Genomic DNA, 72,089 nt, shown 5'->3' with positions numbered 1-72,089 from the left:
CCTAATCACCAAGTGGTGAGGGATCCCCACCCCTGCTTTTCTCTGGTACCCAGTCCACACAATTCACATGATTAATGTCTCGTTAAGGAACTCAGAGTGCTTGACAGAATAAATTGAAGCTATTACAGTCCACCGAGTAAAGCCTAGCTTGAAAATATTTGGCTTACAGATCAATAACTCATAAGAACAAAATGACTTTATAAAAGTTACAGTCTGTGATCTGGGAGGGTACTAGGAGCCTGTAATAGTTACATGGGGGTTATTCTGACTGGGCAGATCCAGAAGAATCCCTTAAGGAGTGTGGTGGCCTCTGGGCTCCTAATATTTATCATGGTCAAATGGGCTCGTATACCCATGATTCTTAATGTACATAACTAATGGTTTAAATGACAAATGAGATGGGCTCTTGGTTATTGATAAAACGTTTATTTTTGAACAGATAAATGTGACTTGGTCTAAAGTGCTAAGTTTTTTTCTTTCTAGAATATAAGAGGATCCTTCTATTGACTCAGTAAATAGTAATCACCTACTATTTGTGAGGTACTATATACTATTAGTACAAAGTATGTATATATACATAGATATTGAACAAAATATACATAAAGTATATACACACACACACACACACACACACACACATATATATATATATATATATATATATATATATATATAGAGAGAGAGAGAGAGAGAGAGAGAGAGAGAGAGAGAGAGGCACATGTGACTTTGTAGACATACAAACACTTGGTAGTAGCTAGCCAGAATAGTGATATACTAAATGTTAGCATTCTGTTTAAGCTCCACCCCACAGTTACCTGGAAACAGCCAGGTATGCCTGACTCATTATAAAAGGGGCTGCTAGCCCCCTCTGCTTGCTCTCTTGTTCTTCCTACTCCTGCTCTCTCCCTTCCCTCACCCCCCCCACGTGCTCATGGCTGTCATGGCTGGTCCTCTCTCTCTCTCTCTCTCTCTCTCTCTCTCTCTCTCTCTCTCTCTCTCTCTCTCTCTCTCTCTCTCTGCCTTTCTCTCTGTCTCTACTACTCTTTTGACTCCCCTCCCCATGCCCTGAATAAAGTCTGTTCTATACTGAACCGACTGTGGCTGGTCCCTCAGGGGAAAGGGATGCCCGGCATGGGCCCGCCCAGGCACCTCTCCCCCATACCTGACTACACCTTTATAAAACATATCCTCTCCTCTCTTTATCTTTTTATAAACACACCACTAAATGTGTAACGCATGCTGTTTAAGCTGCTTTTCTGATCTTCCTTTTGGCCTTGGGTAACTTTTGTCCTATTACGTCATGTTTATTTTTCTTGTTTGGGTTTTGGCTCCACGTCTAGCCTCTGAGTGCCTACGAACTGGACTGGGTGTAGCAAGCTTCTTTGTTTCTCTCTCCATTGTCTGTTACCAGAGAGCTACTTCTAAGCATCACATAGATGCAGACATTTAACAAGGTTGAAGTATTTCTCAAAGCAACCTCCCTTTGTACAATGTTATTTTTTTTTATGGGGGGTCTTTCAAAGGCCAGACTGGTTTCAAACCCACTTTGTCGACAAAGACCTTGAATTTAGGCTCCTCCAGCCTCCAAGTCTGGTGTTCTGGGATTAGGGGAGTGGCTAGGCTACCACCCCTGGTCTAGGATGTGATGGGAATCTTCAGATTCAGTACTTCTTGCCTGCTAGGCACACTACCTCCAGATGCCTTGAGGCAACTGTTGAACCAAGTAAGCCGACAGGAGAGGTCGTTGATCAAAGAGTCTTGTTAAGAGTTTGAAGGCAGAAGAGTTCTATAGCAAGCCTGGAGAGATTCTATCCAAAACTAGTTCTCAAGAAGCTGCTGGGCAGTGGACCGTACTTGGCAGATGCTACGTTAAATATAACCAAAGCATCACAACTTACACGCAGATCAAAGAATCATAACATTCCTTGAACCCTAGCCACCGCAACGCTTGCTGGGCACGCCTGCAGACCTGAGTACTGTTTGCACACACTCCCCCCACCCCCACCCCCGGGAGCCCGCCCCTGTCCCTTCTTCAGTCGCCCCAAAGCTTGATCCCAGGGACGCAGCTGCTGCCAGGTGCGTTGGGATGCCCCACCCTCTCTGGTTGGAGAGCGGGCGGACCGGTTCTACTTGTCTTGGTCTGATGAAGACAACAGACCAACTACCGACAACTGCAGGCGGGCGAGGTCCCGCTGTCTCCTCCCTCGCATCCTTCTAGCCTCTCTCTGAACTTTTCTACCTGACATTCGCGATGCTAGCTGAAAGCGAGTCCCCAGCCCAGCAGCCTGCCGAGCACCGTCTCCAGCGACGGCTGCGAAACTGTTCGACTCCAAACACAAACACCAGCCACTGACATGTTTTAAGAAACGCTCCAGTTGGATGAGTGCGGAACCAAAACAGACCAAATGGGGAGGCAAGGAGGGAAGGCAAGCAATTGGCCCAATTCGGTTGGAGCAGCGGGGCTCGTGTTACACTCCCTTTGCCAGTTAGCGTCGTGGGCGTTTGTTGCTGTGTTAATTACAGTTCTTCCCGGAGTCGGAGGCGAGAACAGCCCTCGTGGAACCGTTTCAAGTGGAACGCTCCACCAGGAAGCAAACAACTGCTTTCCTGCCCAGCTGGGAGGGATTCCACTCGGCAGCGAAGGGCGGGGCTGCGGGCGCGTCCTGCGGAACTTTGCGCACGCGCACTGCCGGGCTGAGCGCACCTGCCTGCGGTTAGCATCCTGCTGGCCACCGACTCTGGTGGCGCCCGGGTGCAGCGGAGTCAAGAAGGTGCAGCGGAGCAACGGCTTCTTCCCCCCTATGGACAAGCCCAGTGCTCCAGGGAGCCCGTACTCCCCCCCCCCAACCCACTGCTTTCTTGTTTTCTCTGGAGTTCCTGGGGAGTCAGTCCTGTTTTTATCTTCTCGTGGGTGGCATGAAGATGGGAACAGGTGGCTCTGAAGGAATCGGGGACAAACCCGAGATAGCGCGGCAGGGTGGAAAGTACACGGCCTTCCAGATACAGTGAGCTGTCTCCAAACGGGCTGCCCTTCGTCAAATATGTGACCTTGGGCAAAGTTGTTTCCCTGTTCCTGAAAGGCTCCCAGAAGTCTCGCACGTAACTTCACAAGAGGAGGTGCTTGTATGTGCTATTGACTCTTATTGCCGGAACACAAACGTCACTGTGTAAACGTCACCTATAGAGAAGTGCGCAGGGGCTGGGCATGTAGTTCGCTCAGTAGACAGCTTTCCTAGCAAGCACTATGCTCTGGTTATGGGCCTCAGCACCACAGAAAACCCCCAGTCCTCTCAACGGGGGATGAGGAGTTCAAGGCCATGCTTAGCTGCACAGAGGCCAGCAAAAACAAGACACAAGCAAAGAAAATCTTCTAATGTCATTCTATACATGAGAAAGCTACTTCCTAGAGACGTTAATGAGTACATACACACACACACACGCGCGCGTGTGTATATATACATATATACACACGCAAGCACACATATAGTTGCTATTTTTGTTTTCATGACTATAGGACAACAAACTGACACTAGCTGAGAGCAAGGTGTTCTCTATTCATTGGAGAATGAAGGGGCAGAGAGGAAAGGGTCTTGGTGATTACATCCAGCAAAGGCAGCTGGGTGAGCAATAGGAAGGAGGAAGTGAATGCCAGCATCAATCTCGCCAATCTATTACAGCCCACACATACTTAAATACCATTGGGCCAGTGCTGGCTCAGCAAGTAGGGGCGTGGAGCTGAGCGTAGCCACAGCCCTGCTCCGTATCACTTACTACAATACTGACCTGGCAGTTTTCTCCCATTTCAGAAGGATGCTTTCTGTCCCTTACAAGTGCTATTTGCGAATCTTACAAATAAAATTCTTGGAATCAATTAAAAAAAAAACCTGCAAACCGAAAACCATGGCGTGCACTTGAAACTGCCACTTAGGCACACTTAAGGCCGGGCGTAGACACCTGACATAATACATGGGAAGTGCTTTGGAGTAAAAGCACCAGTAATGATATTTTAAAGGGACACCATACATGTTTTGATTGTAATAACAATCTTCCTGAGGAAATTTTGTCATTAACATGTGACACTCAGTTTCAGGTCGTTCTTGGTAGACTCGTTTTCGGACCTGTTGTGGGGACCAAATAGAAGAAGCACAGCCCAGAAAACAGATTATACTGGGTGTGGCATAATCTCAGCCTACAAAGAACGGTTGTGGAGGTAGCGGCAGGTGTTTGGGTTCTAAAGAGAACAGCTTACTCAGTTTTCACCGGGACAGTCAATGCCATTTCTTGGGATAGGTTCAATCTGGCTGGGGATCTGTAGTCAGCCTGCCCCAAGTCAGCTGCCTTCATAAAAGATCAGTACAAGTTAGATGGATTATTATAACCAAGTTTATCACCTGCATTTCTGTAGGTTAGAACTCTGACACTGTATTATTGTGTGAGGTTGCAGGCCAAATTCATTTCTTAGTCTTCCAGGGGCTTTCTTCCAGGGCACCTTCCTCTCTCAGGAGAATCAGCAATGACAGCTCAAATCCATACATTGAATCATCTTGAGAGCCATGTTCGATTCCCTCATCCTCTTTTAGGGACCCACACGATCACATTGGGCCCATCCAGGTAGCGACTCGAAGGATAATTTCCCTATTTTAAGGTGCCCTGATTAGCAAACCTAGAGTCCATTGCATCCCTAATTCCTCTTCAAGATTTAATCTACTGTATCTACAGGTTCCTAGGACTAGGATGTGGATATCTATGGGGGCCACACATTCTGCTCATTTTGGTAGCAAGCACTGTATTAATCCATAAACATATGTTAAATGGTCCCTCTGTAAAGGCACAATTAGCAGGGACTTACAGGTCCCCCAACTCTGTCACTTACTAGGTTAATTAATCACCTAGTTAGGTTAATTCGGGAAATTATTTAACCCCGTTAGCCTGCAGTGTCCACGTCTGTAAAGTGAGCATAATGACAGTACCTACCTTATTGGATTGGTGTTTTACTTAAATAAGATAATACTAGAAAATAGCACGGTGGCTGGCATGTGACGAGCACTTAAACTGCTAATGATGAAGGCAGACACTGTGTGTCACGAGGGTTATACAGTGTCTGCCTTCGTGGAGTTTGTGGAGTAGGGCACACGCACACATATGCTTGTGGAATGAGACAGCACATAGGAATAAACAGTAAAGACTGTAAGAAGATGTAGTACTTGCCAGTGAGAGAAGCAGACGTAAGATATTCCCCCAAACCAGGAAATGCCAGGAATGGATGGAGCAGGTTGATTACAGAAGTAGGAGACAGGCTGCATTTCGAGAGGCGAAGGAGGAAACACTGGGCCCGGGAGCCCACTTGCTACATTGACAAGGTGGCAGGAAATGGGCTGACTTAAGCGTCATCTTGTAGAATGGAGAGTTGCGCCAGGGTGTCCATTCATCTGTTTCCACATTTCCTCAGGATGTTTAGGGGAAGAACGGATGATCAGACCCAGGGCCTGACTATGGAGACTTAGAATGCCAGGCTGCAGAGTTGAGACCTTTTCCTGCGGTAGTGGGAAGCTCGGGAACGGCTCAGAGCAGAGATACACTCAGGAAGATTAAACAGAGATGAGCAGCAGGAGATCTCGCGTGGGATATCGTCCGTGCTCCCTGGAGTAAGGGCTGAAGGAGATGTGATGGCATTTGGCACAAGGGGGTGGGGGTGGGGGAATAGATGCCAGAAACACAAGAAATTAAGAGCAAAGGGCCTTCGTAATAGTTTAGATAGTGGGGCAGAGAGATTGCAAATTTCTGGAAGGTTGGTGATAGCAATAACAGAAATGAGATGAGTTCAGCTTCTATTTTGCTGTTTGGGTAAGGTGTTGGTAGGTTTTCCAAGTAGCCCATGTCCTGTAGACGGCTGGAAATGTGAGTGTGGAAAGTGAGAGAGGGGTCATCATGGCCGGATAGGAGGCTTGAAAACCATCCACGGGGAGGAGGTAGCCACAGCCTTCCACCACCACCATTCCAACCCTTTATGACCAAACCCAATTTATTGCCTACACTGATGGATTCCTGATAGAACCCCTCCTCTCCTCATTTCCCAGTTCCTCCCTATTCCTTCTTCTGAGCTGAACTTGGTCCGTCTCAAGTGCACATGTTGAAATCTTATCTCCTATTACCTTAGAATGAGGCTGTACTTAGAAGGAGGGTCTCTATGGATCCAACCAAAGGTCAAATGAGGTGAGCTCTATGCCCTGACTTGTGTTCTTATTAGAAGGGGTTATGACAAAGACACACACATACCAAGTAACAACCATATGAAACTGAGACTGCGGGATGGTGAGAAAATACAGTTCTGTTGTTGAAGCCACTCAGTTTATGGTACTTTGTCTTGGTGGCCCTAGCAAACCAATATGCTTCTCCAGGGGTCAATGCCTTTTGGGCTCCCACTCATGGGAGCTGAAGCCACTCCAGAGTACTCACTTGTTCCAAGACTTAGATTTCACCAGGCCTGTTGCCTTCAGTGTCCAGAATGTCCTGGGTTGTATTTGATGGTTTTGAGAAATAGTGTTTTCGGTGACTGGAAGCAGTGGTGGTCTTTATCTTGGGAGACTGCTGTGTCCTAAGCTGGCCAGTGGGGATAGGGTATGGGTCACAGAAGCCTTCCAAGTGTGAGGCTTCCAGCTGTTAGTTGACTGTTCTACCACCTGTTCAGAAGGCTGGCTCTGCCAATGGATTGCTTCATATGCTCTCCTCTGAAGCCATGCTTGGCTCATTCAGATTGTAAAGTAGCACTTTGTTGCACTTAATTAACTCGCGCTTCTTCGATTAGCACTTAATAACCAGTCTGAATCTTATTATCTTATTTTGGTCTTGTTTTTAAAGATACAAAACAAAGTATCACGAGAGGTGAAGACCAGGTCAGCACTTAAAGTAACCTGTGGAGAAAAACAAATACAGCCACACATTCACACAGCCACCCGTACTGGTGGAATAGAATGACCAAGTGCTTAGAAATCCTGAGTCCTGTCAGCGCGGCTGGATAGGTTCCAAGCTCTGCCTTGTGGACTTTGGTGACAGTGAGATATTCAGATGAGGACTATGTCCTCAGTAACTTCTTTGTTCAGTAGAGTTGGCCTTCATGATGTACTGAAGCAGTGTTTATGGGAAAGACGCTGATGATCCTATCTTCCCCTAGGACCGAGAATGAGATCCGCGAGTCTTGGAAAGAGCTCGATAGCCAATGCCATTTCTGACTAGGTTGTTCTCTAACTCCCTCTCCTGGGAGGCTGTGGTACTACCCCAAGTTTTTCTCTGTTCCACTAGTGGAATGATTGTTCTTGTGCCCAGTCCTATCAATAGATGGGGACTTCCCCAGGACACGTCTCATCTGTCTTTGTCTCTGATTCAACTTCTAGCTGGCATCGGGTATCCCTCTGTTGGCTGAATAGAGTAGCTGGCTAACCCTTTGTCCTTTAAAAATGTTTTGATGTTTCTCAGAGACGGTGTGTGTGTGTGTGTGTGTGTGTGTGTGTGTGTGTGTGGAGAGAGAGAGAGAGAGAGAGAGAGAGAGAGAGAGAGAGAGAGAGAGAGGAAGAACTATGAATGGACTATTATTGAAAATTACTATGATGGTTGTATACAAGATTCTATCTATCTATCTATCTATCTATCTATCTATCTATCTATCTATCTTTGAAACAGGTGAAGCCCTAGCTAGCTCAGAACTCCCTGCAAAGACCAGGGTGGCCTCATACTTGGAATGATCTTCCTACCTCTGCCTGCCAAACACAGACGTGACACTCACCTAGATTTCATTATTTTGAATCCTAAGAGGTGTATGAATAGTGTATTTGAGCATCTAGCCTATGGTTAACAATTAAGACACAGTTATTGACTGACTAACAAAGACCTGGAAACATATGTTTGCCTGAAGTAAAGTGCTGCAAGTAGGGTAGGGAGGCAGTAGCATGTCTACAAGGATGTGTAGACAACCTAAGGAATACAAGTCTTCCACTGAGTTTACAGGCTGGTCAGAAACACAGCTGGAACTCCGAGCACACTTCTGTTCACTGATTTCTATCTCATCAGGTGCTCTGTCATGCTATCATTATATTTTATATATTTATATACTATATATATAACTAATATGAATATTGTTTCCTCGGTTGTGTACAAGGGGAACCTTGGGTGCATAGTCACTTATGCATTTAGTCAACCACATTTATAAAGTTTATTGTATGTACCAGACAATGACAAGCCCTGCCCTCACGGGGCTTACCTGCTAGCCGGAAGGAAGGTGAAACACAGGAGTTAGGAAAGATGTAACACAGAGCCGTCAATGTGGAAAGCACGTCTGTGCCCAGGAGAGGTTTGCAGCACACACAGTGGTTGATGTACTGAGAAATAAACACCCAGGGCAGTGTTGGTTCTCAGTGCAGCCTCAAGGTGTGAGGTTATAATTGTCCCCCGAGAGAAGCACATGGTTCTTGGGGGCATGTTGGAAAGAATCAGGGAGGCCCCCTCAGAGCAAATGCAATTACTTGAAACCCAAAGGTTGGGTAGGTGCTCGGTAGGTTAAATCAAAAGGGAGGAGGAAGGAAAGGCAGAAGGGACAAAAAGCGCAAAGGTCCAGAGGTGAGAACGTGTTTCTTAGGAGTTATTTCTCTCCAGGGTTTTGAGGGAGACATGAGAAGAGGAGGGCAACTTGGGGTAGCTCCTGTGGGTCGTCATCCAGTCAGACTCAGTGTTGAGGCAACCAGGAGAGGACTAACAGACCGACAGAAACCTGGTGTAAACAAAGCATAAGCAGGTGCAGAGTCTGATCCACCATCTCACAGAAAGAGGCGACTTGGAATTTGAAGCCATGTCCGGTTCTATTCAGGAGCTCGCTTGTGACCACCACCCACCACACCAGAAAACATCCCCTGGGTGATTCTGTCTCTTACTTCACCAGAACTTGTTCTTTTAGAATCTCCCCGGAGCTGCAGTAGGTCCCAGAGAAAGAAGACAAATCCCTGTTCCTCCTCTTCCCCTTGCCTGGGCAGTGTGGCGTTTGCGCTCCGGAGAAGTTCTGCAATAGCTCTCCAGTTCCTGGGTCACTGCTCCCGTTTTCCAGTTTTTTATTTTATTTTACTTTATTTTGTTTGTTTGTTTGTTTTTCTCCTCCCGTTCCTGGGGTTAACATTGTTTCTTGCAAGTCCGTGCCAGACCTGCTGGTGCGCAGAGGCTGCCTGTTTCCATACAAGTGGGGGGCTTTCTGTTGTCCTCCAGAGAGCAGGTAGGCAAAAGCACCAGCTTCCTGCGTGGGAAAGGAGCAGGTGTTGGGTGGCGAAGAGAAGCGGCTCGTCTCAGCGTCTTCCCTGTGTGCTCTTGCTGGGTGGGTGTGACGCACATCTGCGTGGACTTGTTTCCCACAGTGTTTCTGTATACCACCTTGCTGAATGGTTGCCGTCAACACTGATACTTAACTAAATATACACACGCTTTTATATGCCGTAACCTTTAAAATGTTAAAATTGCCTTTGTAGTAAACAAATGTCTTCAACAATTGCCCAAGACAAGTCACGACGGACCTTACACGTTTTTTAGATTTTCAGTGGAATGGCTGGATTTACTCATGTTTTTCTTTGCTTACTGTATAGCAGCTAAGGGCATGGTCTCTCCCACACCTCTTCAGTTCAAATGATAATTCTAACAGTGTTCAGCTGGGTGACTTGGGCAGGCTGCTTAACATGTCTGTATCTCCATTGTTCTTATCAGAAAGAAAGAGATGCCTGAAATAGTACTGGCCTTACAGCGAAGGATTCAGTGAGTTCATTTGGCGATGTACTTACAATGATGGCTGGCACACAGTAGGTGCTTTATAAGTGTCCAGCCACTGTCATTGTTCATTTAGCATAAGTAATCTGCCTGCCTGCCTCCTTCCTCTTTCTTGTCTGTGGGTTTGTACAGTTGTGCACCATATGTGCATGTATGTGGAGGTCAGAGGTCAAAGTCAGCTGCTGTCCTTAGCTGCTCTTCACCTTAGTTTCTGAGACACGGTCTCCCATTGAGAGTGGAACTCATTGAGTCACCTAGATTGGTTGACCAATGAGCTTTGGGGCACTGTCTGTCTCCCTGTCCTAGTGCTAGAATTATAGATGTATGAGTGCTGGAGAGCCAAACTCAGGTTGTCATGCTTGCTGGGCCAGTCCTCACTGACTCAAATATATATATATATATATATATATATATATATATATATATATATATATTTTTTTTTTTTTTTCTAGCTGTAAGTTCCAGATAGATCAGTAGGAAAAGCTCTGGAGGGGATAAATCATGCTACCCTTTATCCTGGGCATTGTTAAACCTGTCACCACCGAAACAGATGACAATGACACAAGGCCTTATGCAGGATCAAAGCAGGAAGGCATAGCTCTGCTGGGTTAAGTTTAGGGGTTGCCCAGAGCATTTGCAAAAGACAGAATAAAATCCCGCGTGTTAGCACACGCCACATCAATCATCCCCAACGCCCTTCAGAGCAGTGCAATAGCACACAGCCCAGCGCAAAATGCAGAAGCACTAACACGTTCTTAAATGTAGAACAGGTACACAGTATGGGTAACACCACAGCTCTCCCCAAGTCACAGAGGAAGTGGGCGGGTGAGTATTGCTGTGTGCATTTCTTCTTAAAAGCAGTCAGACTGTTACTATTTTAAAGTAGTCTTTTCATGGTCAGTTCACCAAACCAAAGACTTACTTCGTCCCTCAGACGAAGAGCTTCCAATACATAGGTGACAACTCTTTGCTTCAGAAACAGCTCCAAGCACAGGGTTCCTGCACGGGTAAAGGAGAAGCCTGCTTTCTTCTTTTTCTAGCAGAGGCTACGGTAAGCAGGGCCTCTGTTGTCTGCGCAGCCTGGGGATGTGCAGGTGACTGTGAAGACAGCCGTGGAGGGACAAGAATGGGCATATGGTCCTCATTGGCAAAGCATAACAAAGTAATTAAAAGTGTCTTAAAATGCAGAAAGCCCCCAAACTGTAAAGTATATCATAGTAGATGTCAAATTAGCATTTTTCTGCTTCTTTTTAACAATGCCATAATCTCATTAATCTACAGAAGGAAGGAAACACACGGACTCCAGCCAGTTGGCTGGACATATGTTGTACATTGGACTGGCCATTTGGCTGGATCCGATTAAAGTGGAGAAACTGCATTTTTTTTTTTTTTTTTTTTTTTTTTTGGGCACTGAACACAAATCTGGACCTGCTTATTACTTTTGTCCTCCCTTTTTAAAGTGATGGGTTTCTAAGTGCCAAAAATTCAGTACCAACTTGAGTTTAAAAGGAAAAAAAAAAAAAAAAAAAAGAAGAAGAAGAAGAAGGCCTATAAAGAAAAACCACAGAGAGAAAGGACAAAGGAATGAGGATGGGCATTCCAAAGCTAGCTTCGGAAGGATGGGCTGTATTAAAAGGCCACACTCACAATGACAATGTTACACATTAGAAATGTCAAATCTGCTGGTTATGGGCAAGGTGGCTCAGTGGATTACCATTTTATTTGGAATGTTATATATTATTATAAACCATTTAGCATACTGCTTTGTCCAATTCTTTTCTTAACAAATATGATAATTTTTAAAAAAAATCTTTCAAATTTTCCCAAAAGCAGAACAAATGTATTTTTGTCTATCCCTCCCCCCCCCCCCCCCCATGGCTAGTCACTAATATGTCCTGAGTATTCACACATGATCAGGACATTGTCCTACATGTTTTAAGAATATACATTTTATTGTGATCCAATAAGGTGCTTGGGCAAATTTATAGCTAGTTCACGACCAGGCCAGGAGTGGCATCTTGTGGAAGTGGTCAAGCACAGTGTGGAAGTACAAGAAAACAGCTCATACGTCCGAGGTCTGCTTGTTGGAAGTGATAAGTAGGCTGGGGTTAGAATTGCCTTCAGGAAGAAGGTAGCATTTGAAAAGATGGAGGTAGGATTCTGACAGGCAGAGTCAGGAGGGTGATTTGGCACCTCCAGACTTAGGCCTGGGATGTTGGCAAGCTCAGGAAGGGATATGGGTGCACTGGAGGATGAGCTTGGAGAAGCAGATGGCAGTCACCATTTGGTGCTTGGGATTCAAACAGATCAAAGGGTATTCAGGGCAGTCACTAGCTTCTGGAGTCTTCTGAGTGGATGAACAGCAGAACCTGAAACTGTCTTTTAGGGGAATCCTCTCGGCAGCATGCAAAGCTCTCGGTGTGTTGGGGAGAACATCTTTCTGGGGAGACAATGGCATATCAGGCAAGATGTGATGCAGCCCTCACTGAGGAAAGGCATTGTGGGAAGCAAAGGTGGGGTGCAGGTCAGGTGACCCCAAGAACAGAGGCCACTTGGTGAGGTGACAGAATCAGAAGACCTCAAAGGTGACCGTTTGAAACAATAATAACTGCAGTTTGTAGGCAGGCTGACTGGTAACACAAAGCTCTTTTGGTCGATAGAACAATTGATGAACAAATTTGTTCAAAAACTAAGCCTTTCAAAAAAGCATGTTGGCACTTAGGAAGCAGAGACAGAAGAACATTAGTTTGAGACCAGTCTGGTCTACTTTGGAAGTTACAGCCAGCCAGCATTACATAGTGAGTCTGTCTTAAAGCTAAACAAAAACTCCTAAAACAAACAACAAAAACAAAAATAAAGACAAACAACCCCCTAAACCTAAGACTTTAGTCCCTCAGACGTCTAAGAATGAGACTCTGTTGGGAGCAGAATAGATGCGCCAAGATAGGGTCTCGGGCTCATGTTTTAAGTTGTTCAACACTGTATCTCTGAAGCTAGACATTCCTATGACCTTTTTATAGAAAGACAAGCAAGCTCACAGGAGGACCGGAAGTCAAAAATTTCTCCTGAAGCTGACAATGCTGTCATATTCCCCCATGATGGGCGGGGGTTGGGGGTGGAGGTGGGGGATGCTTTTTCCAGATCTGAATGTGAACCCTGTCTATCAGCAGAAGGCTTTTGGCAGAGGGGTTGGAAACATGTGGTCCTAAGAGGTTTGCGCGCTGTGGTTCCGACAGTGCCTCGATATCTCTGTATGGAATTTTAAAAAAGAATGTGGTTGGTGGGTGTGTGTTCAGGGTCATGGAGGAAGAGGGTGTCCCTGTAGAGAGGGTGCACTTTTGACCTATGCCCCAAACCCAGAGTTCACGGAGGAATACGATTCAGTTTTAGGAAAGATAGAAGCTGGTTAATTTCATTAATCCCTCTTTTTGCGGCAGTAGAAATTTCTAAACAGAAATGAGACCTCTGAGACTCTTGGCATAGAAACGGTAAATTAGAAATCTCTCCATGAATACTTCTCTGCATTTAATTAAATGACAGTCTCTGGGGCTTAGCAGCGTATGGAGTAATAAACCCATCACACAGAACGGCTAAATATGTGGACTTTAGTCCACATTCATTTTGTTCATAACAAGATGCTAGATACACGGAAACACTCAGAATTGACTGTGAAGAAATATTTCTAGCAGTTTTTTCTCTTAAAATTTGTAACTCCAATGTAAACAAATGTGGGTTAAGTGTGTTTCCTGAGTCTTGCTTGAAGCTGTTGGATTTACGTGACTTTTTTTTTTTTTTTTTTTTTTTTTTTTTTACCCTGTTGGGGATAAGGGGGCTGAGGGGGAAAAGCCCCTCTCTCTGGTGACGAAGACCCCCGGTGCTGCTTCTAAATTGCCCTTAGCTCGTAACTAATGACTGAGGAAGTATCTGACGAATCAGCAAGAGCCGTTTCTAGTCCTATGAGCTCTTGTGGGGATTTCTTTAGGAGCAAAGATAGCTCGTAGAGAGCAGAGGGGTCGCAGTGCATGACATGTGAAATTTCATTTATTCAGGAAACACACCTGTATACTTCGCAGAGAAGAGTCTTCCTTTAGTGATAGGCTGGTTATTGGAGGTGCGCATGCGTGTGTATCTCACATTTCCGTTTTCCATTTTGTGGGTTAAACTGATTATAGCAAACAATCAAAAACGTGTCTTTTAAAAAAGGTTTGCCTATGTGTTTAGTAACCTATGTGTTAAGTATATAAAAAACTTTATATACTTAAAAAAAAATTTTTTTTAAAAAAGACAGGTCTTTTTGTGAACCAGAGTGGTCTCAGACAGAGATCCTCCTGCCTCTGCCTCCTGAGTGCTGGGATAAAAAAACATGGTCAGTGTCTTTGACATTTTTAAAAAAAGACCTCTCTTACTACACTTTATACTTATTATAAAGGAAAGGAATGGATAGGCTTCATTTTGTAGGTGACTAAGTTTAACAAACTGGACATTTAAGTGAGTTCCGATCACCCTGCTGTTTTAGTGGTGGACGGTATCTGGGTTGGGGGGTGGGGGGGAGGTGTCTAGTGTGAAATCTACTCTAGTCTGATGTTGCTTTTTCTCCGAGCACTTTTGTCAGGGCTTCTAGCCCTTCGTTGAGCCTCAGTTGTTTTGAATATAAAATGGGAACATATATATGGAAGAAGGCATGCTGGGGCTTTGAACAATGTCATATACCTAACTGATGCTCAGTAAACATTAGCAGTCATTAACCCTGTTCTTAATAACTGAAGGCCTCTCCGGGCTCATGTGCGTGGATGGACTCTCACCAGGCCTCTGGGATATGTGAGTGATGTCAGAGATGTGTTTCAGGGGTAGGTAGTCTTAGCCCTGACTTTCTTGTGCCTGTTTCCTGTTTCCTCCTGACTCTGTTCGAGGTTTGCTTGGATCACACTTGGATTAGAGCAGCTTCCTCAGAGGTGCTGTGGGCTCGAAAGCTCTTGCTTTCGACAATAGTAGCATCTGGAGAATTGAATAATCTTGCGTTGGAGAGACGAATAGGTCCTGGAGCCAGACAGGCTAGGTTTGAATCACAGTTTCACACTGTATGATTTTATAAAATCTAATTCACAGAACTGGCTCTGCAGAGTGATTCCAGGCTTGGCTGCAGGAGTAAGGCTGAGCGTGTTGAATCTCTTATTCTTAGATAACTTACTTAATATCTCCGACCCTTGGTCTCCTCATCCAGAAAGAGGGTTCATGATAATCTTCACCTCACAGAGTTAGCATGAGGACTAACATAATAATACCAAATGATTCTGTATTAAGTGCTCACTTAAAAGTTATGGTATGTCGGGGGCTGGAGAGATGGCTCAGTGGTTAAGAGCACTGACTCCTCTTCCAGAGGACCTGAGTTCAATTCCTAGCAACCACATGGTGACTCACAACCATCTGTAATGGCATCTGATGCCCACTTCTGGTGTGTCCGAAGACAGCAACAGGGTACTCATATACATAAAATAAACAAAATTTTAAATAAAGTATATTTTTTTAAAAAAGTTATGGCGTGTACCTGAAGAATTTCTACAAATGCAGATTAAGTTCTTCAGTCAAAATTCTTGGGGCTAAAATGATTTCATATTTAAAAAATGGTGGCTGGGGTATTTTCTCAAGCATAATGAAATATCTTGGGGATGAGATTGAAGTCCAAATATAAAATTCCGTTGTTTTCCGTACACTTTGTGTGCATAGTCTGAAGATCATTACAGAATGTTTTCACTGGGCCTGTACTGTTACAGTGACCACATGAAGTCAGGTGTGAAAATTTTCAGTTGTGCTATCATCGTCAGGACTCAAAAGAAAAAAAAAAAAAATCAATTTGGGATGCTTTTTAGATTTTGGAGTTTTGAGTTAGAAGTCCTGAACCTGTGTTACTCTTACCACATGACCTCAGACCAGTTATTTAAATGTTTAGAGGCTCAACTTTTGCTTTTTAACCTGAAATTGGAAAAACAAAACAAACAAAAAACCCCACTAACTTGTCTCACAAAGTCAGGTGGGAGAAATGTGCCCGTGTGCAGAGGACGTGAACCAGAGTGGGGTCTCGGTGAAGGAAGCGATCATCGTTACCAGAAATTAACCACGCTGGAGAGACTTCACTGGCCATGGCCTCCCCGCGGCCTGCTTCCTGCCTTTCATGTCATGCCCAAGTTGAACCACATTCCCCACAGAATTGACATCTTTCCAAGTGGATTCCGTTCCAGGTATTGCCACGCAACCCAACCCTTGCCTAGACTCGGGCCTGCGTAATTGCTCTGCACACAGACACTACTCCCAGGGTCCCAGAAGAGGCCTGGCCCAGGAGGCCGCTATATTTGATTTCTGTAGGTCAACAAACAAACATTTGAAATTAAATAAGCATGTTAGTCATGGCAGGTTCAGGTTGCTGTAATTAGCTTCTGTCTGGCCTGCTGGAGCAGCAGCAGGCCTCTGCTTCCCACAGCCTGTGCAACATGAACACACTGGGCCCAGGGCTCTGGGGCGGCTGCTGCCCAAAGCAGTTGACGTTGATGCTTCAGGACAGATGTTGGCAAGGCCTCTTCCTGTGCTGGTGGAGGCGGGGGGTGGGGGTGGGGGGTGGGGTGTTGGGCCTTTTTGATTTGAGGCCGTGAAGAGTTACTGAGCAAGCTACTGGTACGGCAGACACAAAGACAATCTTGATTACAAGGAGCTGTCATGGGGGCCGGCTCAGAAACAAGCAATAATCATCTTTCTCTTTGGTTCCAGGGCTAAGGCCACTTGGGGTTCAGACTTCCCAGGGGTGCTTTCTGGGTTAGGTGTGTCCCTTCTGAAACTTTACGTTGTTAGCAAAGTCAGGCTCCTGCGATCCTCGATCCTGTCACTCGCATGTCCTTCTTCACCTGTGTGTGGCTGGTTAACTTCTGGGTCATGGACCACCTGTGATTGTGTCTCAGGGCCCCTTTTCAGTCCTTGTCCCAGCTCGGAGACTCTTGGGTTGCCTGTTCCTGTTCCTTGACGTGGTTACTTTTCTTTGAAGTTATCTTTTTTTTTTTTTTTTTTTTTTTTTTTTTTTTTGATTGGATTGCAGTCCTGGTGTATCACCACCATATGACTTCTGATGAAACTGATCATTAGTTGATACTAATAATCCAGATAACAATTCTTTGCTTTATAAAGTTCTTTTGATCTTTCAAAGTAAATTGTATTTCACATCCCCCAACCCCCTAGAACCTGTTTTGCATGTATATTCATCAGCTTCACCATGCAGTTCTTGGGAGCTGTATCAGTCAGGGTTCCCTAGAGGATTGGACCCAATAGAAGGAAGATATATTAACTGGACTTTGATTAGGTTGACTTGCTCAATACAGGCAGGGTAGGCCAACATTGCTGTTTTCATGCTGGAAAAAAGGAGACCCAGCAGGTTGTTCAGTCCAAGAGAACGGGTGTCTGCTCAGTCCTAATCTAGCCCTGAAGGGCTCGAGAATTATTCCTGGAGGCTCTCTAGTCTTCAGTCCATGTTGGAAGTTTGAAGAAGCTCAAGGAAGGTTGGCAACAGCAGTAGCAGCAGTAGGGTAGATGAACACCTGAACAAGACACAAAGCAAGCAGGCAAAAAGCAAAACATATTCTCCTTAGGGTTTTCTCATGTGTCTCATATGTAGGGTGGATCACCTCACTTCAGTTAATGTAAGCCAGAAAATCCTACTGGGTGACCCCACACAGGTGTGTTTTATGGGTGATGTTTTAGGGACTGTCAAGGGGGGAAATCCATATTAACTCTTACAGGAACCTACCACGTTTGTCAACCTTAGATGTGCAAAGTTTAGCATAGTTTCTGTCTGACCTCCAAAGGAAGGTAGCGTGGAAAGTAAAGATAACGAGGACTTTATAAGCCTTCTTGTTATTTATTAGCTCTGTGTGTGACCTTTGACATATATGACAGTTTCCATATCTTTACTGTAGAATAGTGGCAGTTCTTTATTTTAGCATCTTAGTGACCATGAACTTTCCATGTAATCCCCTTGAATGCCAGCCTTGAAGTGGTCACCGGTGTTTATCAGAACGGCCTTACACACCATGAAAGGCTTTGCAAACTCAGACTGCCTCAGTTCTACAGGTGAGAGAACCAAGGCTTTCTGAAGATCATAAAATTATCACACAGAAAAGCCAGGGTTGGAAGGCAGCCCTTGTTCAGACACCTTGTTTGCAGTACAGCCTCACTGGAGCTTGTTAAAAGCCAAACCCAAAGGAGTGATAAAGAGTGGGAACTAGAAAATCCTTAGACGTGAGCTGAAGACATGAAGTCATGGTTATTCTGCACATGTTCTGGGTTCCATTTTATTTTCAATTATAATACACATAATTGAATTATATATTATTATATTTAATTATATATCTATATTTCACATTCATACATACAAACACATGTATATTCAAGACATAGTTACTTAGCCCCGACTGTCCTGGAACTCTCTATGTAGACCAGGCTGGCTTTGAACTCATAGAGATCTACCTGTCTCTACCTCCCTAGTGCTGGGATTAAAAGTGTGCACTACCCCACCACTTAGCTACATGGTTTTTAATAAGACATTTAGATACACCAATCTGGAAATACACACCTATGTCATGATTGCATGTGGCATACTTTGTGTTTCCAGTCAATTCTAGTGTGATATAGTTGTATTCAAAGTTTTGCTCAAATGAAGAAGGTGAGGGCATAACTATTCAAGGATATTTTTAAAAAGTCAGACACATTGTGAGACTGATTGGGTTTTGCATCAGTGCCCTCTAGTGGCTGATCCTGGGATGACCACTCCCTTTCACTTTTACAAAATCTCTGTGGAACTAATGGAAAAAAAAAAATCCGAATTTATCCAAGATCTTTCTTCCACTTTTTGATAAGATATTAATAATAAAGTCTGGCATTCTATTTTCATCCCATAAAATATGTTTATAAGAGTCCAAAACTATAAGAAAGAGTTGACTTTTACACAAATGTTCAACTTTCAAACACAGAGGCCCTGTCCGTGTGCTCGCTACATCCCCTCACATGATGGTAAAGATGAAGTTAGTGTTTGCTTAAACAAAGAGGCTTCCTGGGCATGCGGCTATGTCACCTCTAAAACTCACAGGAAGCAGGAAGCTTCTTTTTGCTTGCTACGATGTGTGAAGGTTGATGATACTGGTAGCATGTACTCGGGGTGCTGAGGCTTCGCACAGCCGTGCCCACATAGCCTGTATGTGGGTATTCCCGCAGACGAGCTGTCTTATAGTCACTAGACATAACGCAAGCTTGTACATCGTCTCGGATCACTCTTGGGCCCTGGCTTAGCTTTGAATTTGCTCATTGCCCAATAACCTGTTCAAGACTTGATCCGCTTCAGCTCTGAATTGATTAATGTCATTAACTCCTATTGGCAATTCCGCCTCCTTCTCTTGAACACTGTAATGTGTGAAAAGATTCACAAAACGAACCTCTTCATTCACCAATACACCGTTGATAGAAGGGATGAGAGGGCAGGTTCCCAGTGGCTATCTGCAAGTTCACATCCTGGAATCTATTCTGTTGCATGCATCTGAATGTTAATTACAAGGTCAGGAATAGCTTTACAGTGGGGAAGAGACCCCGTCTAATAATTACATGTGATTAAACCAAGTAGGGGCGGAATGTGTTCATGTGATTAATTGAAAGAGTTGTTAAGACACATTGAGATGGATGTGTCAGTGTTCCCATGATATGGAGCTGTGTTATACTGCTTAATTTCCAAAAGAAAAACAAATTTCAGAGCCGGGTACATAGGAAAAGTTATAGGAATTTGTATATTGATAGGGAAAATAACTGTTGACTGAACAGATTATATTTAAGAATTATATAAATAATATGTATATAATATATATACATATATATCCATATATGTAGATATGATACATATGTATATATAATATATACATATGTATGTATATACAATATATACATTATACACATATATGTAGATATGATACATATGTATGTATGTATATACAATATATACATTATACACATATATGTATGTATAATGAACGTATATACATTTGTGCTTGCAGTAACACTTGGTGAAAGAAGAGACCATGAATTTGAAGGAGAGTGTTCGGAAGGGGAATATGTGAGGGTCTGGAGGGAGGAAAGGGAATGGAGCAATGTTGCAATTGTTTTATAATCTCAAAAGGAAAAACTGTACATAGCAAACTGTAAGAGTGTTTCCTGCTGTACAGTGGGACCGAGCAGGTCGGGAGACTAGGAAAGTGGAGGGAGCATTTATCTTATAAAATTTAAAATTACCTAAAATTTAAAAACAATAATCATGTGTGAATGTTGGTATTAAAAGAGAAAAATATTCTTTTGTTGGTTTTTTTTTTTTGTTTTGTTTTGTTTTGTTTTTCGAGACAGGGTTTCTCTGTGTAGCCCTGGCTGTCCTGGAACTCACTCTGTAGACCAGGCTGGCCTCAAACTCAGAAATCCGCCTGCTTCTGCCTCCCAAGTGCTGGGATTAAAGGCGTGCGCCACCACAGCCTGGCAAGAAAAATATTCTTTATATTAACTTCAGGAAGGATATTTGAAGCATTAACCAGTCAGTAGTGTAGATGGTATATCCCATGTCAGACCTTTTTCTTAATCACTCCCGGACTGGCATCTCAGATCCACCTTGGGTGACAGCCCTCGAATTCATCCAAGTCACACCAGGACTCCCCAGTCCAGTCATACATCTCAGATCCACCTTGACTGACCCTAAACAGCATCAGTGTGGCCAAGCAGCCTGTCTTTCTGCGGCTCTTCAAATCACTTCCCAAAATTTTTGCCAGAAGCCTTCAAGGATAACATTATGGGTAGGAATTCACAGTGACAAAGATAATGCAGCCCAGTAATCATAGAGTAAGTTAGGATACACCTCAGAAGAAAGTCCAGCCCAGCAAACCAGAACTTCCAAACTGGTTGTTTGGAAGATTCTCCAGACCTCAAGAGAGAATCCAAGTCCTAGAGAAAGATTGATTCCCTTAGGTGGACAGGGCACTCTGCCTAATGAGGATTGTGGCAAGGGACATCAGGGTCACTATGAGCCAGGCTGAAGTTGACAATGCCAAAGGAGAATTCAAGTCCTAGAGGATCTTGGGTATCAGGACAATAGCCAGAGCTCAGATGTAAGGAATAAAATTGCCCAGACTGGGCTACATGGGTCTCAGGAACTATGCAAAAGTCCTGAGGTCTTCCTGGAGGCTAGCATCGGAGACACCTGCAATTGATGCTTCCTGGAACAAACAGGAGGTCACAAGAGACTTAGGTTTTCAGAGAAAGAGGCATGCAGAGGCTGCAGCTGCAGATGGCACGAGACATTGGGATTTTTACGAGTTCTGGATTTGAATCACCAGTTCCTTGGAAATCTGAGTTGAGTGCGTGCTATTAGACTGGGACATAGGAATAGCTTGATAAACTGTCACCTTGGTTACATTACTATTTTTTGTTTGTTTGAAGTTCTGAAACCAACAGGATGAGAGATTTTAAGGTCCTAGTAGGTGTTGGGAAATCCACTATAAGATTGTATGTTCCACAGCGCCCCTGATGTGTGGCCTTCTGGTTATTATAACTCTCGATTGACATTTTGTATCACCGTCCTTTCTGCTCAGGTACAGGGCTCAACACTGTACCTTGGATGTGCCACAGAGACTTTGAGCCAGCTCCTCTCTCCACTTGGACCACTCTTCCTCAAGATGGCTACACACCCTGATGAATGCCTGCTCCTTCAAGTTGGCTCAAAACTCTCCTTTCCAGGGAGACCATTATGTTACAAGTCCCCATGGCTTTAGGTTTTAGCCTTCAGCGTGTGACCTATGGTTGCTGGCTAAAGTTGAGGGAAGCAGTTAGGAGCACGAGTTTGGAGTAAGAGTCAGGTGCACATCTCCACCCATTTTCCTTCCCAGCTGTGTGGCTTGAAGGAAGTCGTCTTCTCCCATGGGAAGCTGGAATACGTGTGGATATTTATAAAGCCTGGCCTGCAGTGCTAGCTCATATCATCCCCAGTGGAGGCGAGTGAAAGAGGGCAGCAAGGAATCTGAGAAACGCAGTTTTCCCCTGATGGCTGAACCATGTTCAGTGAAAGTATTGAGGGAGGAAACCTCTCAGATTTTCTTGTTAATTAAAAAAAAAAAAAAAATCAAGAGGTTTTAGTAAGAGTTTTTCTTCACCGAGAAGAGTTTTAATTAAGCCCAAATAATGGAGTTTGACAATGATTTTGTACCTTGACTCTTCCTTTCAGAAGAAACCACCCTAAGAGGTACCCTGTGTCTGAGACAGAGCCCGTTGGGATTTTTGTGGTTTTATATGGGCAGATGTTTCTGCGTTTGCAGCTTCAACATCTGGAGCCAAGTTACCCAGTCGTATAGATAGAAAAATAGCAAAATGCAAATTCTATGGGTTTAGCAGAGGGGAGCAAAGACAGAAAGTCTGAGAAGGCATATGGAAAGTGAGCCAAATTCTAGTTCAGGCAGGTGTCTGCAGCAGGTTTGTGACTACAGCCTGTGGCCACGAGGGAGAGCGAGTGCTAGGAGACAAGCTCGCAAGGTCTCTGTTATTGCTCTAGTCTTAAAAGACCAGAAACAAATCTACCTCACCACTGCTTCGCTACTCTAGAAAACTGTGAAGAGCTTTGTAGCTTTTCTTGTGAAGCTGGGATGGAGAATCTCTACCGTCAGCTTGACTGGATTCAGAGTCACCCGGGAGACACACCCCTGGGACCACAGAGTGAAGGGGGCGGGGCTTCTAGAGTCGATAAACTGAGGAGAGAGGATTCATCTTGAGTGTGAACTGCATCATTCCATGGACTTGGGAGCTAAGGCGAAATAAAAGAGGAAGAAATGAAGCACAGATGAACATACCCATTTTCTCGCTGCTTCCTAATCTATGGAGACCCCAGGAGGCCCAGCCACACATTCCCAACCACCAAGAGCCGCACCAAGCTTTCTCCACCTCGGGAGACTGTATTTCCCGAGACTGGGAGCCACAATAAATCCTCCCTCATTTACATTGTCATTTGTCAGACATTTGTTAAACAGACAAACGAATCACAAAAAATATTCATCGTCAACAACCACAACCCTCAGAATAGCTAAAGCTAAAACTTAGAAGAACAAAAGAAGGTCTTTTGTTCTAAAGGTCTGTCTTCCTGTTTCATCAAACGCATCCCTCTGTCGCCATCCAGCCATTTAAAATTCATCTTTATTTTAAAATCCTCTCGTCCATTTTAAGTCCATGTCTATTTAAAAGTCCCAAGATTTCGTGTATTTTTTTTTTCTCAGCTTCTGCAAACTATTGCCTAAAACAAATGTGCACTCTGGAACACCCCCCGCACCCCTCCCCCCACGTTTATTTCCGTTGTGGGTGGGAGGGAACCTATTCCATCATCTGACCTGTGAATCTAGTCCCTGGTATAGACTCTAGGTGAGAAAGAGAAGCCAATTCCATGTGCATTCTCCACACAGGAGAAAAAAAAAATAGCTCAAAGAGAAGCTCTTTCACTGGCTCTCTTCACTGAACTGTGGCTGTGGGTGAGTACTTGCCGGACACCCACCAAGTAGTGAACTTGGGAATTTTTGGAGTATCACAGCTGCAAAGTATATCAGATGTGCCCAAAGCTTTCTCTAGTCACATAAGAGTAGACACTCCTGGGAGCTCCACCCTTTTGCCTTACCTTGGAACCAGCCAATCAGTGAAGAGCTCAAGTTACTCTCAGAAACTTGAGGGGCTTGTCTGGGACTACCCCATATATTAACCCTACCTTGTTCCCCAAGTGGTAGAACGAGCTAGAACACCGAGGGATGATGTCTCAAGTGACTTTCATAGCCACTTGCTATGACTGAAGACTCAGAGGACTCTAAAGCTTCAGGAATCTGTATGGACCGTGATCACTGTTCTTATCCGTCAGCTCCTTCTATTCGGTCCTTCAACTAAGCTCCTTAGCAAATGTTTACAAGTTGTATTGCTGGGAACAGGGGGATTGTTCTTGTGGTTTTATTTTGAAACCTTATTTGTCTTGGGTATTTGAGTCTTTAGAAGGCACCGGGCACTTGGCAGCCAACTTTAGTGACCTATATCGCTGCAATAGCTACTTTGACTTCCATTCTTCAGTGCTCTTAGAAAAGTCATCTCCCACTGTCCTCTTAATCCCATCAGCACCCACGCTGCTCCCTTTGCCCTTCTTTCTTCTCCCTTTCACGGTTTCCAGTCTGTAATCCTTTGTGACGACACACATGGATCAGATCTGCCTTGTGCACACCACACCCATCACTCTCTTTTCAGTACTGAGTGAGGCTTCCAGCCCAGCTTGAAAGATGACTGTTCTCAAAGTAGTCCCCACAGAGGCTGACCCACCTGACCCCAGATATCGCTACCAGGGAAAATAATTTTGGCTTGGAGCCCATAACACTCACCAGTCATTATGCTGCATTGGAGAATAAAACCGATGTGGCAGCCTCATTAGGTTACAATCAGTTCAGATCGATCCTTCTGGCTTCTTAGAGCATAACTACCTGTCCCTGGGCACAGCAGAGGGGAGAAAACTACCTTTCCTCCCAGCTTTTTGTATTTCTTCTAGGCTCATGTCTCAAATTAAATCTTCATTCTGTTAGAGCAAAGAATGACTCATTGGCCACCGTGCTTACCACTTTTAAGTGTGGTTCTAATTAGCTCCAGAAGCTCTCGGAGAGCCCCAGGATAGCATCTCGAGTCTCAAAGGTGCAGTTCTGGGGTATCCACTGTACAGCCGGTGGATGCTGGGCTTAGATGTTTGGACCGCATTCAGTAACAACAGTAATAAGAGCCATGGCTTACTTCGTGCTCATTAAATGCCAGATGGTTCTGTATTAACCTGTTTAATCCTCAGATCAATCTGGTAGGGTGTATGCTGTGTTATCTGATTCTAGGAAATGGATGCTGAGGTACAGAGGGGTTCAGTAACTTGCCTAAAGTAATAGAGTTATTAAATGGGGCGGGGGATCAAGTTGGAATGCGGACAGACTAGCTTCAGATTCTGTGCTTTTAAGTCTTCCCTGGACCACAGGCTATAGGAAGTTGGTGAAGAAGCATGACGGTGCTTAGCGGGAATGCTAACACATTTGGAAACAGAGATGGAACAGTGGGTGAGCAAATCAAAGAATCCAGGAACAGAGTCTCTTAGGATCCTCATCTGTGGGTATTAATGTCTGAATCATGGTGGAAACGGTTGTCAGGAGAGGCACAGCTGTTAAAAATGGTGGCAACCACGTATTGGACTTGACTTGAGACCCTGGAATGTGTTCAGCCTGAAAGAATGGTAGTGCTATTGTCAGAAGTGGGGCTGGCAGAGAAGTATCCCTAATGTTAGCCTGTGTGCCACTGAAGTATTGGGCTGATAAAGTTTTAAGGATACGAGGAGGAAGGCTTCTCTAGTGTCAAATTCTGTCTTCAAAGGAGAGGCTTTTGCTTGGAGAAGGCAAGAAGAAACTGTAGAGACCTCTCTTATATCCCTCATCTCCCCGAGACTTCCTTCAGGGCCTATGTTCCAATGGGAAGATAATGGATGGTCTGATCCAGAGTCCCAGGGACCTTAGGACTCGCTAACCCCCTTACAAGCTTTGGTGGGTGCAGTCAGCAAAAAGAAGCAGAGAGAAGTCCTTTAGGGGAAGGGCATGTTCATATTTCCCTCTTCTGGATTGAGGACAGTAAGAGTGGCATCAGGGAAATTCACTGAGCTGAGGAGACATGAGGCAACCCGTCAGTTTCTACTCTGGATCTAGGAGCTAAGGGGAAAATGGAGCCTCAGAACTCAGCTCCCCAGGGTAAGGCTAGGACCTGAGACTAAAACAGAGGTCTATGTTGAAGACTATGAATGGTCCTTTGAACAGTGTTCTCTTGATCCAGAGCAGAAGTCATCAGGAGAGTAGAATTTAAAGAGTCAGAATTTACTTTTACCCACTCTGATTATAAAGTGTATTTCGTCTATCCAGACTTCAATTCCTTTGTCTTCTGTGTCAACACACACGTTTTCTCATTCTAGTCGGATGAATGAACTAGTGATGAGTAGTCTTGAAGAGGGAAGAGGAAAAGGAGCTATAAAAATAAAGGCACCTCCCCCACCAGGTCCTTCAGTGCTTGATAAAACTATGGCATCAAAGCCCCGACAATAAGAAGCTCTTATTGCCAATAAACACATAAAATCTAAGGCTTTGTGAATATTAATATTTTGGAGATATGTAGGTGAACGTATCACTATTCTTGAACAGCATATGTTCACACTTCTTCATTTCACTTAATGAAGTTCTTTTTCTTGTGGTTTCAGCGGGAGATGTCTTGGGGTAAGAGAACAAGACCTGGATTTATGTGAATAGAATTTTTTATTTCATCGCTGAATTCAAATAGCATCTCCCTAGTGTGAAAGCAGATGGAAGAGCCTTTACTTGTGGTCAAAGGCACTGTGGCTGAGAACAAACCCTGCTTGGCAGGCAGATTTGAACAAATCCAGGAAGTGATTTAAGACATGACAAATCTCCTAGGACCAAATCTATTGACAGGTGCGTTTATTAACAACCTGTATACACTCAGACACAGTGACTCAGGGGAGCTAATTTTCATTCTGGCAAATCACAGTTTTTTTTTAAATTTCTTTTTTGGCCATTGACTATGTATGTAGGGATTAAAACCAACTTGGAAAACCCATCCCCAAAATAAGAATTTGTAAATTTCTTACATGCTGGCAGAAGAATGGCTCCTGACCTGGTTTTTGAGACTTCAGTGTATTTGAAAAGAATTGTTTTATAGAAGTAGCTAAATCTTGGTTTGCCATTTACTTTGTTAGTGCCAAAATGGCAATTTTAGCACCTCTTTTTCTCTGTTTTGTTTTTGGTTTTGTTTTTTGTTTTTTGTTTTTTCGAGACAGGGTTTCTCTGTGTAGCCCTGGCTGTCCTGGAACTCATTCTGTAGATCAGGCTGGCCTCGAACTCAGAAATCCGCCTGCCTCTGCCTCCCAAGTACTAGGATTAAAGGCATGCGCCACCACCGGCCCGGCTTAGCACCTCTAACAATGTAAATTTTCATTGATATATTGCCCCTGAAGAATGATGTAATTATACTATAATCTCATAAAATAAGAGTAATAATTAAAGAATGTTTGGAATCCAATTTGCTTTGCAAATGTAAGAGAGTAATGTTATTTTTATAGCCTATAACCAAATTTCTCCTATATTCTCAATAGAAATTAGGCAACAAGTTTATCCCTTCGTGCTTCTAGAGTCAAACTGGCTTTTGAACCCAAATAGGACCTAAGGCAGTAGTTCTCAACCTGTGGGTCGAGACCCCTTTGGGAGTCGAATGAACCTTTCATAAGAGGTCACCTACAACCATCAGAAAACACAGACATTTACATTATAATTCATAACAGTAGCAAAATTACAGTTATGAAGTAACGATAAAATAAATTTGTGTTTGGGGGTCACCATGACATAAGGAGCTATATTTGTTGCAGTATCAGGAAGGTTGAGAACCACTGGTCTAAGTAACACACACAAGTAGGAGACAGCAGAAAATCATAGTGTACTGGTAACAGCTTGCTGTTGTGGTCTATGCTGGGCTCAACTTTCTTTGTGGAACTTCTTGGATTATAATTTATTGATTTTCTTCTCAGTTTTTTTTTTCACTTTCACCTATAAATGCATTGCCTGAAATCTGCAGAGTGCAGGTGGGTTAGGTGCACAGAGTTTCCTGAGCTGAGTGAGAGCTTTGAGCTGAACATTGCAGAGGATACACTGAATACATCAATGACATCACCTCCCAGCCGCTTAAAGCTACCCAGGTCTCTGTTTGCTTAGCAGGCTCTGGCTTCTGGTAAACAGTCATCTTGTGCAAGAAACAGGACATAGATAGAAACAAAACCAGGTTCTGATCCAATAATCTAGGCTGGAACTCAAGACTTCTCCCCAGTCATTCTGTGCAATTCATGTAGCCGGATGAAAGGCCACAGTTTGAGAAATACTACACAGGAACTCCTGTCTCCATGGCACCTTCACAGTTAAAACTTTATTTTTTTAATACAAAGACTAAAGCAACTACTTTTTTCTTGACTAGAAGCAATCCTGTCTGACTCAATAAACACAAATGAATGGGTGAGAAAGACATGTCTTCTCTCTGAGGATTTGATGCTTCTGGCTCCTTCTTTACGGTGATTGGAGACATAAGGTGAGAGTAGATGTTGAGGTGTAATTTGGTCACAGAGAACACAGAAAGCAGTGCAGGAACGTAGGCCTAAGCTTTCAGTGGCTTACACTCGAATCACTCTTTCTGCATTGCTTTTTAAATCAGTAAGAAGCAGCCGGAGTCAGCCAATTAGTACATAAACAGAAAACCAGGAGGAGCACAGAGAACAATGACGTAGAGAAGCAGGGACCTAGACACACGTACTCACTGTTGAGTTGCATGTGTGCAGTGTACGAGAACAACCTTGAGCCTCATCCACAGGAACGCATCTTTTTCTCATTGTCCCAGACCTCACCAATTAAGTTAGACTGGCTAGTCAGAGAGCACCGAGGATCTTGTCTCCACTTCTCCAGATCTGAGATTGCAAGCATATGCCCCCAGACCTAGCTTTATGTTCTTGTGTGGCTGTCTTAGGGTTTCTGCTGCTGCTGCAAGGAAACACCGTGACCTAAAAAGGAAAGAAGGGGCGGAAAAGAGTTTATTCAACTTATATTTCCATATCACAATTTATCTACAAAGGAAGTTGGGACAGGAACTCAAGCAGGGCAGGCTCCTGGTGCAGGAGCTGATGCAGAAGCCATAGAGGCATGTTGCTTACTGGCTTGCTGTATGTAGCTTGCTCAACCTGCTTTCTTACAGGACCCAGGACCACCAGCCCAGGGGTGGACCTACCCACCACTGGCTGGACCTTCCCCCATTGATCACTAATTAAGGAAATGCCTTACAGCTGTATCTTATGGAGGCATTTTTCTCAAATGAGGCTCTCTCTTTGTTGAATTTTGTTTGTGTCAAGTTGACAGTCAGTACAGTGACTTTAAAAAACAAGCATAGATCATTAGTATTTCTTCGAGGGGTCACTTGAGTATCAGTGGTACGAGTGGAGCCCACTGTAGATGGCATGACATAAGTTATGCAGCTTATAGTAGTCTACCTGTGGTAGGCACCTAGGAGAAAATGGAATCATGCCTCTCAGAGCTTCTAGGTAAGTGGACAATGTTTCTGGTGTACCTACTGGTATGTGCCCAGCATAGAACAGGGAATATTGTAACCTGACTCACATTCTGTGTTGTCTACTTGCACATGGCTTTACCATGTGTTTTTCGGAGCCAACGTGGAGTTGACTCTTAAGTGTCTGGGTGTGGGCTGAAGAGATGGCTCAGTGGGTAAGAGCACTGACTGCTCGATCTTTCAGAGGTCCTGACTTCAATTCCCAGCAACCACATGGTGGCTCACAACTATCTGTAATGGTGTCTGGTGCCCTCTTCTGGTGTGTCTGAAGAGAGCAATGGTGGTGTACTCAAATGCATAAAGTAAATAAATAAATAAATCTGTTTTTAAAAAGTGTCTGGGTGGGTATACTGGATACACTCTTTGTAGTAATCTGGGTTTTCACTCTCTTTGAGGGGCTCTCTCTCTCTCTCTCTCTCTCTCTCTCTCTCTCAAAGATTTAAGATCTTTTAAGATTTATTTATTTACTTATTATATATACAGTATTCTGCCTGCATGTATGTCTACAGACCAGAAGAGAGCACCAGATGTCAATATAGATGGTTGTGGGCCACCATGTGGTTGCTGGGAATTGAACTCAGGACCTCTGGAAGATTAGCCAGTGCTCTTAATCTCTGAGCCATCCCTCCAGCCCGCCCCCCTCCCCCCAACTATATCTCTTAACTCAGAGAGATTAACATGCTAATTGCTGCAGATCACTGAATTCTAGGTTAAAACTCAAAAGCAAAGCAAAACAAAGCAAAACAAAACAAAAAGTTTCGAGTTAAATTGTGTGTAAGAAAGAACACTGGGAACATTAATGTGCTGATTTAATTGGCATGGTGACCAAATAACAGACAGAAACAACTTCAGGGAGGAAGATTATTTTGGCTCACAGTTTCAGAGTGTTGTGGTAAGAAGGGTAATGCAAAGACGCTCACACCGTCGTGGACAGGACACAGAGTGGAGAAGTAACAGAAAGAGGCCAGGGCAGGATACATAGGCCCCAGAGAATTCAACCAGGCTCCACCTTCCATAGTTCCACCACCTCCAAATAGTGTATTAAAAACCCATCAATGGATTAAACCCAGTCATTACCTCAAAGCCCTTATGATTCAATCTTCTCTGGCAATGAAATACCCTCCGGGGGAAAATGGAGCAACATATCAGGTTCAGAGATTTTTGAAGAGGACAAAAGCCAAGTTAAATACAAGACTTAATTGGCAGAACCATGGACATGAGTCTCTCCTTTCAAATCTTCTGCAAAAGTGGCCCGGGGCGATTCCTCACTTGCTTCTGTGTGGACTTCTGAGCTCTGATTGCACAAGCAGTCTCAACAGTATACTTGGTGCTGAATGCCACACTCTCTTCCCTGTCCTTCAATGTCTACGTTTTGACTGTGCCTCCTTCCCACACGAAAGATACCAGTCTCTTTGGCGGCTTCTGATTGTATCTTCTAGTTCCTTTATGTCCCATTTGTACTTAACTGTGCTCTGCAAAAAACCTGTTGAATCAAGCTTGCCTGGAGGATGATAAATCCTTTCTCTACAAGCATTGTGTTCAGAGGCCTGTGGAGTCTTCTACGACACCCTAACTATGTTGAGACCTCCCAATTAATGGAGCTTGGAAAGTAGTGTTTTTAATGAGAGTCAGGGAGCTGAGATCACAGGGCCAGTGCCTTGGGGTGCAATAACTGTTTTCAGCAGCAATTCATTCTGTGCTCTTTGTATTTGGTTGCCTTCGGATTACTTCACAGCCAGTAGCACTCAGAAGGGACATATATTTTGGAAAAATAAAAAAGAGCGTCCTGCCTTTTATTAAAGCTTTCTATATATAATGAAGCACAAATGTTCTGGGCTTTTCTCCACCTAACTTTCCCCATCTTTACTGTAGCCATTGTCAGCTGTGGATACAATGTTGCAAGCAATGACGAGGTTGTGTAGTGGTTCACAGTGTAGGAGACTGCAGGCTGCATTCCCTTTCAGATAGCAAGCTATCCAACTCACCTTCAGTATGGATCTGGAGCCACCTACATGCGACTCTGACTCTTTCTCTTTGTCATTTTTAGGTAGGCAGCTTGTACATTCTACAACTAATCAAGAAGCAGCCATATGCAGTCAATATGCCCCTGGTGGGGCGGGTACAGTGAATGAGGGCAACCCAGTTGTACTGAGTCAGAATATCTAAAGAGGCAACATTACACTTTAATAAGCTTCTCAGATCCCTGTTATTGTTAAAGTTTGTAAAGCACCGCCCGGGAACCATGGTTCTCAACCTGTGGGTCGCGACCCCTTTAGCAACCCTGGTTCTGGAAATACACCATGATTCGTAACAGCAGTGAAATTACAGTCATGAAGTAGCAATGGCAATAATTTTATGATTGGTGGGTTACTACGACACAAGGAACTGTCTTAAGGGGTTGCAGCGTTAGGGAGATTAGGAAAAGAAATGGTGAACCTCATCTGAGCGTCTGTGCCATTCCCCGATCTTTGGTTTCTCAGCTTCGTGGAAGCTGTGGATCAATCAGAACACGCCAGCCCCATTCGAGACCTGTCCTTCTAAGCAGGCCTCTCCTGCTCTCTCAAGTTGCACATCTCAAGCACATGATTCCTTTGGCAACATTCATGTGCGTTGTACCACCAGCCTTTGTCTAGGACATTCATCTCTGGTCCAGTCTTGTTTCCATCTTTAGTGTGACAAATCTGATGACCGAAAGCAACTTTTAAAGGAAAGAGATTATTGGCTTCTGTTTCCAGGTCATAAGCCATCATTGAGGGGACTCAGGATAGGAACTTGCAAGCGGGAACCACAGAAGAAGGTAGCTTGCTGGCTTTCTTTGGGGCTCACTCAATGGTGCATACCCAGCTACTTACGCAGTAGGTGAACTTTACTACAGGGCCCAGCATTGCCTGCCCAGGGATGGTATTGTTTACAGTGGGCAGGGTCCTTTTATACCAATTAATCACCAAGATAGTGCCCCACAGACATCCCTACAGGCCATTCTATTCAATTTCTTGATTGAGGCGCCACCTCTCAGATGACTCTAGGCTGTGTCAAGTTACAATTAAGGGCTATTCAGGACAATAACCATCTAATTGGCTCTGATATCTTTTTCTTTAAAAAAAAAAAAAGAGGAAAGAAAGAGAACAACAAAACTCTCCTCTCTGATGTGTGTGTGTGTGTGTGTGTGTGTGTGTGTGTATGTGTGTGTGTAGGGCAGTATGTGCCATGGCATGCATTGTATGTCAGAGGATAACCTTGGGTTTTGGCTTTTGCCTTATCCCTTGTTTGAGAAAAGAGTCTCTTGTTACCTGCTGCATACACTAGGCTAGCTGGTACATGAGCCCTGGGGATTCTCCCGCCTCCACAGTCCTAACCATAGGAATGCTAAAATAACTGTTGTGAGCTACTGCATCCAGTTTTTAATGTAAGATCTAGAGATCCAAATTCAGCTACCTATGCTTGCTTGAGTAGTTTACCCACTGAGCTCCCAGCTCAGTTTTGGTATTTTAATAAAGAAAAAAAAAATCTCTTCTTCTGAAGAGACATGGTTTGAGTCTAAAAATGCTCCTTAGAGGCTTGATTGTAGGCTAGCAGGCTTTTGAAAGGTGACTGGCTCATGAAGGCCCTATTTCACCAATGGATTAATCCTTGATGATTTCATAGCTGAATGGATTACTAGAAGTCCTGGGAGAAGTGGGTCATCAAAGGAAGCCTTTCTTTTCTTTTCCTTTTCTTCTCTTCTCCTTTCCTTTCTCTTTCTTTCCCTTTCTCTCTCTCTCTCTCTCTCTCTCTCTCTCTCTCTCTCTCTCTCTTTCTTTCTTTCTTTCTGGTTTTTCAAGACAGAATTTCTCTGTGTAGTCCGGGCTGTCCTGGAACTCACTCTGTAGACCAGGCTGGCCTCAAACTCAGAAATCTGCCTGCCTCTGACTCCTGAGTGCTGGGATTAAAGGCGTGCGCCACCACTGCCCGGCTTCTAGGCCTGAGGGAAGCCTTTCAAGAGTGCATCTTATCCTTGCCCTCTTCCTTTCTCTGCATCTTTCTGCTTAGCTGTGACGAGATGGGAAATCTCCCTTTGAGCCATGCCCTTAAAAGCAGTGGCATAGACTGGCTGATCATGGACTGAAAAGACTCTGAACCTACAAGTCAAATCTTTCCTTCCAAGTTGTTTTCTCAGGATTTTGTGGTAGGGCTGCAGAGTGACCCACACGGACACCGTAGACATGGCTAGCACTTAGAATCAGGATTTAATAATGTAATGTAGCACCCAGAGGCATGTTCATAATAGCAAAAGTTGATATGGACTGGAAAGCACCTTGCTTCAATCTTTTCTAAGCACTGCATTAACATTTAACCCTTCAAAACAGCACTTTGCAGCCAGGCAGTGGTGGTACATGCCTTTAATCCCAGCACTTGGGTGGGAGGCAGAGGCAGGCAGATTTCTGAGTTCGAGGCCAGCCTGGTCTACAGAGTGAGTTCTAGGACAGCCAGGGTTACACAGAGAAACCCTGTCTCGAAAAAAACAAAAACAAACAAACAAAAAACCCCAGCACTTTGCAATAAATGTTTTACTATTCTCATTTTACAGATTAATTTACTGGAGGATAGAACTTGCCCAGCAGTTTATAGGTGACTCTGTGACTGGAAGTCACACAGTTAGGGAGCCTTAGAGCTAAAGTGCTGTTAGTTATGAGTACTGTGTCATACTAGAAATACAGTGTGTGTGTATGTGTGTGTGTGTGAGAGAGAGAGAGAGAGAGAGAGAGAGAGAGAGAGATGTTAAGAGGGAGACTACAAGACAGAAATTAGGTCAGAAAAACAAGATGTTCAGAAATCCTGCACTGGAGTGTGTTTTGGGGGGTGAGGGGTGGAGGGAGTTGAAAGACATCATAAGCAGCAAGCTAGGCAGAATTCCAGGAAGAAATCCCTTCTGTGTGTGTGTGTGTGTGTGTGTGTGTGTGTGTGTGTGTGTGTGCACGCAAGTGTGCCTGTGTGTGTGCATGTGCACATGAGCATTGTGTGTGTTCTCTTACTCCTTCTTTGACTTCTTATAAAGCAGTAGGAATGGCATATAATTATCAATGGTTCTGGTCCCCCCCCCCCACATTAAATACCTTCTTTTGGAGTCGGTACCAGCCAGTACCAGCTGAGACCTGCCTCTGTTTGATAGACAAGTAGAGGATGTAGGATTAGACAGGAAAGCTGGGATCAGAGTGCATTTAAAGACATGAGAAAGAGTGGGTATACATACACTGTGAAGCAGCATGGGGTTCACAGCGGGAATGCTGAAAGAGAAGATAACTGTACTGTGATGACTGTTCTTAGGATCTGAGCCCAGAACAGCTACTAAACCTGTAATCCAGTCTCCACCAGCGAGCGGCAATTATTCTAATAATTCAGGTGGAGAGGGAACTATTGAATTACTGGAATAATTATCTCCATTTCCTTTCTTTCCTTGGAGAAGGAGAGAAGAAGGAGGGAAGGAGAGAGAGAGAGAGAGAAGGAAGGAGGGAGGGAGAGAGAGAGAGAGTGAGTCTGGTCTGCTCATGTCAGTACATGCTACATTACTGGGCTGAAGCTGCCTTCTCAATCAATGTTTTGAATAAAATTTTTTTTTTCTGAGTTGATGTGGACCTTGGCAAGATCATGCTTCTGAAACTGATCTCTTTTACACTTTTTAGCTACCTTTCCCTTTCAGTCAGTGTCTTGATAGGTAATGGGAGCAGGGAGGGGACTAATTTGAAAAGAAAATGGCTATTTAGTGTCTCGTTTCATTTGCAAGTTACAATCAGTTTCTCTAGATTAGGAATGACTTCACAGAGTCTCCACTGAAGGCAGAAGCATGAATACCATGGTCTGATCTTCTGAAATCGACAGGTGGGCGATGCACTGGGTACTTGACGCCCTGTACAAATGAATATTTATATATCCAAATAGGTCTTGGTGCTGAGAGCTGACTTTGAAGGAGGGGCTGCTGTTCTCTGGGCCAGGGTTCCGTTGAGAGACACAAAGATCTTCTGTTTCATGCAGAGGGATTACTCCAGAGACTTTGGGAGTTTCAAGACAACTGAATGAAAGATAAGAAAGAGGATATCTTGAAAAAGATAGACTGGTCATCTCCACCGGGACTCTTCTGTATGGTACATTATTGGTTTCAAGGCAAGAGGTCATGAACATGTTTTTCTTCAAGACAGTAAACTCTCTGTTTTTGGAAGTGAATGGAAAGAAGGGGGGTGTTTTGGTTCCCTGTATTAGTTTTCAGAAATGAGTACAATGCATTTCAAACTATAATGCTACCAACTATCACTTACAGGTACCTGGATGGTTTAGAAGCTCCTAGGGAATCTCATCAAGATAAACAGACAATGTTCTGTGCTGCAGCAGGGTGAAGGGGATGTTTCTCAATGACATCAAGCAAACAGAAACAAATCAATAACTTTCCCTGACCCACAGCTATCAAAGGATCACACTAGATAGATGGAGAGCATAAAGAAAGGTTTGCAAAGAGTTACCTTACACAGGCTTGTTGTCATTGCTCGAGGTAAGACAGTATTTGGGATTAGTGACAAGTTTGGTAGATCTGCTCCCGCCAGAGTCCACCTTACTTGCCGCCTTCTTCTTCTTCTTCTTCTTCTTCTTCTTCTTCTTCTTCTTCTTCTTCTTCTTCTTCTTCTTCTTCTTCTTCTTCTTCTTCTCCTTATTTTTAAGATTTACTTATTTTATATATGTGAGGACACTGTAGCTGTCTTTAGACACACCAGAAGAAGGCAAATCCCATTACAGATGATTGTGAACTAACATGTGGTTGCTGGGAATTGAACTCAGGACCTTTGGAAAAGCAGTCGGGGCTCTTAACCTCTGAGCCATCTCTCCAGTCCCTTACTTGCCTTCTAACATGCTTTTCTGTACTGAAGAGGGTAGAGTGTTCACATCCCAGTTCCCAGACTCCTCACCCTCAGGGTTCTGCATTGGACTTACATTTATAGAACTGTGATATTGCATGAGTGCAAAGCTGAAAAGACAGACTGAAGTAGGGGCCATACTGTTGATGTTTCTACTATTGTTTTGCAACAAAACAAACAAACAAACAAACAAACAACAAACAAACCAGTCTTAGAGGCATTGCATTTTGGGTGTCAAGAGGCAGGCCACAGAAATATCCTTTTGTAGGTGAGAATAAAAACATTTCTGGCCTGTCGAGAAACCAACTTTCTGTCCAGGGGAGCTTCCACTCTGTGTGACTTCCTGATTTTGACACCAAGACTGTGGTTTAAGAGGTGACAGATTTCTAATCTTGGGAAAGCTAAGAGTTCCCTTGGTGATCCACTTCTACTACAGAGCTGTGGGAAGTATTTCTGAAATCTCCACCTTAGCCCATTTCCTTGGTTCTTCCAATGGTTAAGTGAGCTTTTTAAATGTCCTATAGTAAATCGCTCAATTCTCAATCTTGCTAGAATGGCTTATGTCCTATTCAGTAGAGCTATAATTAACTTTCGTTGGTACCCAGAAGGCTGGGGACAACAGACTAGAGAAATTAGAACTCCAAATTTCTTTGTTCTGACATGTTAGGTATGAAAAAATGCATCGATTAGGTCAGTGTTAAAGCATGAAAACTGGCATTGCCTGCCAGGCCATGGCAAAATTCTTAGCACCCATTGGTCACTTGAAATAAAGTATCCAGTGAAGGCAAAGAGAGAGTTGTTGGCATTTTGTTGATTTATGAACTCCGGTCTGACTGAACCCACTCAACGGACTCCACTGCAGCTCTCAGAGTCCTGTTCTTTCCCAATCAAAATCTAAACTTTTATATGAGAGACCTAGAGAGACTGTGGGTCCCATTTCATTAACCCACAGAGTCATACTGCATTCGTCTTCAGAATGCATCCATCAGCCCACTTTGGTACCTGGGGGTGGGAGGGTGGGAGAGGGATTGCAGGTAAGAATGAGGGATGCAGCCGGGTGGTGGTGGCGCACGCCTTTAATCCCAGCACTTGGGAGGCAGAGACAGATGGATTTCTGAGTTCAAGGCCAGCTTGGTCTACAGAGTGAGTTCCAGGACAGCCAGGGCTACACAGAGAAACCCTGTCTCAACAAAACAAAACAAGACAAAACAAAACAAAACAAATGAGGGATGCAAAGACTATGGTAGTGAAGGGTTGTTTCTCCTTACATTGAGAAAACATTTGAAAAAATATGTGCTAAGGATTGTAAACTTACTGTTTTGCGGTGCAGTCAGAAGGGAGGAGAGAGCAGGGAGGTTTTATGACTCCCTAGAAGGTTCATTCCTTCGACCACCTACAAGATGGATGCATTCTGATGAGGAATACAGTGTGACTGCATTCTGATGAGGAATACAGTGTGACTCTGTGGGTTGATGGAATGGGACCACAGTACCTCTAGTCTCTCATACAAAAGAACAGGACTCTGAGAGCTGCAATGGGCTTAGTCAAACCAGAGTCCATAAACTAACCAAATTCCATCAACTCTCTCTTGCCAGAGGTATCTTCTAGTCAATGATAAGCCTCATCAATCAGTTGCTTGGAGTCTTTTATCCTCCTCGACTTGCAACAGAGTAACACTCTACCAGGCTCCATAAGGACAGGTTCAGTACCTAAGGAGCCATAAGATTTTGCTCATTTATATCACCAACCCCCTCCAAGAGACTAGACAATAAGAATGTAAGATACAGAGAAGGAAGCAAAATTTTTCATCGGACTTGATTCCCTGGTATGGGGGCATTTCTGGAAGACTCTGAATTCATTTTCCTAGTTGGTACAACATGAAAAATGATTGTGACTCAGGCTGTCTTATCGACTGGACATAGAACCAAATGGTGGTGTACTCGGAAGGAAAGTGTATAGGGTGTTAGCATTTTGTCTAAGCTCCGCCCCACAGTTACCTGGCAACAGCCAGGTATGCCTGAGTTACTATAAAAGGGGCTGCTTGCCCTCTCCACTCTCTCTTGCTCTTGTTCTTGCCTTCTTGCTCCCACTCTGTCCCCTCACCCCTTCCTCCCTCATTCTCTCCTCATTCCCCTCCCCCCTGTCTTTACATGTGCTCATGGCCGGCCTCTACTTGTCTACTCCTCTGCTCTCTTTCTGTCTCCACTACCCTCTCAACTCCCCTCCCTATGCCCTAAATAAACTCTATTCTATGCTATACCTTCATCATGTGGCTGGTCCCTCAGGGGGAAGGAATGAATGCCTCAGCATGGGCCCTCAGAGGCACCTCCTTCCCCCATACCTGATTACACCTCCACCAAACATATCCCCTCTCTCTTTATCTTTTTATAAACGCATCACGGGGGAATTCCAAAGACTTAGAAGAGTCATTTATACATACATGCCACACATGAGCCAGCAACCCACCAAAGTGGCCCTTTAACCAATGCCTTGTGAATGGAAGGGTGAGAAGTGCATTCTCGGGGTGGGGGTGGGGAGTGTTGCAGTAGTCCTGTGTGGGAGAAAAGCAGAGGTAGATACTACTGAAACTCAGTGAGTCTGTTGACATGCTGGAGGAAGAGAAGAAATAATTCCAGAAGAAAGCATTTTAAAAATTGAATTCTACCCCCTCTGTGATAGCTTTCTGACACCTCATTTCCTTCCTAAGCATAACGCTAGTGAGTCTTATTTGCAGTGAGTCGGACAGCTCTGGCAGCAGGACAGACTGTCATTTTATCTTTGTTGGTAGTTAACTGATTATCGAGGTTTTAAAAATGAAGAGGTAGCCAGGTTACTAGGAAGACACACTTGAAGTTCATATATTCATGTCAATATGCATGTACACCTGTGTGTATGCATAAATGATTTAAAAAAAAATACTGTAGATCTGGAAAGCACTGTCACAAGTTGAGTTGCAAGGGTGAAATTACAAAGGCTTTAATCCAATTTTCAGACCTAAGAAGTTTATAAATCTGGAGCCACTGACTGAAGGGGAAGCCAGAGTCTTGAGCCCCTGTCAAGAGGAGCTACTTCCTATAACTTTAACTTTCTCAAATAGTCAAAGCTATTTGTTATCTGAGCTCTGCCCTGTGAAAAGGGAGAACTCAAGACCTGGGCCGGTATATTGGTATATTAATGTCCAGAGATGCAGAACACCACAGAGGTTCTTTGGAAGTGGCAAATGAATCGTGAGAGACAATGTATTTCTGCAGGTTTGTAAAGCCACCTTGTGATTGTTTTCCCAACTTCCGAATAATGTTTAGCAGCACATTGGCTTTGTGGTGTAAAGACTGTTAACGATTAAGTAACAGGTGGAACTAGAACCACAATGAGAAAACAAAGAAAAACACTATAATCCCCTGGAAATCAGAGATCAGCACTTCCCAGAAGGTTTTTAAAAAGTAAAGGGGACAGTAGTTTCCCTCAAATTTGCGTTTAACTCATCTATTTGGTCTTTACAAAAAAGCTATGGATCTTGGAGACATTGAGTCGCTTTAAACATTGTTCCATCAGATGGTGACACAATTGTATACACTGTTCTAGATGTTCAATCAGTGCAGCTTTTGTTCCTGGTATGCAGTTATTAAACTGGCAAATACTTCCTACCCTCTGTCTCAGTTAGTACAGTTAGTACAGGATACTAGCAGCAATTGTTCTTCACCTCACAGAGACAGTAGCTCATTTCACCACCTCTGGGCTGTGTCAACTACTAGGTTCTCAAGATGATTTTATGTCATTATTTTATTTATTTTCTTTTATATTAATTGATTGATTGAAGATGGGAGGGCATGTGCATACCACTATGTAAGTGTGGGTTTTTTGCTTCTACCATGTAGAGTCTAAGCATCCAACATGGTTGTCGAGCATAGTGGTAGATGTCTTTACCTGATGAGCCATCTCAGCTTGATGTTAGCTCCAAGGGTCATGGTCATCACACTGGAACATAGAACACAAACTTCTTGAACTGAAGGTTGTTGTCCCTTATGGGGTCAGGGAACTAAATGAAGAATTGCAAACCACAAGGTAATAGTAAAGCATTTCTGAACTTACAAATAACAAACGCCAATTCAAAAACCAAACACAATGAATCCTAACTATTTCTGGCAGCACTTTGCCCATAGAGCATCATGGTTCTGAGTGTAGAGCATGTACACTTTACACTGTGCGTGCTGTCAAGACACAGAATGCAAGTGAACACCTGAACACTGCCTGAACACTGTGGTCAGAGACTGTTCTATCTTGTGAACTGCAGTGTTTTTAACTGTACTTAACAAAGTTTTCTGTTCTTAGACAGCCATAATGGTTACATTACAAAACACAAGCAGACAAAGCCACATCTACTTTGTGTCTTTGGGTGTATTGTGTTACGGTGTTTGACTTTAAAACTTGTTATTTGAGTCGATGGCTTGAGTTCCATAACAAATCATCAAATGACTTCTGGCTTGGGAATAGGACAGATTTTTCAACAATTTTTAGAATAGTCCTAAACATACATCACCACTTTATACTCTGTTGGTGTAAAGCAATGTGACTGTCAGAATGTGGTCCAAGAAAGGAACTGAGTGAGGAGACACCTGAATGCTTGTGCAAAAGCTCCAAGAAAACAGACAAGGATCTGTGATCTCAGTCTCGTTAAAGCACAACATTGTTCTTAGAATGCGTTTTTGTGCTCCCCCCAGGTGTATCAGATAGGAGTGAGTTTACTTTAGATTATTCATTATCAATTAAATGTTTAACCTATCCTTTATATGCCTTTATGGAAAAATATGTTTTTCCCATGTGTAGCTCATACTTGTGATTGTATACTTTATTCATGTTATTTTTCTTAGTCTTCAGAGTATAAATTGTCCGATGCTCTGAATAAAGTTGGTTATCACGTGAGACTTTAATATACCTCGTTTATTAGCTCTATCCTCTCTCAGGTCCCACCACAGGTCTAGAGCTGTGACAGGGGCTCATGAAATGAAAATATCAATCAACTCTGACAAGAGCTGAAGGTGTTCTACATACTTCAGAAAAATATTAAGCCACACTGTCTATAAAAAATAAATTATGACCATCTCACCAGTGTGAAAATTTACCTTTACTTTAAATAAATTATATATATATATATGTGTATATATATATATATATATATATATATATATATATATATTTGTTTTAAAAACAAATCTCTTTATGATTTATTGTTTGTAGGTGTTACTTTACAGGAGAATATGCCTGGGGTCATGTAAAAATTTCTTGGGTGAAAAGACATCACAAGGGAAGAAAACTTAAGCTCTGACATAGAACAGCAGACACTGCTCACTGTGGTGATGACAAGACTGAGTGAAAGAAGTCTCATGTGCTCTTGGTCCATGATCTAAACTTATTTGTTTGTTTTTTAAGACAAAGTTTCTCTGTGTAGCCAAGGTTGTCCTGAAACTCACTCTGTAAACAGGCTGGCCTCAAACTCAAAAAAACTCAAAAAAAGTGCCTATATCTGCCTCCTGAGTGGTGAGATTAAAAGCACGCACCACCAGTGCCTGCATAGTCCATAATCTAGAATATATACATATATATACATATATACATACATATATATATATATATATATATATATATATATATATATATATATTCATAAAAAGGTAAAGTTTATGGAGGTCTGTCGAGGTTTGAGTAAGAATGGTCCCCATTAGCTCATGTATTTGAATGCTGAGTTACCAGGGTGCGGATTAGAAGAATTAGGAGGTGTGGCCTTGTTGGAGGAAGTATGGAAGTATGTCACTGGGGGTGGGCTTTGAGGCTTTAGAAGCTCATGCTAGGCCGGGTTCTCTCTCTCTCCCTCTCTGCAGATCAGGAGGTAGCTCTCAGCTACTGCTCTTGCACCGTGCATGCTGCCATGCTCCCTGCAAATGATGATACTGGACCAAACCTCTGAAACTCTAAGCCAGCCCCTAATTAAATGTTTTCTTTTATAAGAGTTGCCTTGGTCATGGTATCTCTTCACAGCACTAGAATAGGGACTAAGAAACTTGCTCTATCATGTTACATGACACAGAGGAGTTAAGGCTGAAAGTAGAATGGAGTTTTCAATCTAGACTTTGCAATGGGGAAGATTATCTTCATGGACACAATGTAACCATAGGATCTTTAAACTCAGAAGTTTAAGAATGTGCCTTGGAATTGTCTGACAACCCTGAAGTGCAGGGTCAGAGAATTTGGTTTAGTTGGTCCAGACAGGCCAAGAATTCCCCTTTGCCACATAGTCTAGCATATTTTCAGGCTCCAGGGACTAGGATATAACTTTGTTTTACTTATTCTGAGGAAATAAGGCACAAGGGCATGGGGAACAGATACCTAGGAATCCCTTCCCCACACTTTTTGTATCAAAATAGATTAAGTGGAGAGTCCATAGCTTTTTAAAAAATGATTGTGCTGTTAGTTCAGATGGGGTGGGCTTTCTGTACACTGAATATCAGAAGCATGGTTGGCTGGAATAGGCAGCTATGAAATTAGACAATCTCTTTGAATTATTTTCTACTGCCACTTTGAACTATAGACAAGCTTGTATCACAGTGTTTCGATGTTTTGAAACAGCTCTTAAATTCCTAGAGACAAAGAGAATGGCAACATATAAACCTTTGGGTTAGTCCACCTGTGTGCTCTTGTTAGAGATCAGGGAGCCCTCCCACAAACCGGAATCCTCAAAACCAGTTGCTTTTCTTTTACTTAAAAAAAAAAAAAAAAAAAAAAAAAAAAAAGAACCATTCAGTATTAAAAGCCTCACCTCAGACAAGGTCTCTTTATACACCCCAGATTGGCCTTGGAGTCTCCCCAACCTCTGCCTCAGCCTCCAATGCCAGGATGTCAGCTTTGTACCACCACACCTGGCTTAACCACTTTAAAATGAAAAGCATTCCTCTTGGCAGTTGCCCTCTCAAGTGCCTTACTCCTCCACAGCTAGTGGCCATCTGCTGCAGGCTCGCTCACCCAGCCCCTCTGGAGGTTGTGGCACAGTAATCCACCCAGACAGGTTCATGGGGGAAGCTATTCCTCACGAGAGCACTTTTGTTTTTGTTTTTACCTTGCTGCGTGACTGGCAACACATGCTTTGAGTATTTTCTGTGTCAAGAGTGTTAAGAGTTATGACCCCTGATACAGGACGCCGGGAACTTGGCATTTCACTGCTGACATGTTAGGACCTAAGTGTTTCTCCAGGAAATCCCTGGCTTTGCCCACGGGTAGCCTACAGAAGTTCTTTTTGTTCTTTTGCCCACCTGATGTCAAAGGCATCTGGACACAGCCTTCATCAACAGGTTAGTCTTCAGTATGTGTCTGGAGCCATACTGAAGAGGAAAAAGGGTAGGTTAGTCTGTAAGGTCAGGAGCAAGCCCCGCCCCACACTGCCTGTCTTCTTATGTGCACATACTTGCTGTCTTCCTGGCGATGCTGGAGACTCCTGATATCTCTTGCTCTCCAGTCTGAGGTGAGCCTCTTGGGTCCAGTTCCTGGCGTTGCCTGGAAACCTCTTTCTCCCGTTGAATTGAAGCATAGCTGTAGCACCTGTGACAACCAGGGATTTTCTTCAGTCTTGATTTTTCTAGTTTTATATGTTGCTGATCTTTATCCCAGCTTACACGCGATCATAGCAGTGTGTGTATTGATGTTGAGAAGCTCTTTAAATCCTCTGTGGACCAACAGTTGACATACCAAGTGCTAGAACATCAATGGTTAATACCCAGCCCCATCCCTGGAGAAAAATTGGAGCCGAATACCAGCTACTTATCTCACTCCAATACACTGACAGACTGAAAGGGTGGAGGGTTGATCTATATGTCATCTATTTCTTTATGGAGATCAAGGGGGTTCTTGGTTGCCTCATGAGAAGGGAGATGCTTTACCTGATTAACTACACTTTCCAAATATTACAGATAGGTAAATGACCCATAAAACCACGGTACCAGGATTGAATCTCAGGGGTGGGTAAATGGAAAAAAAAAATCACCACCTGGGACTTTCGTTTTTATTAAGAGAAGAAAATAAACAGGGCTAATTGCCTTTCCAGCCTTAGATTTTATGTTTTCTGGTATGAAGGAAAAGTATGACGTTTTAAACTCAGTGGGTGGCATCTAGCGCTCATTCTGGGTGGTGTCTCCTGGGTGTTTTTATACTGAGGAAGCTTGGAAGACCCTTCTGTTGGTCTCTCTTACCTGACTCCTCTTCTTCCCCGCCTCTCCTACTTCTCCCTTTGCTAATTCTGCATAGAGATGCCATGTGGGTCCCACTGCTGTGCTAATAATAGTGTTGGCTGCTATTAATCAAGCCAGTACCTCTTGCTAGGCACTAAGTGGACACCCTGGCTCCATCAGCTCCCTCATTCTTCAGTACAGCCTTCATGGAGGATGGCCTTATTTGTGTAATAAGCCCCGTCTGACATGTGGTTTAGTTGCTCCATTATGTCTTTTGTCAGCGCTGCAAATATTAATTTATTGACATTCTTAATATTTTCATGCTTGGCTTAAAATATATTGGTGAAAATGATGCTGGCCACTGGGAAAATTAAAAGTGGCAGACGAACTATGGGTAATTGGGGTTATGTTTCATTATTATTTTAAAAAGTCTTTCCTTGAGTAATGATTACCAGTGGCCAATGAAAGTTCTGGAAATGGTTGTTTGTTTCACATTGAAATTTAGCTGATTCCCTCTCTGCAGTAAAACAGATACTTGTGAGTAAGAGTAAGAGGCAGCCAGGTGCTGAGCTGTGAACTCAACTTCTCCTGGTAGGTTTGGTATTAGTCATCAATGCCTGATCACTTGAGAGAGCAAAACCACCATGGCGCTACTCTGAATTCCCCAGGGGAGGCCCTTCAGATTGTCTGCCAGAGCCAGCTTTTGGGATGGAGACAACTGGTTCTGGAGAGGATGCAGCCTACAAAGGCTGGGATTTGGTCCCTCCTGGACTGTGTATCACCTTGGCTTGTCCCTGTGCTTTGTACATAGGATTCTCCAGAATTCTGCTTCACAAGTAAAGCTCCGAAGGATGCTTACAAAGCCAGGGCTCTGGGGACTGGTGAAATGTTCCACAGGCAAGCAACCCAGTTGTCACACAAGAGTACGGAGCCAACTTGCTCAGGCACAGCCCCGAGAGCCCGGCCTTACATCATCCATGAAGCAGATTTCATCAGTTGTTCTGCCGTGGAGTCTGGAATCCCCAGCGCAACAGGACAGGAGGGGCTGGTAAACTGGGACTTAGGTGACCCTCACCCGTGGGACAATGAAAGGCAGCATCTGGAGGTACAGAATTCAACTGACAAGCTGGAATCACCCCACATCTTCTAAGATGACCTTAAAGGGAACCAGATTAAGTCTGTCAGAGGAATGAGGGCTATTGGAAGATGGGGGTTAGTAGAGAACAGAGAGTTACCAGAATAGTTCCCTCTTAGTTTTGTCAACATAAATAAGGTGCAATCAGCACTTTGGTCATTGATATTGTGAGGTGTGTGTGTGTGTGTGTGTGTGTGTGTGTGTGTGTATGATTAATTGGAAGATGAAAAGCTTCATTACTTTTTGATATTTACTCTAGTAGGCTGGATTATAGTTCTCAAAGACACCAAGTTTTAAACCTTAAGACCTATAAATGTCATTTGTTGTGTTGGTGCAAAACCACAATTCCCCGCTCCACCCCAAGAGGGCCCTGAGATAGTTTGTTCTAGAGCCAACTATGAGTTACCATGGCACAGATTTAGATTACCCCTAACTCCATGCTCCAACATGGAATCACTTTCATGAAGTTTTTATAGTAGCAGAACAAAGAATCATCAATCAAGGCACTTTTCAAATATATATTCAGCTTTACTGGCAGTTATTATAGGAAGGCGGAGAAATTTCAGCTAAGGGTCTTGGATGCTATCTGATGTCTCTTGGCCTTCCAGTAGGTAGAAACTATGGTTTCATTAAATTAATATAGTTCAAAAGACTTGTGTCTATTAGTCATGGGTTTTGGGCTTGATATATAGATGGACAGGGAAGGCTACTAAGGAGGCTCAAGATGGCCTATGATAAATTATAATTAAGCTCTAGACCTGCAACATTCCAACCTCTCACAGTCATTGACATTCTAATCAGCTAATCCAACCTCCAGAAGATCCAGTTGTACCTTCTTTCTGAAAATTACCATCCCCAATTAGAAAAGTATCTTCGCAGATCTTGAGATGGAGGTACTATTCACCCCACCTTACCCAGTACAGTCAACAATGTAATTTTCATAAGAGGGAAAGAGTGAGATGTAAAGGCAACAAGACCACCAGAAGCACATACTGGAGTGACATGGCCACAAGCCAAGGAATGCTCCAACCACCAGAAGCTGGAAGAGGCAAGCAACAGAATTTTTTAGCAGGGCTTTTGGAAGGACCATGGTCCTGCTGCTACCTCGACTGTTGTCCAGTGATACTGATTATGGACTTCTGCCCTCTGATACAGGGAGAGGATAAATGTCTGTTGTCTTCAGGCATAAGTCTGCGGTAATTTGTTATAGCAGTCACAAGAAACTGATCATTTAGATAACTTGAACTGGATGAGCGTCATCACTTCGGAGAAAACAGCAAATAGTCAATATGTTTCCTGTGCAGGGTGGATAATAAAGTAAGCCAGTGAAGAGACTTCTGTGGTCGACGTTGTATGATTTCCTAACATTCAGTTCATTACATAAGAAAAATTAATACACTACTGAAAAAATATAAGACACATTATTTACTGCATCCCGTTAGGATAACTCAGAAGGGGTAATAGCTGCAGAACCTTAATGGATTTTTCTAGCATATTTCAGGATGCAGTATTATATGTGTGTGTGTATCCATGTGGGTGTTCTCCTGTGTGCGGGTGTATATGTCAATGAAGGTAAAAGGTCATCCTTGGATGGCATTTGTATTTATTTATTTATTTATTTATTTATTTATTTATTTATTTATTAATTATTTATGTATTTATTGATGTATATGAGTACATTGTTACTGTCTTCAGACACACCAGAAGAGGGCCTCAGATCCTGTTACAGTTGGTTGTGAGCCACCATGTGGTTGCTGGGAATTGAAGTCAGGACCTCGGGAAGAGCAGCTGGTGCTCTTAACCACTGAGCCATCTCTCTAGCCTGGCATTTGTTTTTTACTGAGTGAGTTTCTCTCTGTCCTGGAAACTCAGTGATTTACCTAGGGTGGCAGGCCAGTGAGCCCTAAGGATTGTCTGCCAACATTAGCAGTGCATGCATGTACCTTTGTGCCCAGTGTTTATGGGGGTTCAGGGGACCACACTCAGATTCTGTGCTTGCATGGCAAGCATGTTACTGACTAAGCTTTCTCCCCAGCTGCAGGATGCAGAGTTCCTTGAGACCCATGTGAAGCAGGTCCAGACTTCCACAGCAACACTAAATGTAATGTCACGATCTGACACCAAATGTTACACTGTAATGGACTTGCTAGTCTTACCTGCTCTGACCACTTTTCTTGGTGGATTTTAGATTCCAGGTACATAGGAAACAATTTCTCTCTTCATTTTACAACTAGCACAAGACTGTTCTTAATACCCCAAGAGTATTTCTTGCTTTCAAAAAAGTTAAACATTGGCTTGGGAGCTGAGATGAATAAAAAGGCAGCAAATGATATGTTAATAAAAAAAAAAACCACCTCCATAAACCTAATGTATATGTGATTGAATTGAAAAAGTGTCAAACATCCGTCCATGGGTGCAGTTTACACAAAGCTGACCAGTGAGCATAAACAGAAACCACCCTCCATTACTTCTCCACGCAAAGGTCCCACGTGGTTTCTTCCTACCATTTCCAAACTGTTACTGTAACATCAGTTGGCAAATGTTTATCCTCAGCCCGAGAAGTGTGGATGGAGGCCTACCAAAGGATTGCCGTTCTCACTCCAGCTGCAGCGCTGCTATGCTCAGCATGAGCTGCGACACATCCACGCTCCTGTCACCAGAGAATCCAGCATCTGCATCCTCACTGTGCCAGCAAGAGGCAAGAGTCTGGAGCTGAGTGGGATCTGAACTGAGCATCCTACCACAGTGCCTTTGGGAAAGGGAGGGACCTGACACCTGCAGAGCATCTAGTCTCTGCTAGGTACAGTTAAAACCCATTCACTCAGTCCTCTTGCTAGGATTCCAAAACAGCTATCAACAGCCTCCAGTCCTGTGGCTGAGGGTAAACTCAGAGTCAGAGAAGTCAGGCAGGTCATACAGCTGGCATGGGACAATAAAGCCAAGACTCAGGACCTTCTCCTGACTTCTACCTACATTTATCATATTTCATAACTTCAAGAAATAAAGATAAATGATTTTTTTTACAAAGTAGTGCTAGGGAACTAATTAAAAGCAAAACATAACAAACAGTGGTTTTGTTGGAACTCTGTACCCTTGTCTGCACTGGGTACAGAGTTCTGCTCTGTCCTGGGCTCTGCTCTATCCTGGGCTGTGCTCTGTCCTGGGCTCTGCTCTGTCCTGGGCTCCTTTGTGGGCATCTCTGTTGTCACAGCTCCCTCTAACCCCTGCCATTTTTCTCCTGGAGTTCATCCTACCCATTGGACCTCTCCTTTAGCCTCCAGTCACTAGGTGACCTCCTCTCCGATTCCCACAATGCCATGAGCACTTCTTTCACTGCACTCTCCTGATGCGTCTCCCACTGTAACTTGCGTCAACATGATTTTGTAATAAGTGTTCCTGTTTCATCCCTCCTAATCTGAATTTATCACTATCCAACTTTATGTCTCCAAGGTTTGGCTCAGTGTTCACAGAGCAGGTGACCAGCAATTATTTCTCCACTCGAATTCCCTTCTGGCTGCTTTTGAATATCCACTGCAACTTTTCTTCCCTTGCTGCTTCCTTTGTAGCACTTCACCGCCCAATTCCAGCTCTCCTCTATCCACACATTCTGGGAGAACCCAACAAATAAGGCTCTCTGCTGCGATAGTGATGGTCTATGTAGCATTCCCATTGTCCAGTGTTATAGCCGCTGGCCATTTGTCAGCTATTGTGATTAAAGAGTCAACTTGGTTTTGTAGAGTTGGGATTGGTTTAAAATCAAGAATTAGCTTTTGGAAGACTGGGGGTGTAGTTGAGTGGGTAAAGGTTTGAATTTATCACTATCCAACTTTAGTTTTGGTTCCACTTCTTCCTGGTACATACACCAGGTGGTGAGGTAGGAATGGAGGAGCATCCCTGTGGTCTCCTACTCAGAGCCTCCCTCAGTTACATAGTATAGTATAAGGTCAGCTACATAGTATAAGTGTAAGATCAAGGTCAGTTACATAGTATAAGGTCAGATCTGAATCTTTCTTTTCTAAGGGAAAAAAAAGGATAAAAAAGAATCAACTTTAATTGTCTTTGAAGTAACATCAGCTGTTTAAATAAAAACTACCTTTTGGACAGTGCAGTTATCCAAACAGGGGACAACCTAGCCTCTCCATCCAAAGCCACAGCTGCAGATTAGACATGAGAAAATTCCCCAGAAGTCCGGTGTTGAGTTTATACAAATGATGTCTGATGGAGAAGTGTGCAATTCATTTCCAGGTGAACCATGACTCGGGCTTGCTCTCAAGTTGTTTTGAGCGAGTCATCATATAGTCAGTCTGAGGACTGACATGTAGGCACTGCCTATTGCCCATAGGGTGGCAGCTCCATTAAGATGACATTCACATCTATAAGAAAACACAGGGAGGTGCTGAAGTGGGCTGTTACTGAATTGCCCTAAATTTTCTCCAAAGACATTGAGATGCTAACTGGGAAAAAATTTTCTTCTCTTTTTCCCTCCCCTTTATTTCTGTCAAATTTAATTTTCTTATTTTCTTTTTCTGAAACTGTAGTGGCTGTCGAAAAATGTTCTGCTGGAAGCCAAATTTGCCATTTTATCTCCGGTGGTTGGAGAACTTTGATTTTTCTCTCTAGGAATAATGTGTCTCCACTTAGAGGGTAGCTAAGTGAAAGCGCTCTCCGGAAACAAGATTTGTTCTGCTGGCTTCCTTCAATTTGTCAAGAAGACAAAAACCTCGGCAGCCTCACTTGGTAATAATGCCTCCAAATTACTTAGTGTCATCTTCTGCCTACTTTTCTTGTCTCTATCATCTTGCACATATAGTGGAGAAAAAGTGAACACGTTTACAATGTAATGTTCTGCTTATACGTAGATTGCTGAAGGTAATTGTTCTAAGTGAGGTACTTTTTCATATTAAAGCGATCAATGTCTATGAGTATATGAAAAGACAAGACAGAATTTTATGTCTTCCCTATGAGAGTTAAGCTTTTCATGTGCCTTCTCTATCTATTTATAGATAAGAATCATACAAGGCCTGGTATAAGTAAAGGTTGTCCTTCAAACCAGAAAGCTTAATGGTATATTTATTACAGACGTTTCTCCTACTACTAAAGACTGGTATTAATTGAAAAATCTCCATTTGCAAAAAATACTGGGACCGCCTATCAAGAATTTCTAATCTCTCAGCATGACTGTTTGTCAGCAATGTCGAATATTCGCCAAAGCCTTTCTAATCTCAGCATCAGCACCACTGCAAGCTGCTCATTGACTCCCTACTCAAACCTGATATCTAGAGCCTGTGTGTCTAAAGTTCACATCGGAGAATGGAAAAATCTAGAAAAATTTTTTTTTTTGCTGTTTTTACAAGGTTGGTTAGGAAGAAAAGGACAAGTCTTCTTTAATCTGGCAACCAGACCAACATCTCTGTCTGTGCAGTCTTCTTAAAATTCCACACCATCTCTGTGGTAGGCAGGTTCATAACAACTATGGGCAAGCCAAGCTCACCGGCACCCAAGAGACTCCAGGAACTTATAGATGAGGCATGTCCGAGGGAGAGATAATATTAGAGATGAAACATTCAAAACAAAACAAGAACATCGTGAACACACGTCACTCAAAGGAAAGGATATTCTATCAGAGTCAGAGCCACCTTTCAGCTACAGGTTCTTGACCTGGGGAAGATTCTCTACCACAAGGACAGTTTCTGTAATGAATTGCTTTATCCCAAATTCCAACTGAGAAACACTCTAAGAAGGGCTTAGCACTAAAATGGATGCTAACACAGGGCACTGGTTTCTCTCTCACACCTATCTATCTATCTATCTATCTATCTATCTATCTATCTATCTATCTATCTATCATCTAAAATTTTATGCTTTACATTGGAGTACAATGCTAAATGAAATACTTTTTGTTTCCCAAAGAAAAGTATCAGCTAGAAATGAGGAGAAGGCGTTTTACTACACTAGCAGTAGCAGGAGGCCGAGACATAAAAAGGAACAATCTGGAAAGACTTTCTGAGGGACCCGCTGCCCTCGGAAGTGGATGATCAGGTCGAGGGAGGGTAGTGTTTGGGAATGGGACTGGTTAGTTGGAATGGGCAGTGATGTAAACACAGGTGTGTCAGCCTGGGATTCAGAGAGCCCAGTGCCACTGGAGTGAGATAAGAAGTTAAGCCTGTTGCCCCTTTATCCCTAACAAGGGGAACGGTTGGAGATACAGATGAGTAGGGAGGGGTCCAGAATGAAAGCCACACAATTCTATAGGAGTGTGGGGCTTTATCCTGGAGCTGGGGGAAGCCAATTAAGGGTTTAAATCAATGGTGATAGAAGCCTGTGTCAGCACTGGGTCACAGTATTTAGAACCTTACTAACAACAGTATTGTCTTTGCCTTTACCTACTGACCAGAAAATATGCTGAGAGAAACCTGCCACAAGGCCCATCTTTGTTTATTACTCTTTAAGGTAGGGTAATGGAGTATCCATAAGGTCTGAGTGGGCCTCTATTACTAGCTTGGCCTGGTCGCAGCAGATGTCACCAACTATCAGGTGATGAAGGATTTTTGTGGACAGAGACTGCTCAGTCTTCATCGAAGCCAGGAGGCTGAAATTACAGGAAAGAGACTGGCTAAGGTCAAAGACTTTAACATCAGACTTTCCTGGATGGAACTGCAAGTTTGCCATCTGTTTACTCTACAACTGAGAGTAAGTTAGCCTCAGCTTTCTCACCTATAGATGACAGTAACGACAAGATAGCCATCTCATGGGGCTTCATGAAGTATACACAGGAAAATACATGCAAAGAGTTCAGCACTTAATAAGTGCTCTGTAAGTGTTGAAAGGTACATGGAACTTAACATTGAAGGAACTATTGGGGAGTAAACAAAATAAGATACACTGATTATACTATAGATTTTTTTTTTATTATGATGTCATAGGGAGTCTTTCAGAATTTGAGTAGTTTACTTAGGAACACAGGACAGGAGATGATCCTGACCCTATATGAGTCACTATGAGTGACCTTGTTAAGTCCAACCGCCTGGACAAGCAAGGTGATCTAGGAGGAGGAGGGACATAAAGAGAGAATTCTGCTGCAGTCTAGATTGGTGCTTTTTCCCTGGGTCTGTGCTTTCAGTAGGGCATTGGCATGCTGGCCTCTCCACAGCCACCAGATGTCAGTGCTGACAGGAATTGCTCCCCGGGTTCTGACTTAAGAGTTAGTTCCAGAATGCACTCAGGTCTTCATTGAGCAGATGAAGGAAGCCTCTTGCAGCTGACCGTATTCAAATTTGCCAGAGCGTGCGATGCTTTTCCGGGAAGTAGACCAGAGGACCACACCAACAGAACTCTGAAGTGAATTTGCAAAATGTGTAAGAAAAAAAAAATGGGCTTTTTAAAATCCACAACATACATCCCTGAAGAACTTGTCTCTAAAACATGAACCTTGGAAAGCCATGAGCTCTGGAAACAGAAAGGTCCTCAAATTCTTGCAGTTTATAACGTGGGAAATTATTGATCAGCTATTAGCGATTGGCCAGCAAACGCTTGGAACTAAAGCTTGTAGCTTATGATTTGTGAGCTAGTATTTAGAGTAAAAGCCTATACACACAAGTAATTGAAGAGGTGTCAAAATTGAGTTTTCATGTGTGTGACTTCATATCCTTTCATTTAAAAGTGCTACCTGGGGCCCATTAACCTCCAAGCCTACAGACTGTTTTAGAGGAAGTCCTGGGTGTACAATGCTTACCCAGAGTTAGAGTAGGCCACAGCAGGGGAGTACCTGCTTTGGATATTAAATAGTGACTTTACCTTGAATAAACTACGCATCCTCTAGATCTCCACTTTCTCATAGGTAAGTAAATAAATGAAGGCCTGTTTACAGGTTTCTTTGTGAGATGTTGGCATATATAAGGTGTTTAGCACATCCTTCCCCCTTCTGTATGTGAAGTTTTTATGCTATACATAACAAGAGAACATGATGACTTACCTAAAGAAGGGCATTTCTGATGTATAAAAGGAGACTGAGTACCAAAAGGAGGGCCCAGAAGCACGGAGTAGTCCTGCTGTGTAGTCTGTGTGTCGTGGTGTTTTGGGCAGTACACTGGATTAACAGCCTCATAGAGATTGGGAGGAAGACAGACCTGGCTCATGGTGTTGCTGCCTGGGATGCCCTGTTTCACCCTCTACTGTAATCACCACATGAATATCATTACTGCTTTGTTTTCCCTGATAGGGTCTGTGCTTGTCTAACAAACAGTAGGCACCCCACATATTGATGAGTTAGTGCATAGTTATCATGAGCCTGGAACTGGTAGACCAGATGCCTTGCTCGGAGGATTCTAACTAGAGAATCTTAGGTGATGGGGAAAGATCTGGTAGTATTGACACTATGGACCTAGGGTTTGTTGTAGAGGAGTTTAGGTAAGGTGGGTTTTTGTTTGTTTGCTTGTTTGCACACCAGCTTTTCTGAGTCTTGATCTGTGTCACTATTTTCTTGTGATGTGTTTATACATAATCTTCCTCGCCGGAGCATTAATTCCCTGGGCCTGTTTGTATTACTAAATTACCCATTTCCACAGACTGATGTGGCTTTAGCGCTCGGGAGCAAAATGGTAACGATTTGCTGCCATCCTGTGGCAGCATTGCTCCCTCTGCAGACACAGCCATGGGTGACGAAATTCAGGAAGGCAACACTTAACGTGGCCACATGTGTTAACAGTGGGAAACATCTGTTGGGCTGCTGAGCTTTTTGGAAGTGGTGTAACCACACAGAGTCAGAGTCCTGTGGTCAGACTGGGGAATGATGTTCCATTTAATCTCAGCCCTAATAATAATATATATATATATTTATCACATATATATCACTTTATATATATATATATATATTTATCAGCCCTAATTATATATATATATATATATATATATATATATATATATATATATATATATATATATATATCACTGTAGATGCTGGGCTTGTCAAGAGTGTGCTGATTAAATTTCCATGAACTTCTTTGATTCTAATATTGCTTCTCAGAGGAGGAGGCGATGCTGGGTACAAAGATGTGAAGCTACTAGTGCAGGTAATACAGTGTGTAGAAAGAGGAGACTGGGGGTGGAGAGATGGCTCGGGGGTAAAAATATTTGCTGTCAAGCAGATGATTTGAGTTGAATACCTGGACCCTAGATAATGGGAGGAGAGATCTGACTCTCATAAGCTGTCCTTTAACCTCCATACATATCTTTTTCAATAGATAGATAGATGGATAGATAGACAGACAGACAGACAGACAGACAGACAGATAGATAAAATTTCAAAAGAAAAAGGTTCTGATGTGTATCTGGAGCTTCAAGCTACACAGCCAGTGCACAGATGTAACTACCAGGAGTGACTCCTTGCCTCGGGAGCTCACAGCGAGCCCTGGGTTGGGGAAGGACAATGTAGAAGCATAGAAGCTGATGTTCAGGGGAGTTCTTTTCATTCTCCAAAGATGGACCCTTGATTTTCTTCTGTACAATGGGATTCTGGTTGGAGATGCCATCTCTGCGTTCCCTTCGGGACAGGAAGCCAGCGGTTACCTGCTTCTTTCCTGTATCAAAGTTTTCCTTGATCTTGGAGAAGACTCCTGTTAACTTTATGTGAAGCCACCTGTCTACTCACTTAGGTCTTCACAAGGAACGAACCAGACAGGATGCAGGCTTGGAGTTTGCCAGGGCTAGATGGTGGGGCCAAGTTCCTTCAGCATCTGACTTCTAGGGTGGCCCCTCTTTCTTCAGTAGGGGGCTTTTACTTTTGTCTTGTGGGGCCTCTAAAGGGCAGGAAGTCCCGGGTGACCTGCTGGCATGAGCTGCAATTTCAAGGGAGATCTACATGGAATAAATTATGGAGGCAACACTCAGCCAGACATAAAAGGCCCGAACGGTTTGAGTTTCATAGATGAATACATCTCCAAGGGAGAAATAGGAAGCAGGAGATGAGTTTTTGAAAAAGCTTGTATGAAAAAGAATCCTGGAGAAGAATTCTCGACTGCCAGGACTCAGCTTTTTTTTCCCCCTATAACACTGACATAATATTTGAGGATGAGCCGATGTAATTTTCTCTTTTACTTGTCAGAATACTCTCAGCCAAGGCTACCCATTTGCCTGAAGAAACTGGAATAATTACAGTAGAGAGAAATTGACAGTACTCAGGTCTTTTGGTTCTCATAATAGGATCTTGTCTCAAGGCAATAGGCTTGAAACTATATATTACAAAGGAATTCCATTTGCTAAATTCCCTCATTTCTCTTCTTACTTATCATAAGCCAGACCACAGGGTTTTTATGCAAAAGGAGAAGTGGGCAATGCCAAACCCAGCCTTGCCAGCTGTGGGCATGGCTGGAGAAAGAAAGGTTGACACAAGGGAAATTGCTGAGGAGAATGCTGTATGCCCCAACCTCATTTCCCGATTGCTTTTTGTGCCCTGACCAGCAGAGGGCGTAACTGGCATATCTGAATTTTTCTCATTCCTGGGAAATACAAGGACAGGTTGAGAGACTGGAAGTCTCATGGAGCCCTGTCTTGATAGGTCAATGGGGGTTGATTGAAGAATGTAGAGAGGAGAAGAGGGGCAGAGAGACCAAGAGATGGCATTGATAGGGTGCCAACCATCTCAATAGGAAGTGGCTGAGTTAACCGGGAGGTTTGACTTCCATGGGCAAAAACTGGGATGGCCACGCCAGAGGACAAACAGCTACACATCCTCTTAGTCCCATTTGCTATAATCAAATTCTCTGCACTGGGCAATTTATAAAGAGCAACAATTTACTTTCCCACAATGCTAGCGACTAGAGACAAAGGTTCTGTAGTCAGGTGAGGAGTTCATTCTCTGGAAGCCCACCATGCATACCCGAGGTCCTTTATCACTAGCTTTATCTTCCCTCTAAATCCAAGGCTGGTGCCTTACTTCCTAAGATGTTCTATATGAGACTTCCCCGAGCAGCCTCCTTGACTACCCAGTACTTACAGCTCTCCAGTTCCTCTCCAGACCTCGCCCTGCACTGGTGTGCTTCCCAACAGTGACTAGACCCACCCCACCACATCTTAGCCTGCTTGAGCTGCCATAACAAAACATCTCAGACTGGGCAGGTTAAAAGACACACAGTTATTGGTCCCGGTCTGGGGGCTGAAAGCCCTTGGCGTACCAGCATGTTTGATCTCTGAGCTGGTCTTTCCTGGCCTTCAAACATGGGGCCTTTGCTCTGAGCATAATAATTTTTGCTCTGAGGTAATAAATTTGTTCATAGTACCACTCAACCCAATGAGAAAACTCAGATCCTTCATTTATTTGTCACGTATTTATGGAATGCCTGCCATGTGTTAGGCACAGTTTTTTAAATTAAGAAAATAAATTTATTTTTAATTTAGATTAAACTTAATTAAATTTTAATTAAATTAAAGTATTAGTAATTCGGGGGTTGGTGAGATGGCTCAGCGGTTAAGAGCACTGACTGCTCTTCCGAAGGTCATGAGTTCAAATCTCAGCAACCACATGGTGGCTCACAATCATCTGTAATGGGATCTGATGCCCTCTTATGGGTGCCTGAAGACAGCTACAGTGTGCTTATATATAATAAATAAAAACATTTGGGCTGGAGCAAGAGGGAGAAGGGAAGGGGGAAAAGGAAAGTATTAGTCTTTGAACCAGCCAGCAAGCATGTATACACACCAGTGACCTTTCCTTTGTTTTGTATCTATTCTGCCATAATCCTAGGAAATAAAAATGTTTGCTGGGCAGTGGTGGCGCACGCCTTTAATCCCAGCACATGGGAGGCAGAGGCAGGCAGATTTCGGAGTTCGAGGCCAGCCTGGTCTACAGAGTGAGTTCCAGGACAGCCAGGGCTACACAGAGAAACCCTGTCTCAAGGGCCAGAGCACATTGCCAAGGAAAGATAAGGACACTGGTGGTTAGCTTCATGGTCCTTGCCTTTTCAGACTCTGGACCAGTGGTTCTAAAACCTTGGTGTGCAACAGTCTTGTTAAAGCAGACTGCTGGGTTCTACCTTCCAGAGTCTGATCCAGGATAGGGCCTGAGAACTAGCCTTTCTAGAAAGTTCCCGGTTACTATCCATCCAGTATGACTTTGGGAATCACATTGCAGACACAGACTTCTTCAAGTTCACTCTTCTTTCGGACTTCTGAGCTATTTCTCGTTCCACAGCCCTCCTTGAGCCTATCAGTGATGAGTTCCTAGAGAATGTTGGGTGTATGGTGTGGGCTGCTCTGGGCCGGGAGGCCCTTGCCACGCGGTGGCAGCAATATTCCAGGCTCAGAGTGGCCTCCTCTGGGCTGCCTTAGTATCAAATCTCCTGGTTCCCACCAGGGACGGCTTGACTGGCTTTTCCATTTCCACTTGGCTGGGTGGGGGGTGGGGGTTGGGGGGTGACGGGAGGGGGGTGACGGGGGGGGGGCAGCAGTGGAAAGGGGGCTGGCAGAGGGGGAGGTCACTGGCACACAGAGGGACAGTTTTGTTCTCTGAGAGACCCTGGGAGAGGAAGCTGGGTGGTCTCCCCGGAGTGTCGAATTATGCGCTTCACAAAACCACCATGCAGCGCAGGGCTGCTGAGAGAGAGCCAACGCTGACAAAAGCTTCGCAGACACTGGCAGGGGAGTTCGGTCTGCCCCAGTGCAGTGCCCAGGCCCCTCCTGAAGAGCTCTGGCAGATTCTGGAGACTCTGGTTTCCAGGGGAGACAGGATTCCTCCCCACAGCCTCCCTCCCAGTTTTTGCAGCTTCTCATGAGCGTCCTTCCATCACATCTGTGTACCTCTGGGGCTTAGCACCGCTCTTCAGTGTCACCGCGAAGCCTCTTCTGCCTTTACTGGACTATTTCCTTATAGCTATTTTGAGAATTATCCAGAGTACTAAGAGCTGAGCTGAGAATTTGATGAACACCCATGCATATAAATGATGTATGTGTACTCCTTTTACTCCGTTTCCACCCCTGCAAAAGGAATCACTATTTAAATCTGAGATAAAGAAGTTGAACTTTGTAATGTACCATTTAACTAACGCTCACTATAGGAACAACCCTTCTAACATATGATAACCCAATGTGAAAGCTAGTTTCTGACCCCCACATGTACAGTTGGGAATCACTGAGGTCCAGCGGCTTTTTCAAGCTGATTGAGAAGTCAGGTGTATTATGGTATAGATTTACCAATCGTGCCCAGATTTGGTTTTAAACAACATCTCAGAAGCTGAAGGACTTTACATTTCAGAAAACATTTCTGCCTTTTTCTCTCTACCCCTTTCTCTCTCTCAGGTTGAGACAGGATCTCATTAGGTAGTCCTAACTGGCTTCAAACTGGCTTCATACTTTGGTCTCAGCCCGCCAGAGTATCATGCCAGGCCTAAGCTACCATGCCTGGCATGATATTTTTCCTTGGGATACCTGTGCTTTCTGTTTGTTTGGCTCATAGTTCTTCTAGGCTTGAAGGCAAGCTGGCTTCTGAATCCTGTAGTTTCAATGCAACGGACCTGGATGATAGTTTTCAGATGAGTATTCCTGACAGAAGACAGGCCATTCGACCAGCTCAAGGTTCTGAACTGAGCTGACTCCTGAATGGTCTTTATTTTCTCTCGAAATGGCTATGTCTCTAAGCTCCTGGCCGGCCAATTTCAGGACTGAACGATTTCCCCAAACTTACACAGCTAGAGAAAGCACTCCTAAGTTACCACCTGATGCCATTTTCCAGTAGACGTAGTGTGGTCTCGAAAGCGGCTGTGGACCCACCCATCACTTGGGTGGAGACAGTGATTCTGTTTGTTCCTTCTGCTGTGGACTCTGCTTCCCCCAGCCGTCAGACCTGGCTTAATGTAGGGGCTTTTGTGGAATGCCTGCCATTCAGAGTCTGGAAAAGATTTTGAAAATAAGGTCCCATTTCCCTCTTTACAGTTCCTGGAAAATGGTCAGGTTTGAACAGGACAATAGGACCAACACATAGGTACTTTTCTAAAAGACACCCTTAAGTAAGGGGGAAAATGTGCCATCTCTTGAAAGCAATGCCAGTGACACTTCTGTATTTTAATGGTTACAGAGAATGTTCTGTGTGGAGTAGGGACAGAGAGAGAATGGGAGGAGAGAAGGGGAGAACAAGAGGGAAGAAAAGCAGATGCCAGCTTTAAAGTGCTTCAAGCACAGATAAGCTAAACACCATTTAATTTATTTGAGACAGTTGTGCAGAGCCTCAAAGGCAATTCATCACACTTTTAAACGGTGGCCACAAGATTTACAAGGACATCACCAGTGATAATATTACCAGGACAAATAAATAGTAGGAAATTCTAGATGTGGGAGATTTAAAGAATGTTTTTGCTTTCACTTAGCAATTAAAAATTGAAGTGGTTATTAGAATTAGGTTGAGAATCACAGCTCTAGACTACAGAGTCTTAGAGGACTCTCATTTTCTCATACTTTCTCAGACACACACACTCGTACTCTGAAGACAACATAGCAACACCTTCCAACCATAGGACAGACTGTCCAGCCCACAGAACTGCTACTCCAGCCTTGGGTTTTAGAACATTCATCTTTCACTAAATTTGAACAGACTTTTCCCATATTATGACCACTGTAATTAGGCAAATAGGAGTTATTTTTTATTTTTCATTTTACTTGTATGTGGGCTTCCCATATTATCAAATAATAGACCACTCAGTGTCCTACTTTTCATACTTACTGTATTATTTATTTATTACTTACACTAAGACAGTATTTGTTCCTTACCTAAAGTTCAAGTTGAATGGGATGTCGTATTTTATCTGACAACCTTCCTTCAGAGTTCGAGTGTGTGTCTGAGAAAGTATGAGAGAATGAGAGTCCTCTAAGACTCTGTAGTCTAGAGTTGTGATTCTCAACCTAATTCTAATTCCTAATGCCACAACCCCTTCATGTTGTTGTGACCCCCAATCATAACATTGTTTTTGTTGCTACTTTAAAACTGTGTGATGTTGCTACTGTTAGAAATTGTAGTTATCTGTGTTTTCTGATGGTCGTAGGCAACCCCTGTGAACAGGTCGTTTGACCCCCAAAAGGGGTTGTGACTCACAGGTTAACAAGGATCTCTGAGAGGTGATGGGAGAGAAAAGCTGAAGGATCCCTGGGAAAATGCAGCCTTTTGGAGAGACTTTGCATTAGTAAGGTGACAGAGGGAACCAAGAAAGGGGAGCCTTCAGGAATTTTAAGCCACTGGTTGGCTTTTATGGATTAAGCCCTCTTGCACTTTGGAATTAGGTGTAGCTCAGGTGCCTTCTCAGGCAGCAAGCCAGAGCATCCTCCGTGGTGGTCCCAGCTGGGCTCCCCCTGATAGGTACGGGGTGGATGTTCTCATCACCTCTTAGGACACAACTCACCAGTTCTTTTCCCCCACCCCCACCCCCCCACCCCCATCCCCTTTTTGTGGGCTTATTCATTCATAGTGTGCCCCAGTCGTGGCACTCAGCTGCCCTGGCCCAGAAGAGGAGGCCACACAGAGTTAGGCATTGTTGATCCAGATCTGGGACCACCCGGGTGGGAGCAATGGAAACACAGCCTAGTAACACAGAGGCCTCATGACTGACAGCAGCTTCGGGTCAAGTGCCCTGCGGGCTGCCCGGAAAGAGGCCCTGTGTTCCGGGGAGGGGCGGGGCATCGGGGTCTTCCCCAAAAAGCTCCCCTCCAGGAGGAAACAAACCCTTCCTCCAAGCTCCCTTCAGAGTCTATGCAAACAAGGTGCCAGAGTCCCCTCCACCCGGCTTAGCAAGGGCTGCATGTTGCCTTGTGAGAGTGACAGGTTGAATATAGGAAAAGGAAAACAAGAACCTTAACTTCTGAGGGTTTAGAAACTTAAAGAAGAAAATCTCTGTGTGTGTGTGTGTGTGTGTGTGTGTGAGAGAGAGAGAGAGAGAGAGAGAGAGAGTAAACAACAAAACAAAACAATAAAAAACAACCAAAACAAAAAACTAAACGTATTTACTTAGTAATAAGTAAATTTTACTTATTACTGAATTTTTTTTTCGTAGTTCTGTTTGTGAACAGATTTATGACCACCCAATGTGGGAATCTCTCCCTATTTCCTTCTCACTGTGATCAGACTGGGACTGAGAGTCCCTGTTTCTCAGACACAATGGCCCTGTCCAATTTCACAGGAGCCAGCTTCTTAAGATGTCCCTATGGTGCTGGAGAGATGGCTCAGAGGTTAAGAGCACCGATTGCTCTTCCAGAGGTCCTGAGTTCAATTCCCAGCAACCACATGGTGGCTTACAGAACCAACTGTAATGGAATCTGGTGTGTCTGAAGACAGCAACAGTGTACTCACACGAAATAAGTAAGTCTTAAAAAGAAAAAGATGTCTCTATGGCCTTAACAGACTGGCTCCACCTTAGGCTGCAGAGTAGACAGAAATTGGTTTAGAAGCAAGTACTTTCTAGTAGTGGGTTGATTTTCTCTGTTTTCCAGAATGCTTTCCAACGTCTAGAATATTCCACAGGCTTGCAGGTATTGATCTCTTCTTGATAACTGGGTTTTGTTCTCTTGGGTTTGAGCATCTCCTTCCTATTCCCAGCTTAGCTACGTGAATATCATCTATGACTTAGAACAAGATTCAAATACAGTGATTTATAAAACAAACCTCCTAATATCCTATAGGGAGACTGATGAAAATTAAGAAAAATGCAAATATGCTAAACTTTATAATATCAAGCATGAGTCATTCTACTGAAGTCTTCCCATGGATTGCTTTAGGCTACACAGGCTCTATTTAGGTAACTTTTCTGTAGGTGACTGCCCCCTGCTGGTAGCCAGCGAGATTAAAGGATATACGGCTACAACTTCAAGCTGGAGGTTTTGTGAGATTGCTCACCAATTCTTTCTTAAGAAGCTTGAAGGAGATAGTCTTCCATAAGTGGTTATTGTAACTGGGGCTGGTTTTGAAATGCCTTTTGGGATCTAATCCCGTTCTTTTTCTAAATGGCAGCAGTAATCACAGAGATAAATCTATTTAATTTGAAGGTCAGAGAGGAAATCATTCTATTTAAAAGAGCCCCATGGTAGAGTTCTGCTTTTCTAACCCCAATACAGAAATGATTTCTTTTATCTGAGAAATCAGAATCTGGCCTGGGCAACCAGGTGCAAGTGTCCTAGCACCACGAGTCTCTCATCTCCGCCTCCTTCTGAGCTACTGTTTTAGGACAATGAACGTGTCATTGCATATTGCCTCATGGCTAACTCCCCCAGCTGATTCTGTCAAGATTTTCCTGTCCAGAGGGGCATCTTTCTCTACCACTCCTTGAGTTCACTACCGTTATTTCTGTCAATAGGGGAAAAAAATAGCAACATACAAATACATTAATGTAAAACTATTTTTTCTTTATTGAAAATACATCTACAAAGTGATATTTCCAGGTCCACAGTGGGTACACACATCTGCAGAGCCTGTGATGGACCGGCGAAAGTATCACCCTAGAGGACTTGTTTCCGTAAGAAATGGTTAGTATAAAAAAAAATAATCACACGGGGTAAACAGCATTAATTTGACACGATTAAGGTTTGTTCTACTAGTGTCACAAAATGACTGCCACACAGATTAACCTCTGTAGTGTATTTCCCAAATAGAGTTTGTCATTAAATGATTACTCCACCATAGCCTAGTGTTAACCTTTATACGAATGGAATGCTCAAGATCTCTAAAAAAAATCTCTAACTGTAGACTGGGAGATTCAATTCTAAATGCTTGGTCTGTTAGCATAGTTATGTCCATTCATCACTTTCGGTCAGAAAGTCTGACACAGCTGGTGCTGTCAGGTGGCTCCCATTGGGGATCTTTGACTGGACAGTCCTAAGGGAGTAAAAGTAATGTCTTTTAAACCTGGGAGCTGCCTTGCCTGAAAGAAATTCCCTTGCTGTCTTTTCTTCCACCCTCAGTGGTGTTATTTTCATACTGATTCATCTGCCATTTTTTTCTTTTTCTTTTTTTTTCTCTTTATTTGTGTGGGGATACAAATAAGCAAACTCCACTCTAGATGAGACTTTTGAAAGATTTGTCAAGAGACATCTCTATACAAAGAAGTATTTTGTTTTGTCATCCTAAGAAGTTCTGGTTAAAATAGTAAAAACAAAACAAACAAAAAACAACAACAAATTTTTTTTTTTTCAGAAATGAGACCATCCACCCAGCTTATGGATCTGTCCCAGAGATATCGTTGGTTGGACTGTGAGATAAGAAATAAGTGATGTCCTATGTTGTTTCTTGGGGACTGATTAGGAACTGAAGACAAAGTGTTTAGGCTAACAGAAAAAGGTGGAAATGTAGCTCTCCATTTTAGTCCTTAAAGAAAACCAACTTTTTGTGATCTTAAAAAGAATCCTCGTTCTGTAATGTTAGCTATACTTTATTTTTTTTTCTCCACTCTTTAGCAAGACCATGAACACTCTTTCTAGTTGCTAGTCTTCTCTTTATTTCCTAAACATCTAATTGTCAGTTGAAGAGGTGGTGGGAGGCTTTCTTCCCTTGGGTTCGGAGTGCTTCTGGTATTGGAAAACAAAACAAAACAGAGCAATAGGCCAAAGGGATGGCCTCCTGAGATGGCCTTCCGACTGTCTACTTATATAGCAAACATTCTGGGCCCAGAACCTAGTGAGCCACACACAGCCTGCCCCTAGAGAGAAATGTCCACTCCCATGAAGTGTCCTGTCTGAGAGCCTCATGTTATACAGGGGCAGGGTCCTTCCTGGTGTCACAGAAGTCTGGGCTAGACAGGCTTATCGTATCTAGGTGTCACTCATTTTCTGGATGAGAACACTGAGACCAAGGGATGAGACAAGGCTCACTCTGGGAGCCTCACTCTCTGTTCCCCCCCACAGCTGCGCTGTGTGCATGTGGGCATTGCCCTGATGCTGTTAAAGCCAGGACTAGAAGAAAGGGGAAACCTCTCAGACACCCAACGGGTAACTGGTAATTACTCATCAAGTTGTTATGTTTTCAGAGTAAAACTCACTTGTGTTCTGAAGGATATTTACATTTTGAAAGTTGATTTTAAAACTTTTTTTTTTTTTTTGTAGCCTATCATTTGCTTAATGCTTTTACTTACAAAACAATTGCGCGGGATCGTTTGCCATCTACATTTGTAATATGGACACTGTGTTCGATTGTAGTAACTTACTTGGTAAGAATAATATGAAATGATTTAAGAATTTCAAATGTGGGCTAAAACCAATACGTTTCAGCTGCTGCAGAGCCCTCCTTTGTTTTTGGACATTTTCCAATCCTATCAGAGTAGGGAGGAAAGAGGAGCTCACTGGGCGAGTGAGCTCAGGGAGATGGATACATTGTAGAACAGTTTCCAAGCACTTCTGTGTCAGTCTACATCTTGGTTTCACTGTCTGCCACCGGTTTCTCCGGTTCATTGTCCTGGGCAATCAGCTGATACGGCTTTTTCATTTCATTCTCTTCAATCACGGAGTTCCCCATTTCAACATCTTGGTTCTTCAGTTCATGTCGGGACAAATGCTCAACAATTCCTGCTCCGAGGGAGTCACCCAGCACATTGGTGGTGGTTCGGAGGCGGTCCCTGCAGGTGAGGCAGGAAGGAAGGAAAAGAGAGGGTCCCATGAAAACCACCAGGTCCCAGCTTCTATTGTGAATTGGCTGGAGAAGGCTTTAGAAGTATCTTTTAAGTTTTGGGTAGTGTACCCCTTCAATAGAACCATTTCAGACTTGGACACACAATGCCTACAACTAATCACAAGGAGGTGATTAGTTTCCAGCTATTTAGTCTGGCTATAAACAGAAGGTGAACAGTGAGGACTGTTCTCTCTCTCTCTCTCTCTCTCTCTCTCTCTCTCTCTCTCTCTCTCTCTCTCTCTATCTCTTTCTCTATGTATGTGTGTCTGTGTGTCGTGTGGAAGCCAATAGTGTGGTCTTTAAATTATTCCCCACCTTATCACCTTATTTTTTGAAATAAGGTGTCTCACTAAACCTGGAGATTTAGCTAGATTGGCTTGTTAGCCATTCCCCATAGTCCTCTTGTTTCTGCCTTTCCAGGGCCAACACTGAAGATGTATATGCCATTGTGTCCCGCTTCTTCTTGTACTGAGGATGGAAACTCAAGCCCTCAAGCACACAGCAAGCAATCGTACTAGCTGGATCATTTCCCCAGTTCTCTTCCTGGGTCTATTTAACATTTTCTCTTTCTTTCATTCACCTTCCATTATACTAACGGTTCTCAAAGCATGGTACAGAGAGTCTCCTTGGAGAAACATCCCGGGATAAAAACATTTTTTAATACTAATACTATGGACTCATTTGATCTCTTTACTCTTATTTACTCAGGAATTTGTGGTATTGCATAGACTCCATGATATATTACATCATAGCACACTGGATGCAGGAGGAGCTGGGATATTTGGAGCTGTCTGATGTTAACCAAGACATTTTGGAGACTCACAAAATGTACTCCAGCAACATTCTTTCACTAACCTTTTTGTTTAGAAGTGATTATGTTTCATAAAAATTGTTATTTATGTCAATATATAATGAACCATCATTCTAACTTAAAAATAAATAGAAAAAAAATGTCAGGCATTGCGGCACACCCCTCTAATCCCAGCACTTGGGAGGCAGAGGCAGGCGGATCTCTGTGAGTTACCGGGTTGAGCTCAAAAACAGCCAGGGATACACCCCAAAAAGAAAAAAAAATCTTGAGAGTAGAAGCTTGCATTCTTCCAAAGTACTTTTTGTTTTTGTTGAGATAAGTTTTCATTTGGCCCAGGCTGCCTTTGAACTCCTTATGTGGCTGAGGAGGATAGCCTTGAACTCTATTTCCCAGGGGCTGAGATTACAGGATTGAAAAATCCTCCCTCCTCCCTCCTCTCTCAGTTTATGTGGTGCTAGGGAAGGAACCCAGAACCTCGTGAACACCAGGCAAGCACTTAGCAAGGGGAGCGCCATCCCCAGGCCCAAAGTGTTTCTGTCAATTGATGCTTTGGAGCCAGACCATAGGCTTAGTCCTTACCTGTCATTGAACTTAATCCCTGTAATGTCAGCAGAAGGCAGAGAACATGGGCATTTCCGCTTTTAGGGAGGTGGAAACTAGAGTGGTTAGGTAGGCTGACTAGTGAGTGTCACAGGCCCAGAGCTGATCCAAGTGACCTGGATGAGCGCTGTTCCCTAGCCTTGGAGCACACTGCTGGACTCTTCCTAGCTCTAGTGACGTCATCACACGTGGACTCCGGCATCTAACATGTTCTCCTAGGTCCTCTCTTTGACCATCCCTTAAACAATTTTTTTCCCCAGTAGAAGGGAATTTATGAGAGACAAAGGACAGACAATGTCCCTGGAAGGGTGAGGAAAGAAGGCTTAAAGACATGGTGGGATCTGAGGATGAGGAGAGTAAATTTCTTGGGAGTTTCCTCAGAGCCTCTAATCAATTTCACTTGCTAATAAGAGCTCACTTCCCACTGTTTGCCCAGCTACTCCTCATCTCATGGGTCTCAGACATAAACATCTGCCCTGCATTATCTCACTGTAATGGGAAGCACAGGGAGGAAGGGCCTGAGCTGGCACATGGGGTCTGCAGCTGAGCCTGGCTGACTTATGTCAGCTTTGCAGACACTAGGTCTTTATGGAGTAGGAGGGAGAGCAGCCAGATGTGCCCTGTCCACCCGCTGGCTGAGAGTGGGGGAGTTAGGCTGAGACTCTAAGTAAGGACTGGGGGTCTGGTGATAAGGATGATCCCATTACAAGCCAGTGTGTCTTCTCAGTTCTTCTGCAGTCCCACTAGGCTGATATCATTCTAGAACTGTGGTGGTGCTAGAGGGGCTAGGGATTGTGGGTAAAATATGTATGTCAGCACACAGTCCCCTCAAATACTCACAGAAACCAGTCCACTGCAATGATGAGTGTGATGTCATCCGTGGGCAGGCCCACAGATGTCAGCACGATGACCATGGTGACCAGACCGGCCTGAGGAATCCCGGCTGCCCCGATACTTGCGGCCGTGGCTGTGATACTGTTGACAGAGGAGCAAAACCGAAAAGTTTACAAATGTCTCCTAGTAGAGAGTACCTTGCAAGACTCGTGCTCTCACACTTGAGTGGAGGACCTGCCTGAGGAGGATGGGAATAAATACATAAACATAAATACATAAAGAAACAATTAACTGAATTAATGGTCAGACTGATTAAAATTGATCGTGCACTTTTTTTTTTATTATGCATCGGCTAATACGGTGAGCATGCTTTGCCTCATTTGATGGTCTCAATGGTGTGGTGGCCCACAGTGGAGTAGACTTTATCCTGTGACCATTTTGTAAGTGAAGAAACTGGTGGCTACATTCTTTTCTATGTCCTTAAAATCATTTTGTGAGTTACAGAGAGCAACAGAAAGGGGTGGGTGACTCTGTGGTAGAGCATGTGCCTACCACTCCTGAGGTCCTAGATTCACCCTGGCACTGCAATGGAACTTAGAGGTGACCTTGAGCTTCAAAGAGCCATAGAGTTATAGTGACAACTCATTTCTGATAATTGCCTTATTCAAGAGACTGAATTTCTATGATTGATGTGGCCACAAAAGTAAGTTTATTAATTCAAAAAGCAGAATGATTTATGAACAGAATCCTGTAGTGTTATAATTGTGTGTGTGTGTTTGTGTGTGTGTGTGTGTGTGTGTGTGTGTGTTTGTGTGGTCAGTATGGACCCAGTTTGTCTGTATGTTAAGTGTCTAAGACTTCTTTGATAGGGTGATGTTTGGAGTGTGAAAATGTCTCCGCAGGAATAATAAAGCATTGGCAAGACTACAGCAATATTAATAAAGCAATGAGTCTGTGGGTAAAACACTTATGATTCTTCATAGTCCTTCCATGCTATGGCACTAGAATGGCTAGTTGGTATGGCCACCTGGAATGGGAACTACATTTCCCAGCCTCCTTTGGGGTACAGACTAAATTCTGGCAATGAAGCACAGATGGAAGTGACTGGCCAACCTCTGACTTCTCCTCTTCCCATTGTCAAAAACTTGGCCATGTTGAAAAGCCACCACAAATCGTCTGGGTGAAGGGGATACCTAAAAACCTTGCAACTATGGCCTTTGTTCCTTACAATGTGGAACACCAAGCAGCCTTGAAAGCTTTATGGAGCAAACCTTAAAGGGAGTGTATTTGTATCTTGTTTAGGTCTTGTTCAGGTCACTGATACCATTTTCATTATTAGCCCACACTCAGCTGTCTTAACTTAGGGCTCTTTAGCCAGTATGTCAAGATGCATGTGAGAATAGGTTATACTAGGCCAAGACACTGCTCTCCAGCCTCCAGTGTGGTTAGAGTGGGCCTCCTGATCCCCAGTCAGCCCAGGATCCCTGGCCATGGTAGCCCAACCTCATCATTGTATGTTAATGTTTACTACAGCTATTACCCTTCCTAACGGCTTATACGCATACAGGAAACCATTTCTAGATAAAAATCAGGAGTATATGGGGTGAGCGGCAGAGATTAAAAGAGATCACAAGACATACTTTCAGGTATAAAAATTGATATTTGGTCTTTATCTGAGGAACAAGAAAACTGTAAAGGACATTGGGGAGGGGCAGTTAGGGGAAGTCCGAAGGTAGACGGCTACTCTGGGAGGACTTTCGAGATTCCATTACTGTGGGTACATAGAAGAATATCCTTATTCTTAGGAGATGAATGCTGAATGCAGTAAGCGAAATATGACAGGAATAAGAAAAAACAGAAAGAGGAAAGGGGAAAGGAGGAGAGGGGGAGGGAGAGACGGAAGGAGAAAGAAGGAGGGGGTAAAAGAGGGAAAGCACAAAATGGCAAGATATTGATTTCTAGATCTCAGTAGAGGATATTGTAATATTGTTTTAACATTTCTATGGCTAAGGTAACTGTCCTAACAAACAGCTTCACAAACAAAAGCCTGACTTCTAATGATGTTAATATTAGCTAAACCAAGCTCACAGGAATAAAGGGCACAGGTGATCTGGACTAGGCGTCTTAAAGCCTCCGGTTCATTGCCTTGGTCTTTCTGACTCACCACGCCTACTCCGGTAATAAGAAGGGGCAAAGGGTTAGATCTGTGTGCATGCATGGACCATCTTTGCGGACTACAAGGAAAGCTGCTAAGAATGATAGCTTCTTATGCAGGATGAAACTAGGAGATTTGAGAAAAGCACAAATAGGAAAATTACTTTTCATTGGCTATCTTAAATATTGGTTAAATGATTCTCCATGAAATTGAGTTCTCAGCCTTACTTGTAAGATCTGTTATTCACCTTATACTACCTACAAATTAACCCAGGAGAATAAGTCAATTTAGTTTTCAAGTGTATTTTCATTTTTCAATATTGCCTACAAACAGTTGAAAGCTTTCAAAATTGCAGTATAACTGAATGTTTTTTAAAATGGAATTAACTATACTATATATCTTGTAGGTATTTTTAAAAATGAGCTAGATGCATTTGTAAGTTCTGATTTGATAAATAAACCAATCAAGGAGCACATGGTGTGTGTGGTATGGTTAATTACTAAAAAGAAGTGCGTACATATCCTTGCATTGGGAAAAGTCTTTGGGAATCAGTCATGGACAATGGTTACCTACTAAAAGATTTAGAGTGATGAGGTAACAGGCAAATCATACTTTCCAAGTCATACACTTCTGTATTATTTGAATGAATATTCACACCTGAAGTTTAAAAGCCACGAAATACAATGGCTCCTTCTAACTCCAACCTCCTATTCATGTGTGGTCCCTTCCCAATCTTCACCCAACCGGCTCACGCTCTCCTCCGTTAAAACCGTTCTGTAGAAAATTTCTATTCATCAATAGAAATCTCCCCTTGTACCTTATTGTTATAATCTGTCCAAAGTTCAGGTCAAAGTTGTTCACTTGAGCGATGAAAATGGCGGCCAAAGCCTCATAGAGGGCGGTCCCATCCATGTTAATGGTGGCCCCCACGGGGAGCACAAATCTGGTGATACGTTTGTCCACACCATTGTTCTCTTCCAGGCACTTGAAAGTGATGGGTAGGGTGGCAGAACTGAGGGTAGCAAAAGAGGGCTTGTCAGCTGAGGTCCCCCCACCCCCAGGAGTTCTGTGTTTTGTCTTTGCTCTTCTGCACAGGCATTTCCTTCCCCTCTCCTGTCCTGACTAGGTCAGCATTGTCTAAAGTGCTAGGGGGTTAGGGGTAGTGCGGTGCCCTCACAGGGGCACTTGGGCACTAGTCTGTGCCTGGATTCCTCCGAGGCATTACTTAGGATGATTCCCATATCATAGATACCTGCCCCACATTGTTTTCTCCTCCCTTTTTGTCAGGCAGATGTCACTGGAAGACAGGAAGCCTGTGGTTTGGAAAGGGCTTTCCTTTTCCCTTTGCCTCTAAAAGGATTTACAGATAGCTGTTTCCGGGTCCCAAGGAGGTACAATTCGATCAGTATTAGAGGTGAAAAAGCCAATTCAGTATTCCTGAAATTTAAAACCCCAAACAAAATGCCTCTCCTTACTCCCAACCCTCAGGCTCAGATCCAAGGTAAAGGATTAGACTCGAGCTTTTAGAGGAATAAAGCCATGAGTATACACACATACCTTGAAGAGGTCCCAAGGGCTGTGATGAGCGCTTGCAGCAACCCTCCAATGAAAACCCAGGGGTTCTTCCGGGTTACCAGGAAGTAGAGGAGAGGCAGGACGATGACCGCATGAATGAGGAGGCCGACAATGACTGTCACTGTGTACATGGCGAGCTGCCCCCCAATCACACCCATGTCTTCCATCTCAACAATCTTCCCTGCGATCAGGAAGAGGATACCCAGAGGTGCATACCTACGGCAGAGCAACGCATGCTCAGTTGGGAGTTTGGTTTCCTATAGCTTGTTGCGCGTAAATTACCAAGTAGCAGAGAAAAAGGAATAAAACAAAACAAAATGGGAAAGACAGGGGATTTCCAAGCTAAGATGTGTAGAAACTACAGATGTCATTCTTTTCTATTTAAAAATACAAAATTCCCCAGATATTTCTATATTGGGCCTTCCTTTTACTCTGAATTGCTCTAGGATACCCCCACCTTATCCCTACTGGCCTCAGACCTTAGGAAGGAGAATAATTTTGCTCCTCACCTCCATTTTCCCAGACACAGTTAGATCCCTGTTTGGGTCTTCAGATGCCTGCAATTCCCATTCCCTCTTGACTACGGCTAAGTACTGGGAACAAGCCACTATACCAATATCACGCTTTTCAGAACATTTCTCACACCACAGCCTGCTTCCTAAGCTAAAGCAGGCAACATGCTATGGCATGCCATGCCTTGTGATGCCAGGGTGTTAGACGCACACTTAACTGTCTTACTCTGCGACAGTGGTTCATCAGAAAGCACAGATATTTATATTACGACCCATAACAGTAGCAACCAAAATAATTTTATGATTGGTGGTTACCTCAACAAGAGGAACCATATTGAAGGGTGGCAAAGTTAGGAAAGTTGAGAACCACTTGCTGTAGGGCCACTTTTATTGCTTTCTTCCGTAGCTATGTTCCGCTTAAAATATCACTCATTAATTTTCTTCAAGTAACTTTTCATACTTACGTAAATTTCCTTTCACAGGAAATTTTATGTTACTATGTAAACTAAATACTAGTACCTCCTGCCATAAATAGAAGGCCATAAAATAAAGCCAGAGCTATTAAAATTAATAAAGTGTATGGATGTACAACTACAGTCAGGTTTTAGGCATTTGAATTAAGTAATTATCCACAGGCTGTTACTCACAGTCCCTGCAAGAATGGGCAACTGACCCCAAGATGACTCATAATGAACTAGCC

The 72,089-nt window shown here is 43.5% G+C and overlaps 1 protein-coding gene and 2 long non-coding RNA genes across 8 annotated transcripts in view; 1 reads left to right on the top strand and 2 right to left on the bottom strand.

Moving 5' to 3' along the window:
• Positions 1-26,199: 26,199 nt before the first annotated feature.
• On the bottom strand, positions 26,200-43,862 carry LOC143435052 (uncharacterized). Of its 5 annotated transcripts, none has more exons than XR_013105023.1 (4): positions 42,742-43,223; positions 39,855-39,966; positions 30,127-35,095; positions 26,200-28,489 (listed from the first exon to the last, which is right to left on the bottom strand). It is a non-coding gene; the product is annotated as an uncharacterized LOC143435052 (long non-coding RNA). The 5 variants fall into 5 exon arrangements; XR_013105025.1 differs by lacking the exons at positions 26,200-28,489; positions 42,742-43,223 and adding exons at positions 43,232-43,300; positions 43,384-43,862 and having other exon boundaries at positions 29,842-35,095; positions 35,541-39,966; XR_013105024.1 differs by lacking the exons at positions 26,200-28,489; positions 42,742-43,223 and adding exons at positions 43,232-43,300; positions 43,384-43,862 and having other exon boundaries at positions 29,842-35,095.
• LOC143435053 (uncharacterized) lies at positions 43,055-46,612 on the top strand. The gene is made up of 2 exons (XR_013105026.1): positions 43,055-43,440; positions 44,955-46,612. It is a non-coding gene; the product is annotated as an uncharacterized LOC143435053 (long non-coding RNA).
• A 16,015-nt stretch (positions 46,613-62,627) lies between these two features.
• Slc1a3 (solute carrier family 1 member 3) overlaps positions 62,628-72,089 on the bottom strand; it is a 73,518-nt gene continuing 64,056 nt past the window's right edge. For both annotated transcript variants that reach the window (XM_034523395.2, XM_076916115.1), the window contains 4 exons: positions 70,860-71,093; positions 70,120-70,314; positions 67,154-67,288; positions 62,628-64,849 (listed from right to left, as the gene is read on the bottom strand). In XM_034523395.2, coding sequence (XP_034379286.1) covers positions 64,642-64,849; positions 67,154-67,288; positions 70,120-70,314; positions 70,860-71,093 — 772 coding nt within the window. In that variant the 3' untranslated portion in view covers positions 62,628-64,641. The remainder of the gene's footprint in view (positions 64,850-67,153; positions 67,289-70,119; positions 70,315-70,859; positions 71,094-72,089) is intronic.

The sequence above is a fragment of the Arvicanthis niloticus genome, chromosome 19 (assembly GCF_011762505.2).
Source record: "Arvicanthis niloticus isolate mArvNil1 chromosome 19, mArvNil1.pat.X, whole genome shotgun sequence".
In the NCBI taxonomy this organism is placed as follows: Eukaryota; Metazoa; Chordata; class Mammalia; order Rodentia; family Muridae; genus Arvicanthis; species Arvicanthis niloticus.
Note: the sequence above shows the minus strand (reverse complement) of the source record. Positions and strands in the feature narration are given on the sequence as shown.